Source organism: Carassius gibelio, chromosome A18, assembly GCF_023724105.1.
Source record: "Carassius gibelio isolate Cgi1373 ecotype wild population from Czech Republic chromosome A18, carGib1.2-hapl.c, whole genome shotgun sequence".
Lineage (NCBI taxonomy): Eukaryota > Metazoa > Chordata > Actinopteri > Cypriniformes > Cyprinidae > Carassius > Carassius gibelio.
Genome location: NC_068388.1, coordinates 11,932,051 through 12,004,139, shown reverse-complemented (window position 1 = coordinate 12,004,139; position 72,089 = coordinate 11,932,051). Strand labels below are relative to the sequence as shown.

General features: G+C 38.8%; 2 protein-coding genes across 3 annotated transcripts; both read left to right on the top strand.

Moving 5' to 3' along the window:
• Nucleotides 1-33,784: 33,784 nt before the first annotated feature.
• On the top strand, nt 33,785-37,501 carry LOC127934118 (uncharacterized). The gene has a single exon (XM_052531282.1). The coding sequence runs from the start codon at nt 34,298-34,300 to the stop codon at nt 37,499-37,501; it is 3,204 nt and encodes a 1,067-aa protein (XP_052387242.1). The 5' UTR covers nt 33,785-34,297.
• A 22,919-nt stretch (nt 37,502-60,420) lies between these two features.
• On the top strand, nt 60,421-66,437 carry LOC127933896 (uncharacterized). Of its 2 annotated transcripts, none has more exons than XR_008147596.1 (2): nt 60,421-61,181; nt 66,357-66,437. XR_008147596.1 is itself a non-coding variant. In XM_052531005.1 (2 exons), the coding sequence occupies exon 2, from the start codon at nt 62,091-62,093 to the stop codon at nt 63,489-63,491; it is 1,401 nt and encodes a 466-aa protein (XP_052386965.1). In that variant the 5' UTR covers nt 60,421-61,181; nt 61,916-62,090; the 3' UTR covers nt 63,492-66,299. The 2 variants fall into 2 exon arrangements, 1 of the variants encoding a protein (XP_052386965.1); XM_052531005.1 differs by lacking the exon at nt 66,357-66,437 and adding an exon at nt 61,916-66,299.
• The last annotated feature ends 5,652 nt before the right edge of the window (nt 66,438-72,089 follow it).

The following is a 72,089-nucleotide window of genomic DNA, read 5'->3' as shown; positions in this document are numbered from 1 at the left end:
CACTCAGTGACACTAACACCTACCAGGATGTAACTCAGTGTACAGAAGAGGTGCACATAATTAAACAGGGATGAAAACACCTGCTTAAATTTGAGACTGCAGTACAATGATATCAATAACAATTATAAAAGACAAAAATACTATTTAATCAAATCAAATCGGTTATGTTGTGCTAAAGATATCTATATCTTTGGTGAAATGTAATGGGACCCTGATAATTTATTTCATACCTCCGGGAGTCTCATCCACAAATTAAAATGCAATCATTCACATGAAGAATCCTAATGTAGGATCCCGAGATGAAGGGAATGCATGAACACTCTCAGTTATGTAAATGGTATTTGCATAATTATAGGGCATGGAAATCAAATTATGATACCCAGGCATGAGGATATTAATTATGGACAATTATTTTTATTTTTTATTTTGGGTCAGTAATGAATAAATGGTGATTTATTAACAAAGCAAAAATGTCATATTCTATCTATCTATCTATCTATCTATCTATCTATCTATCTATCTATCTATCTATCTATCTATCTATCTATCTATCTATCTATCTATCTATCTATCTATCTATCTATCGATATAGATCTAGAGTACTGTGGAATGCTATTGAAACATGACCTCTCTCTCTATACATCAAATAAATATATGTAGATAGATAGATAGATAGATAGATAGATAGATAGAATATACAATTTTTGTTTTGTTAATAAATAATTTATTCACTACTGACCGATAATAATAATTGTTTTTTAAACAAAAATTTAATAATATAAAAATACTATTGAAACATAATTATTATTAAAAAAATAATAATAATAACAAATCACCTTATAATCCCTGTGCAGAATAATACATTTCACTCTAGATTTCTGGAATAACTTATTTGGAATCTATGTCTAGGGGTTTTTTTTTTTTTTTTTTTTACCGTTTTTTTTACCGAGATGAAAGACAGAGATAGCACAGTGAATGTGACTGTGGATTACAATATCGATTGGTTCTCGAGGGAGAAAGTTTATCTTTATCATGCACAGAATGTCTCAGACGACTGACGAGATCGAAGCCGGCCGTAGGAGTTCACCACCAGGCTTCCCTTGAAGCATCCCTCTCCTGTAAAAGGTATAAAATAATGAGGGGTAGAGGGGCAATATTAATGATTGAAAGAGTGTCCCTGTCAGAGCCCTCACTGGTTTAATGGAACTTTACTGGAGTTTTTATGAACATGTTGTGTGCTGTCCGTGTCACAGGCTAGTTGTGGGCTACTCATGTGTGCGGCTGATGCATTTCTCACTTTATGACCTCCACACTAGCTGACAATTCACTCTCAGCAATGACAAGAAACTGCCTCGGGCTCTTCCTTGCTGCAGACATAAAAACATACATGAACCAGACTCGTTTCATATTTATTGGATTCTGAGGTGTCTATCCATGCATCCAGAGAGACTTGTATCTCTCCCTCAAACACAAACATAGTGTAACTATACTAGTCTGTTTCTGCCTCAGAGTAAAAAATATAATATAGAGAGATAATATAGAGATATGAGAAAATAAATCATGTTGTCACAATGTGACAGATTTAAAGTCACAATTATGCGAACTTAATAAGTAAGTGAGATTTGAATTCACATTGTGAGATATAAAGTCATAATTGCGAGATATAAAGAAATATAAGTACAAGAATTTCATTTAAGATTGAAAGGTATAAATCAATTTATGACACTATCACTGTGAGATATCAAAAGCTCATAATTGTGGGATATATAACGTCACTTTGTGAGATAAAAAATTGCGATCAATAGAAATAAAGTTTCAACTGCATGATTTGTCATATTGCAGAAATTAAAGTCATATTGAGGGATATCAAGTCATAATGAAAAGATATCCAATAAAGATGAAAAGGTAAGATAAAGTTGATTACACAGTCACATTGTGAGCAATAAAGTCACAATTACAAGATTTAGTTGCATTTATGAGATATAAAGTTGCATTTACAAGAAATTATGCCACATTTGCAAAATATGTAGTCATAGTGCAAGATATAAATTCACATTATGGAGAATGAAGTCATAATTAAAGTCACAAAAGTGAGATATGAAGTCACATTGTATGATATAAAATTTCAATTACAAGAAATAAAGCTGCAATTGCAAGCATCATTTTGCGAAAAATAAAATCACATTGAGAGATATAAGTCATAATTGTGAGGTATATATTTGCAATTGCGAAACATAAAGCGATAAACATTCCCTAAAAGAGACATTTTAAAGGAAGTATAGGTTGAAAATGCACTAACACCTCTATGTATTTGTTTTCTGTTCCTCCCTGCAGTCATTCAAAAACTGATATTCCATATTAATCCCATCTGATGTCCCAAAGCAAGTGCATATACAGTCTTGTTCAAAATAATAGCAGTACAATGTGACTAACCAGAATAATCAAGGTTTTTAGTATATTTTTTATTGCTACGTGGCAAACAAGTTACCAGTAGGTTCAGTAGATTGTCAGAAAACAAACAAGACCCAGCATTCATGATATGCACGCTCTTAAGGATGTGCAATTGGGCAATTAGTTGAAAGGGGTGTGTTCAAAAAAATAGCAGTGTCTACCTTTGACTGTACAAACTCAAAACTATTTTGTACAAACATTTTTTTTTTCTGGGATTTAGCAATCCTGTGAATCACTAAACTAATATTTAGTTGTATGACCACAGTTTTTTAAAACTGCTTGACATCTGTGTGGCATGGAGTCAACCAACTTGTGGCACCTCTCAGCTGTTATTCCACTCCATGATTCTTTAACAACATTCCACAATTCATTCACATTTCTTGGTTTTGCTTCAGAAACAGCATTTTTGATATCACCCCACAAGTTCTCAATTGGATTAAGGTCTGGAGATTGGGCTGGCCACTCCATAACATTAATTTTGTTGGTTTGGAACCAAGACTTTGCCCGTTTACTAGTGTGTTTTGGGTCATTGTCTTGTTGAAACAACCATTTCAAGGGCATGTCCTCTTCAGCATAGGGCAACATGACCTCTTCAAGTATTTTAACATATGCAAACTGATCCATGATCCCTGGTATGCGATAAATAGGCCCAACACCATAGTAGGAGAAACATGCCCATATCATGATGCTTGCACCTCCATGCTTCACTGTCTTCACTGTGTACTGTGGCTTGAATTCAGAGTTTGGGGGTCGTCTCACAAACTGCCTGTGGCCCTTGGACCCAAAAAGAACAATTTTACTCTCATCAGTCCACAAAATGTTCCTCCATTTCTCTTTAGGCCAGTTGATGTGTTCTTTGGCAAATTGTAACCTCTTCTGCACATGCCTTTTTTTTAACAGAGGGACTTTGCGGGGGATTCTTGAAAATAGATTAGCTTCACACAGACGTCTTCTAACTGTCACAGTACTTACAGGTAACTCCAGACTGTCTTTGATCATCCTGGAGGTGATCATTGGCTGAGCCTTTGCCATTCTGGTTATTCTTCTATCCATTTTGATGGTTGTCTTCCGTTTTCTTCCACGTCTCTCTGGTTTTGCTCTCCATTTTAAGGCATTGGAGATCATTTTAGCTGAACAGCCTATCATTTTTTGCACCTCTTTATAGGTTTTCCCCTCTCTAATCAACTTTTTAATCAAAGTACGCTGTTCTTCTGAACAATGTCTTGAACGACCCATTTTCCTCAGCTTTCAAATGCATGTTCAACAAGTGTTGGCTTCATCCTTAAATAGGGGCCACCTGATTCACACCTGTTTCTTCACAAAATTGATGACCTCAGTGATTGAATGCCACACTGCTATTTTTTTGAACACACCCCTTTCAACTAATTCAACTAATTGCCCAATTGCACAGCCTTAAGAGCGTGCATATCATGAATGCTGGGTCTCATTTGTTTTCTGAGAATCTACTGAACCTACTGGTAACTTGTTTGCCACGTAGCAATAAAAAAATATACGAAAAACCTTGATTATTCTGGTTAGTCACATTGTACTGCTATTATTTTGAACAAGACTGTACCTATTCATTTACAGAGGCAAGAGTATTCTTCTTGTGCATGGCAGCTGAAGGCTCCAATATTTCACTCGTGCCAGTGAAACCTGGGAGATAATCAATATGACATGCCAAACAATAGAACACAATGATTGGAGTTTAATACCCTCACTTTGAGAATCGCTAATGTTCCTGTTGTAGAAAATCGATCCTTCTAACACCACAGCAATTTGAACTTAAACGCACACTGCTGGAGGATTACAGCACCATCGATGGGAGTCTCAAAATAAAATAAAAAAGTAATAAGATAAAAAGATATTTTGGGGGTTGGGGTTCACCACAGTAATAAGGCCATTTCACTCCTGTAAAAACATATGCTCAGCTCCTGTTTATTAAGAGACTGTGAAGCATAGAGTAAGGATATTATGATATGTGCCTGAGGGATTCATACAGAGACAGACAGATGAGCTGTCATTTTAAGAGAGGATACTGTAATACAATCTATTTACTTTGTCTATCGTTCTTGATAAAGCTATAGATCTTATTATAAACTCTTACATACAACATTAATTAGACTAAAAATAAGCCTGTCTTTAAAGCTAAAAGATGATGTGTTCAGACATGTCTTTGGGAGTAAGGGAAGCTTTTAAAGAGGGGCTCGATCAGGAGGGCTACAGATAATTAATTAAACACAACCAGGGGGAAGCTGATGACAGCCATATTGCTCTTCTTCTATAATAGGGTGTTGAATTCCCTGCCCCTGAGGCTCGCTGCCGCTCAAGAACCTTTTTCCAATATCAGGGAGGTGATAAATATTCAATGACGCAGAGACTTGTGGGCAACAATTTGATACGTTTCTCTCCGTGTTTGAAGGAGGAGAAGGAGGTTGCTGGCGGAGTGACAAAATGCGTTGATCCTGTGTGAAAGCTGAAGTCAAGACTTTTATTAACGTCCAGTTCCCTGATGTAAGTAAACAAACCCCAGAGCTCACTGTGCCCTATACTCTTCACAAGTAGATACTAAAAACACTTGTATTATTGGTAGACTGAACCGAGGAAAAGATGCACTCGGTTTCTTTCTTCATTTTTATTTTTTCTTCATTCCACTGGTTCTGGATTTATAATAGCACCTATTGGTATTAATGCTTGAAATCTGTTGATTAACTACTGCCACTTTACACTATATTTGTTTTTTGTTTTTTTTGCTTTTGCATTGTTCCTTTTCTTCAATATTTTTCTTTGTACACTACATATCCACAGAATTTGGGGATTTCTTTTTTACTTTAATCCCAAATTATTTTATTTGTGCAGTGTTTGTGGTTAGTGCTACAAATGTAATTAGCTAAACATTTAATATTTGAATATAATGTCCTGTAAATTACTTAATTTTGATGAAATTTCACCATTTTGAATAAGAAAAAAATATATATAATGATTAATGTAATGTAATTTTTCTTCTCTATTACAATTCTATTTACAAAGAGAATTAGAAAAAGTGTGCCAAAAGTCTGAACTGATTACATATGTGACCTTTATCACAGTTATGATTAAATGTCATAAAAGTGTCCATTGACGTCCCTAGCAATCTCAGTTGCTGGACCTCTATTTCTAAAACCCTGCTTGCAGCCATGCTGGTGGGGATTTTTTCTGTTACATCAATACACAAGTCTTTACTAGTGAGTCAACTGAATCATTTACTCAACCGATTCGTTTAGGAAATGTCTTTATGAAAGAGGCAGTCAAGCGTTCACTGATTAATTTAGTAATAAAGCTAGTCAATGTCTTTATGTTTGAATCACTGAATTGCTCACAAAACTGATTTGTTTAAGAAACACTAATTAATTCATAAACAGAACACCACTGCCCAGAAAATGAGTTTTTTCTGCTTTGACTTTGTTTTGAACTAAAATTTATGGAGAAAAAAAAGAGAAGAAAAAAAGAGAAAATCTGACCTGCCAGTAACTAGTAATATTGAGTAGCTTACATTTTAGAGACAGAGAACAACTCCCTGACAACTGTTTATTGAACTGTTGTATCCACCATGTTTTCAATGTAAGAGCATACTCAGCCATTCGTATCTTGAATGGACAAGGCTTCCATATAATCCACTTCCAGTTATTTTAGCTGTACAAAAACTGTCTGTTACGCTGCTTCATATTGCAAACTATAAATCTGAATGGTTCTCAGAACAATGGCAATCTTTAACACTGTTTTTAAATAATAAAACAATACTGAGTGCACCTTTAACATTAGTTTAGGAAATGCAGTTATAGAGGTTACATAAGTGGATAAAAGTAAAGGTTTGCTATGGAAAATTTGCTTTCTGTCAATATAACGGGTTAAATGATGAGTGTCTGGCCTTTCGCTGACATACAGTAAGTCATTGGCTGACAGACTGATCAATAGAACAGATTATTTCCCATTGTCAGCTATCACCTTTCCCTTGGTGTAGCATATTTGAGCTCGGACTTGTGGTTTTGGGAAGCAGTGGTAAGTGAAGGAGAATTTGAAAGAGAGAAAAGAGAAAGAGAGAATGAGAAACACAGTATGTAAATTATAGAGTTACTGTACATTACTGTTGGACTATTTTAAAATGTCTCAAACAGAACTGTAAGAAAATAATAAAGAAGAATGAAATACGTTTATGCATTTAGCAGATGCTTTTATCCAATGCTATCATTTACTTTTTATGCAAACATTTTATTTTATCTAACGTGTGTTCCCCCTGGGAATCGAACCAACAACCTTTTGCACTGCTAACACAATGCTCTACCACTGAGCCACAGGAAATAAAATGAAGCCATTTTAAAAACTCAGAACTATCCTAAACAAAACTGGTACTAGAACCAGGAAGTATGACCATATTAGCCCGGTCCTGTCCACACTGCACTGGCTCCCTATCAAACATCATATAGATTTTAAAATATTGCTTATTACTTATAAAGCCCTGAATGGTTTAGCACCTCAGTATTTGAATGAGCTCCTTTTACATTATAATCCTCTACGTCCGCTACGTTCTCAAAACTCAGGCAATTTGATAATACCTAGAATATCAAAATCAACTGCGTGCGGCAGATCTTTTTCCTATTTGGCGCCTAAACTCTGGAATAAACTAAAAGGCAGACACACTCTTGCAGATTAAATCTAGATTAAAGACCCATCTCTTTAACCTGGCATACACTTAACATACTAATATGCTTTTAATATCCAAATCTGTTAAAGGATTTTTAGGCTGCATTAATTAGGTAAACCGGAACAGGAAACACTTCACATAACACCCTATGTACTTGCTACATCATTAGAAGAATGGCATCTACGCTAATATTTGTCTGTTTCTCTCTTGTTCCGAGGTCACCGTGGCCATCAGATCCAGTCTGTATCCAGATCAGAGGGGATCAGCACCTAGAAAGGACCTCTACATCCCTGAAAGACAGCGGAGACCAGGACAACTAGAGCCCCAGATACAGATCCCCTGTAAAGACCTTGTCTCAGAGGACCACCAGGACAAGACCGCAGGAAACAGATGATTCTTCTGCACAATCTGACTTTGCTGCAGCCTGGAATTGAACTACTGGTTTCGTCTGGTCAGAGGAGAACTGACCCCCCAACTGAGCCTGGTTTCTCCCAAGGTTTTTTTCTCCATTCTGTCACCGTTGGAGTTTCGGTTCCTTGCCGCTGTCGCCTCTGGCTTGCTTAGTTGGGGTCACTCGATCTACAGCGATATCATTGACTTGATTGCAAATAAATGCACAGACACTATTTAAACTGAACAGAGATGACATAACTGAATTCAATGATGAACTGCCTTTAACTATCATTTTGCATCATTGAGACTATTTTCCAAATGAATGTTGTTCAGTGCTTTGACGCAATGTATTTTGTTTAAAGCACTGTATAAATAAAGGTGATTGATTGATTGATTGATTGATTGATTGATTGATTGGTAGAAAACATACATTGGGGGAAAAACATTAATTCTGGTTACTTGACAAAAGCATATCTGGTGTTGTCAAATGAACAAAGATGGAATATGAAACGCTGATAGCGCCCATCACAGACTGCTATTGTTTAACCGCGTCCCTTCAGTCAGCCAGTGTCCCAGACTCTGACCCTAATTAAGTCATCAGACAGAGGCACTTGACCAGGGGTCGCCTTCTCCACTGCAGTCTGGAATCATGAGGCTCAGTCTGAATACTAAAAACAGCTCTGATAACCGGCTCCACTCACCACCATCCCTGTCAGCGGCTCTGGTCGTGCTCGTTTACAATAATTTTTGGGTTCACTGACTGTATTACTTCAGCTTGGAGTTTTAATAAAACATTTCATACATACTGAGAATAAAAAGCAGCTTAATTATGGCTTCAGCTTGACAAGGCTCTGACCCTTTCATTGAGTTCAGGGCCAGAATCAAATGATCAAACATAAAGCTGTTTCTGATGAAAGATGAGCAAATTATTGCTTTTATTAAAAGAGTGCATTGTAATATTAATAGTCAGTCAGTGTGATTTTTAAATGTTTTTATGCTCTTATACTCACCAAGATTGCATTTATTTATTGAAAATACAGTAAAAAGATAAATATTGTGAACAGTTATTGCAATTTAAAATAAAAAAATGTTATTTAAATATTTTTTTAAATGTATTCCTGTGATGGCAAAGCTGAATTTTTAGCAGCCATTACTTGAGTCTTCAGTGTCACATGATCCTTCAGAAATCATTCTAATTTGCTAATGGGTGCTAAAGAAAGATATATATATATATATATATATATATATATATATATATATATATATATATATATATATATATATATATATATATATATATATATATATATCAGAATATTCAGCATTTTGTGTCCCTTATTATGTTTAGGTATGCATAATAGATTTACCTTTAAACAACATCTGCCCTTTGACCTGCATCATATTGATTGCTCTTTTTCCTGTGGCTTCTGTTACCATAGTTACAGTGCTAACCCTTGGGAGTAACCTTTTAACAGACAGGCATTATTGGGACATCTTCAGTTTGTAGGACAAACACTCACACACACTGGCTCAGGTTTCAAAATAGGCAGTGATTTTAATTAAAAGGCTTATTTATCTGCAAACTGTGGATAATGGCACTGGTGACTAAACACCAGCCATCTGGATTTAATATGACAAACAACTTACAGTTTTACCAGGACAGGTCAGCGCTATGACCTCTATTGATTTGAGAGCAAAATAAAATATAAATGCCTTATAACTTTATAATAAAACAATAATATTTTACATAAATGTGTATTAGTTCACCAGTACTTTACAATAAGATTCAGTTTGGCATTTGGTTCAACATGATTTAACAACAAACTGTATATATGTATTATTAAATAATTTTAAAGCATTAATTAATTAAAGTTAATGTAAAATTTATATTACTGTTGAAATGTTGAAAAGGTCAGTATATATATATACACATACATATAGGTGTGTGTGTGTTTATTTATTTATTTTTCATTTTTCAATTGTGGATTAGCAGACATTTAAGCAGGGGATTATTGTGCACTGTACATTATCACAGACTTTCCACCACATCTTTTTTTTTTATTACTTTTTTTTTTATGTTAGATTAGCAAATGGCTTTCCTGGACTCTATAACTGAGAATAGAAGCTTCGAATGACTGTCAGAGCAAAGTCAAGCTCTCGCTGCTTTTATGAAAGAACACCTGTAATGTACGTCAAACCACTTTAACAGTCAAGAAACTAGTATGAGACACAGCCTGCAGCGCTGCCTGTTATATGAGTGAGAGCAGAAAAGAAAAAAGAGAGAACGAGAGTGTCCTATAATTAATCCGTCTGTCTGGCTGTGTTGTTTCAAGTGACAAGAATCTAAATCAAGGGATGATGGGATATTATAAGAACACATGTATCTGTTGATAAAAGCCAAACACATGCGCTGTAGCAGGTGTCCTCGATTATTGTGTGTTTTCTCCCAAAACCAGATTTAAAGCAGTGTGGTCGCTAGACCCTTTTTACTGGGGCACAAGAGCCAATGAAGTACTGCTGTGTCCTACTGATAAACCCTTGTCAGATGGTGGAGATTTTCATATACTGACTTGACAATCATTTTCTGTGAAGATATTTCAGCAATCATATCATGTGTTCACCATCGGCTGTTTATAATCAGAACTATAGATTTGCAAATGAGTCCAAGGGATCAAAAGGTTTTGAAAAAAATATATACCTTGCGACACCATAGCCAGAAAAGGGGAGTGAAATTGTGAATGCTAACGGCTAAGCCATTTCCAGATAATACAGACATTCTTGACTAGCAAGCAACCCACTATGCTAATTTTTGCAAAAAATTGTAAGTGGGATATAAACTGATGGTTCTGCTGTTGAAAGTGTTTGTTCTGGATCCAGTGATCTCAGCTGTGCTGCTCAATGATGCTAATGAGCTAAGGGAGAGTCTCGGATTCATACAGTATTCCCTTGCAAGCTGAGATGTGCCTGAATCTGAATACGTTATTCGGAAAGGTAATGATGTGTACTACGGCACCCCTTAAGTGAATAAATACATGATATACAAAAAAAATATATATATATATTTCAATGCTTTCTGTCAGAATTATGCCATTGGGTAATTATCGCTGGCATCAGGGAGCCGTTATTAATATGCATGGCATTGAAATCACTTATAAATGCCCATTGGCTTTTTACTTTTACTTTCGAGATTTGTGTTCACACATAGCCTACTCTACTACGGAGCGGCACTACACAAGATTTGATGTTTCACCATTGTCCTATCAGTCATCTCTCCTCACCTCTCTCTGTTTATGTGGTAAGTGAAATTTTATGTACTGTCATGTAAAAGGCAACTGCTAGCAAGTGGCTAACCATGTCCCTTTAGTGGCTCCGTACGACACATTCGCTTTCCATGCTTTTCGAATATGGAGTCGCTATTCGGGCACATCCCTACTAGCAAGCACTGAATTTATATCATGCTTTTAAACTGCTAGTGTTGGTTACAATACCTTCCAGCTTGACATGGAAAGTCTGAATGCAGACATTAATTAATTTTGTCTCATGTCTGTGTCTATAGTGTCCATACAGGGGTGTCGTTCTATGCCATGGCTGCAGACTACATGCAGCTCTTTCATTATTGTGTTCAGTGGTGTCTAACCTCACATAATGAACTCCTTGTTGGTGCTTATGGTTACTATTATGAGAAACTGTCAAAAGTTCCACTTACAACAGCCCTCTATGACATTTACATCACAGATGTCTGGGAAATTTGGCCACACTGGAGCAGGCTTTATTTTTAATGGCTTTGTGTCATGAAATTAATCCCTATTCCTATCTGTTGTTTGGATACATTCAATGTAACAGAGTCACAATGTAACAGAAGTAGCATCAGATATTTTCTGCTGTATTGTGACAAACAGTCTGACATTCCACTGAAACATTAAGTTATACTTTAATATAACTTTGGAACATTAAAAAATGAAACTGTTCTTGCAGTAAAATATGCATAGATTGGTTTGCTTGAGTGCCAAATCCTATTTAAATCCACCCATTCAATGGCCTCTTCACATGGCCTGAAATGCAAATGGACTTATATATGGGTGTGTTTTCCATTGTTTGTTTGGGCACTAGAGAAAATTCAAGTGGTTCCACTTACACATGTGAGAGCCCTTCAGAACCCCCGTTTTATACCTTGTGTGTCTCCCTTCATGTGTCCAAACACCATTTGAGGTTTGATGTCAATTTCCAATGCATTGTTCACAATAAGACTGGCACCCAGTCACATCACACAGCAGGGAGGACCGGAGCACAAAAATCGGCATTGTGGTTTTGCTATGCTAGAATAAGAGGATTATTTTACAACCTTTTAATCTCCCACAGACATGAGTAAACATTCATTCTTGCATCGCTTACACATGCAATTAGTTTCCATCCTGCGAGAAGGAGAATCTTAATCGATTACTGTTGAAAGCGGCTCTTTTAGTTTGGCTTATCTGTGTGAGACTATTTTACACGGAGCATTTTAGTATTCAGGGTGGGATGTTGCTCTTGATATCATTACCAAATGATAGTGGAATCCTGTTATGTGGAAGTGATTAAAAGGAATGATTAGGTGGTAAATATTTATGTAAATCATTGTAAATGCTATAAAAGAAAGCCTGAAAGCTAAATAGAAAATGACAAAAGAATATAACAAATTACTAAAACCTAAACAAACATTTAATTATGTAAATATAAACAAAAAATTCGAAATACTACTATAATAAATAATGCTAAAATGACACTGGTTTAAATTTAAAAATGTGTGTGTGTGTGTGTGTGTGTGTGTGTACTATAAAATATTTGGATATCATTATTAATTAAATCATATAATATTGAATAATTAATTAAGTCATGTATAAATAATTATAATTATAATGCAGTTGTGATTTTATTTTTTAACCAGATTTCTAACTGGTTAACACTTAAAGCTGCAGTAGGTAACTTTTGTAAAAATATTTTTTACATATTTGTTAAACCTGTCATTATGTCCTGACAGTAGAATATGAGACAGATAATCTGTGAAAAAATCAAGCTCCCCTGGCTCCTCCCAGTGGTCCTATTGCCATTTGCAGAAATACATCCGCTCCCGGTAAGAAACAACCAATCAGAGCTGCGGTCCGTAACTTTGTTTGTGTTCAAAATGTAGAAAAATTTATATAATAAGCGAGTACACCATGAATCCATTTTCCAAACTGTGTTTTTAGCTTGTCCTGAATCACTAGGGTACACCTATAATAAGTGTTTATATTCAGACTATTTTAGATTGCTTCGGGGGTACCGCGGCGGAGTAACCCAGTACCTTTGTGATTCTTCATAGACATAAACAGAGAGAAGTAGTTCCGGCTACGATGTTCTTCCGCAAGATGCGAGCAGTTCTGTTTATTAACCGCTAGAGCGTCAAAAGTTACCTACCACAGCTTTAAACAAATACATTGGCTCTTTAGTGACCTGGAATGTCATCATCATTCATTTCGAGGTATTAAAGATCAGAATGTGTTAAAATGATTGGCAAAACATTCATTAATAAGAATTATAACAGTGAAAATTCAGAAGTAGCCTTATGTCTTTGGTTTAGCTAAGTACTAACATGTATGAACAAGAACACACACACGCACGCACGCACACACACGCACAAACACACACACGAACACACACACACACACACACACACAAACCCTCATCCGTTCCAAAAAGCTGGTTTGGCAACCCCGTGTCCTCTGAGCACCTGCAGTTTATCCAACAAGGTCATTGGCAGCATAGACGAAGCCTGTCTGAGGTTTGCCAGCAGCAGGACAAATGAGAGGAAAGCATTTCTTGTGCCACTACAGCTCTCCAGCAGAGGTGACAATGGCTAAAGCAGCATGCTAATCCTGTCTTTGCAAAGATATGCAATCACACAAATTTTGGATATCGTTGGCCACCTTCAGAGGCTTCCAACAAGTCGGTTTTAAATGGGATTGACGGAGGATCTGTGGCTTTTGGTCTAGAAGAAGTCAGGTTGATTACAGACCTCAAAATCAATTGTTTGCCAGTAAGTTTTGCCAGTCATTAGCAACTGTAAATAAAAATTTGCATCAGCCATCATATTTGTAAGTGGCAGCTGTTTGATTGCTGAGCACAGTAATTGCAAACAGGTGCACCAGCTAATTATTAATAAAAAACAAAAACTCTTCCTAGGAGCAACTGCTTATACTAGAATCTAGAATCAGTCGTTAGGACACTAACGACTGTAGCCTCTAGTGCCAGTCAGTATTGTGTCTCTTGAGATCAGGGATTGAGTTTTACCTGTGCAGCTCTTACCAGCTGGAATCCATTACAGTGGCTATTACACCTCTTGAGATCAGGGGAGTGAGGTGCAGATCATATCAGCTGGCCTCTGTTGCATGTTGACAGTATGCATGTACTATATTTAGCAAACTGTGTAGTATAGCTTACTCTACATAATTTGTACCTTCTAACAAGAATAAAAATAAAATTGTTATATGAAATTATAATTAAAAAAAGCATACTATAAATGTAGAATAATATATGATGAAATAAGAATTATATCTATTATAAGGTGTATGTATGCTGTGTATGCAGTAGGCTAGTGTTCTATTTTGAACATACTGTATGGCCTCTGTGGTGCAGTCATGTCAGTCACTATCAATGTGTTGTGATTTGAAGGCAGGCTCCTGTTTATTATTCCAGGAGGCTTGTTTGTTAAGAATGATCCTCTTAAGGAATTGCTGATCCTCTTGAACACTCCAGAAAGCACTTGTGCACAAAAACGAAGGAATAGGGCTGGTGACCCAATCAGAGGAGCCCGTTCTGAGAATGAAGGAACTTTGTAGTGTTTCTACATATGAATGCAATCAAGAGTGATCTAAATGCTCTGTGTCTAGCTTATGCTAGTGATTTTGTGTGATTAACATTTAACCACAATGCAATGACAGTAGTAGTTTGTGGTCTGGCCATGATATAAATACCATATTATCATTTTTGACAACTGTCAGTTTTTATTATTTTAAACATGCACATCTCATACCATCATTTTCAGATTTATATTTTATTGCCTAAGAACAGTACTTTATTTACAATGTTAGGGTTATTTTGGCATTATTAGTGTTGTCACTCATACTGAAACTCAATTTTGTAGAAATATAAGTTATGTAATGAGATGTAAAAATTGATTGTCTCCCAAACAAATAAATAAATAAACTTTCACAATCCCAATGACATTGTATTGTCCATTATTTATAAGTAAAATACTATTGATGAGTTACCATAATTTTTTTTTACTACAATCACCAGCCAAAACTCATTTTATGAAACAAGGATAAGTGTTCAGGGCGATTTATCCCAGTAAAATGATTTTTTTTTCCAGATCATGAACAAAGAGCCATTCTAGATAATGTAGTCCATCTCTCAGATGTCCTAGCCACACCCAGCCAATAGTCCTTTCTATTGTGTCCCTGTATGTCCATAACCGCTGATTGATTGATCCCTTCAGGCGGGCTGAGCGAAGCAACTAAAGATCTTCAGCTTCAAGGCTTAGAAAAACTGATGTATAGAGTTCCACAGCTTTGAGCTTTAGGGTGATTGTATATGAAAGAATAGCTAGAGGCGATATCCTGATAAAGCATATATGAAAGTATATTCTCACTAATATATTGACTTATTTAACATGAAATAATAATAAAAACAATAGTAACAACAACATTTAATATTACTTTTATCTTCAGAAGTAATTTGAAAATGCTTTAAGGTTTTTTTGTTCAAACAAATTCTTTGTAGCTTTAAACTTGCTTTTTATTTTTTGATATGTGACTTGGTTTGGTTCCATACTTTCATCTGGTTCCTTTATTTTTTATTTTTATCAAACTAGATTTAACAGGGATAACTATGTATTCAGAGTGGGATCACAGGTATGGCTCTAATGTTTGTTTCTAGTCCTGGCAAAAGTGAATGAATTGCAATGTTTCCATTATGACAGTGTGGATATGTTTACTTATGATGGTATTATGCTCATGAACTGATTTGCTGGGTCATCTGATACAAACGTCTTACCTAATTAATCTACAAGTAGTTGTGCAGCATGAATGGTCTTGCCCCTGCAGGTTTGAAATATTAGAATGGGAAAAAAGGTATTGGGGTTTGGGTGGGTGGAGGGTTAGGAGACTCTATGGGGGATTACTTTTTGTTTCATAGCAGACTCTTTCAACAGCTATCATTCATCAAAGTTCAGTGATTTTAAAGAAGACTTGGAAACGTGCAACAAGATCATTGTACTCTAGTACAGGCCTAAATATTTTAAAAGATCATGTTTTGTGCATTTAATTTAATTAAATACATTACATAAAATGATTAAAATATATATATTAATAAGTTATTTATACTGTATATATCAAACATTACTGCTGCAAACACTGCTTTACGCATTATATTAAAATCGGAAAATAATTAAAACATTTTGAAACTTCAAAATATTATTTTTTTAATTAAGAAATTATTTATTGTTAAAGTATGGGGTTACTTATTTTGTTATTATTAAAAATATACTTTAACTTAAAAAAGACACATTCAATTGATCAAAAGTTACACTAAAGAATTATACATTGTTACAAGTAAATGGAAAGTTGAAGTTTGAAATAAAATATATATATATATATCATCCACAAAACATACTAAGCATCACACCTGTTTTCACCACTGATGATAAATAAGAACTGTTTCTTGAGCATACAGTATTAGCACGATTTCCGAATGTATCATTTGACACTGAAGACTGGAATAATGGCTGCTGAAAATTCAGCTTTGCCATCATAGGAATAAATTACACTTTAATATTTATTAAAAGAGAAAACTATTATTTTAAATGGTTATAATATTCACAATATTACAATTTATACAGTATTTTATTTAAAAAAAAATTACCCCAAACATTTGCATAGTATGTCAAGTCAAGTCACCTTTATTTATATAGCACTTTAAACAAAAAAGGATTGTGTCAAAGCAACTGAACAACATTAATTAGGAAAACAGTGTGTCAATAATGCAAAATGACAGTCAAAGGCAGTTCATCATGGAATTCAGTGATGTCATCATCTCAGTTCATTTTAAATAGTATCTGTGCAATCATTTGCAATCAAGTCAACGATATCGCTGTAAATGAAGTGACCCCAACTAAGCAAGCCAGAGGCGACAGCGGCAAGGAACCAAAACTCCATCGGTGACAGAATGGAGAAAAAACCTTGGGAGAAACCAGGCTCAGTTGGGGGGCCAGTTCTCCTCTGACCAGATGAAACCAGCAGTTCAATTCCAGGTTGCAGCAAAGTCAGATTGTGCAGAAAAATCATCATCTGTTTCCTATGGATTTGGATATTAGAAGCATATCAGTGTGTTATGTGCAAGCCAGTTTAAAGAGATGGGTCTTTAATCTAGATTTAAACTGCAAGAGTGTGTCTGCCTCCCGAACAATGTTAGGTAGTTTATTCCAGAGGTAAGGCGCCAAATAGAAAAAGGACCTGCCGCCTGCAGTTGATTTGATATTCTAGGTATTATCAAATTGCCTGAGTTTTGAACGCAGCGGTCGTGGAGGATTATAATGTAACAAGAGCTCATTCAAATACTGAGGTGCTAAACCATTCAGGGCTTTATAAGTAATAAGCAAGATTTAAAAATCTATATGATGTTTAATAGGTAGCCAGTGCAATGTTGACAGAACCGGGCTAATATGTTTATACTTCCTGGTTCTAGTAAGAAATCTAGCTGCTGCATTTTGGACAACATGGAGTTTGTTTACCAAGTGTGCACTGCAGAACAACCACCCAATAAAGCATTACAATAATCTAACCTTGAGGTCATAAATGCATGGATTAAGATTTCTGCATTTGACATTGAGAGCATAGGCTGTAATTTATATATATTTTTGAGATGGGAAAATGCAGTTTTACAAATGCTAGAAACATGGCTTTCTAAGGAAAGATTGCTATCAAATAGCATACCTAGGTTCCTAACTGATGACGAAGAATTGACAGAGCAACCATCAAGTCCTAGAACAGCGTGGTATGTTTTGCCGGGCCACAAAGAAATATAGAGCTGAGTATCATCAGCATAACAGTGAAAGCTAACACTGGGTTTCCTGATGATATCTCCCAAGGGTAACATGTATAGCCTGAAGAGTAATGGCCCTAGTACTGAGCCTTGAGGTACTCCACACTGCACTTGTGATCTATATGATACCTCTTCATTCACTGCCATGAATTGATGGTGGTCATATAAGTACGATTTAAATCTTGTAATGCACAGTAGTGTTGTGAGGATACTACCTTTTCTACTATCTTGGACAGAAAAGGGAGATTCAAGATCGGTCTATAATTAACTAGTTCTTTGGGGTCAATTTTTGTTTTTATTTGATGAGATGCTTAATAACAGTCAGTTTGAAGGTTTTGGGGACATATCCTAATGACAATGATGAATTAATAATAGTCAGAAGAGGATCTATGACTTCTGGAAGCACCTCTTTTAGGAGCTTAGATGGAATAGGGTCTTGTAGGGTCTGTTGTCATTTTAGATGATTTAACAAGTTTATACAATTCTTCCTCTTCTATAGTAGAGAATGAGTGGAACTGTTCCTCAGGGGATCTATAGTGCACTGTCTGATGCGATACTGTAGCTGACAGCTGAATGGTTACAATTTTATCTCTAATAGTATCGATTTTAGAAGCAAAGTAGTTCATAAAGTCATTACTGCTGTGATGTTGGGAAATGTCCACACTTGTTGATGCTTTATTTTTCATTAATTTAGCCACTTTATTGAAAATATACCTGCAGTTATGTTTGTTTCCTTCTAAAAGAGACGAAAAGTAATCAGATCTAGCAGTTTTTAATGCTTTTCTGTAGGATAGGTTACTTTCCAGCCAAGCAATACAAAATACCTCTAGTTTTGTTTTCCTCCAGCTGCGCTCCATTTTCCAGGCTGCTGTCTTTAGGGTGTGAATGTGCTCATCATACTATGGTGTCAGACTGTTTTCCTTAAACTTCCTTAAACGTAAAGGAGCAAAAGAGAGAGTCCATAGTTTCTGTTACATCATCAAGTTGTTCTGAGGTTTTGGATATGCTAAGGAATTCAGATACATCAGGAAGATTACTTAGAAAGCAATCTTTTGTGGTAGAAGTGATGGTTCTTCCATACTTGTAACAAGAAGTAGAATTTACAGTTTTAGCTATATGAAGTTTACACAAAACAAAATAATGATCTAAGATATCATCACTTGGCTGCACTTGGTCCATCAACATCAATTCCATGTGACAGTATTAAATCTAGAGTATGATTTCGAACAATGAGTAGGTCCTGAGACGTGTTGTCTAACACCAATAGAATTCAGAATGTCTATAAGTGCTGTTCCCAGTGCATAGTTTTCATCATCAACATGGATATTAAAACCACCAGCTATTAAAACTTTATCTGCAGCCAGCACTTACTTGGATGTAAAATCAGCAAACTCTTTAAGTCTGTATGGTGCCCTGGTGGCCTGTATACAGTAGCTAGTACAAACATCACAGAGGATTTATCATTAACATTTGTTTCTCTGGATAATGTTATATGAAGCACCATTACTTCAAACGAGTTATACTTGAAGCCTACCCTCTGAGAAATCCTGAAAACATTGTTATAAATTGAAGCAACACCTCTCCCTTTACCTTTTGTGACATGGGTCATGATTATAACAGTAACAATGGGGGGTAGACTCATTTAAAACAATGTAATCATCAGGTTTTAGCCAGGTTTCTGTCAAACAGAGCACATTTAGATTCTGATCAGTAATCATATTATTTACAAAAAGTGCTTTTGTAGAAAGGGACCTGATATTTAATAAACCAAGCTTTATCATTTGTTTATCCGTATTGCATCTGTATTTTATTTGTTGAACCTCAATTAAATTGTTAACCTTAAATTGGTTACAGACACAGAGACAGACACAGTCTCTAGTGTGATATCAAGGTGAAAGAGTCTCTGTGTTAACTGAATTAACTGAGAATTAACTGACTTCTGTGACGTGAAGTGGCTAGCAGATGGTTGGTTTAGCCAGTCTGTCTGCTTCCTGACCTGGGCCCCAGTTAGTCAAGTACAAACTCTAAGACTATGTGCCATATTTCTAGAGAGAAGAGCGGCACCACCCCAGGAGGGATCTCTTTTCAACAGGTCAGGTCTGCCCCAAAAGCTCATCCAATTGTCTATGAAACTTATGTTATTCTGCGGGCACCACTTAGACATCCAGCCATTGAGATGACAATCTGCTATGGGACCAGAGCATATTACAGTGTCTGACATCATGCTTGCAAGTTCACACACCTCTTTGATGTTATTTTTAGTGATCTCCGGCTGGCGAAGTCGAACATAATTAGCGCTGGCGAAAATAGCAATCTTACTGTATTTACGTTTAGCATTAGCCAGCACTTTTCAATTTGCCAAGATGTCAGGTGCTCTGACTCCTGGTAAACATTTGACTATGGTGTCTGGTGTCTCTATATTCACATTCCGTACAATAGAATTGCCAATAACTAGAGCACTCACATCAGGTTTCTCAGTGGGTGCATCACTGAGTGGGGAAAACCTGTTTAATGTTTTGATCGGAACAGAAGAGCTGTGTTTTGACCCGCTTCTATGCCGCCTCACTGTCACCAAGTTGCCCTGCTGCAGAGGCTCTGTTACCATAACCGGACAATGTACAGGACTCACTAAACTAGAGGCATCCAAAGCCGTATCTAGAGCCCTCAAATTATTACTGTACTCAATTAAAGTTTGGATGAGCGTCTCTAATTCTGAAATCTTCTCTGTCAGCCTAACTATTTCCCTGCATTTATCACATGTGAATCCCTTGTCACCGACAGAGATAGATAAACAAGTCAGTCAGTCTCTGTTAGCTGTAGATATTGGGTTTGCTGATCATTTCTAACCAGCCAAGCAGGACATTTGACATTTCCAGGAATGCAGTTTTGCAGTCTGACCTGAATCTGTTTGGGTTATACACTCCAACGGACACCTCTTTCATAGGGACCCTCTTTCAATAAGAGGGTCTTAGATTAATTTCACATTGGCCCTTATGAATGGCAGATTCTCAGTAGCAGAGTGGTGGTCACCAAAAGAAGATAAATTAAATATATATTTTGAGATTCTTTCTTTCTTTAAGATTTCCGAATTTATTCCATAAGTGAAGACAACATTTTAGGGCAAGGACTTGTACATTTCAGAATTTTTGTACATGACCCCCTCAGCTGCTATAAGCAATCACAAAGCTACACTGAATTTCAGTGACACTGATTTCTTTCTTTATCACTGTGTTCCTGAAAGATCACATGACACTGAAGACTGGATTAATTGCTACTGTCAGCTTTGCTATCACAGAAAGAAATTATAATTTTAAAACATATTAAAATAAATGAAGCATTGATGAACATAAGGGCCTTCTTTTAAATATTACTAACCTCTTATTTCTGAACAGTAATTCAGCAATCAATAAAGTACCTGTCAGACTAGACCCTGGATTTCCTCTCATATAGATCCATCTTTGAAAACGTAAAATTGCAAATGATAGGTTAGTGTACACTACAATATTTTATATCAATAGCCAGTAAGTCTGAAATGTAATGAATCTGGATGTTTATTTGAGGTGGTAAGCTGAGCAGAAAGTGCAATATGTATTGTTTTGGATTTAAGCAACATACAGACAGAATTCCAGGAGGCATTATGATGTGGGTAGTAGTTTATTCACTCACAATAACACAACCCTGCATGTACAGTATTGTTCAAAATAATAGCAGTACAATGTGACTAACCAAAATAATCAAGGTTTTTCGTATATTTTTTTATTGCTACGTGGCAAACAAGTTACCAGTAGGTTCAGTAGATTCTCAGAAAACAAATGAGACCCAGCATTCATGATATGCACGCTCTTAAGGCTGTGCAATTGGGCAATTAGTTGAATTAGTTGAAAGGGATGTGTTAAAAAAAATAGCAGTGTGGCATTCAATCACTGAGGTCATCAATTTTGTGAAGAAACGGGTGTGAATCAGGTGGCCCCTATTTAAGGATGAAGCCAACACTTGTTGAACATGCATTTGAAAGCTGAGGAAAATGGGTCGTTCAAGACATTGTTCAGAAGAACAGCGTACTTTGATTAAAAAGTTGATTAGAGAGGGGAAAACCTATAAAGAGGTGCAAAAAATGATAGGCTGTTCAGCTAAAATGATCTCCAATGCCTTAAAATGGAGAGCAAAACCAGAGAGACGTGGAAGAAAACGGAAGACAACCATCAAAATGGATAGAAGAATAACCAGAATGGCAAAGGCTCAGCCAATGATCACCTCCAGGATGATCAAAGACAGTCTGGAGTTACCTGTAAGTACTGTGACAGTTAGAAGACGTCTGTGTGAAGCTAATCTATTTTCAAGAATCCCCCGCAAAGTCCCTCTGTTAAAAAAAAGGCATGTGCAGAAGAGGTTACAATTTGCCAAAGAACACATCAATTGGCCTAAAGAGAAATGGAGGAACATTTTGTGGACTGATGAGAGTAAAATTGTTCTTTTTGGGTCCAAGGGCCACATGCAGTTTGTGAGACGACCCCCAAACTCTGAATTCAAGCCACAGTACACAGTGAAGACAGTGAAGCATGGAGGTGCAAGCATCATGATATGGGCATGTTTCTCCTACTATGGTGTTGGGCCTATTTATCGCATACCAGGGATCATGGATCAGTTTGCATATGTTAAAATACTTGAAGAGGTCATGTTGCCCTATGCTGAAGAGGACATGCCCTTGAAATGGTTGTTTCAACAAGACAATGACCCAAAACACACTAGTAAACGGGCAAAGTCTTGGTTCCAAACCAACAAAATTAATGTTATGGAGTGGCCAGCCCAATCTCCAGACCTTAATCCAATTGAGAACTTGTGGGGTGATATCAAAAATGCTGTTTCTGAAGCAAAACCAAGAAATGTGAATGAATTGTGGAATGTTGTTAAAGAATCATGGAGTGGAATAACAGCTGAGAGGTGCCACAAGTTGGTTGACTCCATGCCACACAGATGTCAAGCAGTTTTAAAAAACTGTGGTCATACAACTAAATATTAGTTTAGTGATTCACAGGATTGCTAAATCCCAGAAAAAAAAAATGTTTGTACAAAATAGTTTTGAGTTTGTACAGTCAAAGGTAGACACTGCTATTTTTTTGAACACACCCCTTTCAACTAATTGCCCAATTGCACAGCCTTAAGAGCGTGCATATCATGAATGCTAGGTCTTGTTTGTTTTCTGACAATCTACTGAACCTACTGGTAACTTGTTTGCCACGTAGCAATAAAAAATATACTAAAAACCTTGATTATTCTGGTTAGTCACATTGTACTGCTATTATTTTGAACAATACTGTATGTGGAATATTAATTTAGGAGGTGCAATAACTTGCACAATCCCATAGGACTAACAAGGACCAGCACATTTTCCTTCGTGACAGAAACATACAAATAATATTTTGAGCAGAACTGTTTTACTCCAACTACTTATTGTCAGAGTCAGTCCATTTACTAGTCTACTGGCAGAATAATGTCTTAAAAAAGAGCATTGTGTGATCTATAAAATCCAAACCCAAAGATAAAAAACTGACAGGCAGCTTCTCTGTAGTGTATTCTTTAACAGTATAAATAATTAAAACCCAGTCCATCATTTAAGACCCCACCATTGTGGCTGCAAGCAGTTTTGCTAAGCTTTTTGTCAAGCAGTGTAACACTGACAAAGCAGTAAGCACTAAACTGACTAAACACTTCAACCCACTCACAACCCCAGCAAATGAATCAAGTGCACTTTTTTATTGTATTTCATGGATCTGCACTGTTCACTTTGCATAGTCATGCAATTTTCATATTAATAGGCATGGTTACATCTACTACTATATATTTATACTACTGTTTGAAAGTTTCAGATTATATTATTATTATCTTTTAATGTTTATAAAAGAATGTTCTTCTTCAGGAACTCGAGCTGCGTTGAACACTATGAGGATTGCCTTTAGAGTGAGTCACTCTGAATATTGTGTGCAATCTATCCAATGGAAGGGTGTAACATCACATGCAGAGTGACGTAAGCCACCAGGAAGCTATAAAAGCATGTGCCACGCAGCTGGCATCAGCTTTGTAGTCTTTCAGCAGACCCTCTGTGTGTGCATAATCAGTCTGTCTTGTGAGTCTTATTTGGTGTTGTCTGTCCCTATAAGCTATGTTCCCCACGGGTCTGGACCCACTTCTGCCGAGGCAGAATGGCAGCTGCACTCATGGGTTTTGCAGGTGAATCTGACAGAGGGAATGGAGACGGGCGAGTCCATATCTCCTTCCTCATCTGCCAGATCCAGCGCCTAATCCCTGGGATCATAATCCCGTTCTGCGGTTTTTTCCTCCCAGGGAGAGGGATCAACACTTTGCATGAAGAGCCTACCCTTTTTTCCCCGATCTGTATGATGAGATCGCCAGATCCTGGAATCAGGCATTTTCAGCCCACCTCTTCAACCCCGCTTCAGACTGTTATGGCAATGTGGCGGGGCTGGGAGTGCGTGGTCACAGAGCAATGTCATGGGTGGAACAGACACTCGCGCCATCAGGTGGTCAATGGCAGATATGTTGGTGGCGGAGAGGGACTTATGGCTGACTCTGTCCGATATGAAAGAAAAGGACAGGGTCTGCCCCATGGACCCCCCGCAGCAGCCTTCAGACTGACATATGGTGCCAGTCTTGCCTCAGTGCCCTCAGGAAGTGCCCTCGGCTAAGATTCAGTGGGGTTATTCTGATGTTGGTCAGACCCGAGCAGGCTCTGGTTATGGAACAGGAAGTGAACACCCTATTTAGGAAGGAGGGCATCGAGGTGGTCCCTCCTCAAGACAGGAAATCCGGGTTTTACAGCCGGTATTTCATAGTTCCAAAGAGTGATGGGGGTTGCGACCGATAATAGATCTGAGTCATTTAAACAGCTCAGTCATGCAGTTGAAGTACAAGATGCTCACCATCAAGAATGTTGTATCTCAAATCAGGTCTGAGGACTGATTTGTCATGATAGATCTCAAAGACACAGGCTTTTTTTCGGGGTCGAGCATACCAATATAGAGTACTTCCGATCGGCCTTGCACTCTCAACCCGCACGTTTACGATGTATGTGGATGCTGCTCTGGATCCACTGCGACTGCAGGGTATCTGCAAACTAAACTATATCGACGATTGGTTGATTGAGCTCAATCAGAGCAGAAGTCGGTTCGACATAAAGATGATATTCTTGTCCACATCAGGGAGCTATGTTTGAGGCTGAAAGCCAAGAAAAGTGTATTTTCTCCATTACAGAGGACCACTTATCTAGGTGTGGTGTGGGTTTCGACCACAATGCAGGAATGTCTGTCCCCTGCTCATATCGTGTCGATCCTCACATCAATCAAGAGAGTTAGAGAAAGCCAGTCACTCACTGTAAAGCAGTTTTAGAGATAAAATCGAGCGCAGCGTTAGATCAGTCAGGCCACAGAGGCAAGACTGTGAACTGCTGATGCGGTCAGCTGTCAAATCGCTCCAATCACCACCTCTATCCTATTAGACACGGGACATATATACACGTGGCACTACTGCTCGGTAAGTATGCTCAACGGCTCACAAGGCTCAAACTGCTCACGAGAGCCATTGCTCGCTCAGGAACTATCAGACGGTGAATCTATCTCCTGAACAACAGAGGGTGACAAAGACTAACCATCCTCTGAAACCATCGGGAATCACTAGTGAGAAGTACTGGCTACATCCGATCTTAGGCAGCTGACTCGCTCAGCATCAGGTGTGTTCAACTCACCAGCACTGTGCAAAACGATCGCAATCTGACTGAAGCAGTGCATACCTGGTAGAATATTGTCCGACTGAGACTGAGCCGACGCACATGACCGTCACGTTTGGCATCAAGTATCACTAGATTGTTTCGAGAGCAGCCGGCTGATTCAGCCTGCAGTTTCTCCAGAGTGACAGCTGGAGCGCTGATGACGACACAGCTGTTCACGATTGGTCAGATTCACCACATGACTACAATCATGGAAGGAGATGAAAAAAAAATATAAAGGAAGAGGGGCTGCTGAGATCACCCCTTGCCGCGATACCTGAGGGGGCCGCTGTTATCCCTCAATCGAGGGACGGACTCCCCCTCAGAAGAAAGGGACCTGCTGTTCTGTCCAGCTGGAGAGAACACCCTTTGCTGCTGTAGCTGCAGGGGACTGTTGTTCATCCTTCAGCAGAGGATGAACACCCCTGCTACTTAAATGGAGATGGAGAAGTTGAATATGGAGGAGAATGGAGGAAAAAAAATTAAAAAAGGGCAACTGTTTTCTCTCGCTGGGAGATCACCCCTTGCCGCGATACCTGAGGGGGCCGCTGTTATCCCTCAAGCGAGGGACAAACTCCCCCTCAGAGGAAAGGGACCTGCTGTTCTCTCCAGCTGGAGAGAACACCCTTTGCTGCTTTGGCTGCAGGGGACTGCTGTTCATCCTTCAGCAGAGGATGAACACCCCTGATACTTAAAATAAGAGGGGACTTGCTATTCTCTCCCTTGCTATTAGAGGTTAGAACACCCCTCTCCTACCATAGGCTGCATTAAGGACATCTCTATAACATTATCTTTCTCTTTTGCAGGAAGTAAACAAGGAACCGCTACTCTCCTACCACTCATATCAAGCTCAGGGACATGCTGCTCATTTGCGGTTCTCGCGCTGGAGAAAATACCCTTCGCTGCAATTACCAGCTACCTTAATTATAGAGAGGCCCGCTATTCTCTGCCTCATTAGAAGGGAGAATACCCCTCCGCTAGCCAGTAGGCTACATTAAGGATATATCAATAACACTGTATTTTCTCTTTGCAGGATTGGAACAAGGTTGGTTTTGGGGGGTTCTTCTTCAGGCCGTAATACCTCTTATTATGTTTTGGGGGTTAATGTTAAAGCTCTTGTATGTTCAGTTATTCTGGGAGCAAGAACCCCCATAACTATTACACTGGTTACACTGGCTACCAGTAGCTGCTCGCATCAAATTCAAGGTATTGATGCTTGCCTACAAGATCACTCTCACAGACCTTTTCCTGTACTGTGCCCAGCTGGTGGAATGACCTCCCAATCTCAATTCGTACAGAGTCTTTACTCATTTTCAAGAAACATCTAAAGACTCATCTTTTTCGCCTGCACTTAACCAACTAACACTAGCACTTTTCCTTGTCTTTTCATTTATAAAAAAAAAAAAAAACCTGGCTATGTGTTCTATACTAGTTTAACTGAGACTTGTCATGGCACTTGTATACTGTTGTTGTTCTCTTGTTGACGTGACTGCTTCTATTGTTCTCATCTGTAAGTCGCTTTGGATAAAAGTGTCTGCTAAATGATTAAATGTAAATGTAATGTAATGTTAATGTAAATGTTAAAGCTCTGTTCAGTTATTCTGGGAGCGAGAACCCCCATAAGGAACCATACCGCCAAAAATAAATGGTGTTCAATAAACTCAAGTAAACTTTCCAAAGTGGTTCCTGTCTGAACTGGGATTAATGGCAGCAGCATCCAACGTGAAAACTTTTGGCCTGCTGTACATGAGAGCCCTGCAGTGGTGGCTCAAAAATTTTCAAGAGATTTTCCCCGAAGGAGAATTCTCTTCAAACTATCAAGGTCAAGGTCTTGATTCTTGATCCATAGCCGGGTGCTGGGAGAATGGCCTGGGGAATGGATGCTTCACCCCGTGGTGGTGAAGCAGATATGCAGAATGTTTGGCCAGGCTCAGATGGACCGCTTTGCAACTCAAGAGACATCGCAATGTCCCCTTTGGTTCTCTCAACTCCCCTGGGACTGGACGCTATGGTGCAGACCTGGCCGAGGCTTCCTCTGTTCACTTTTCCCTCAATTGCTCTGCTCCTGGGAGTTCTGTTGAGAGTACGCTGGGACAGGGTTCAGCTGTTATTAGTCTCCCCATTCTGATCAGGTCGAGTATGGTTCTCTGATCTGATTTTGCTCCTTGACGGCTCTTCATGGGAGATTCTGTTCAGGAGAGATCTACTCTCACCAGGCGCAGGGAATGATAATTCACCCCCACCTGGAGTTGTGGAAACTGTGGGTGTGGCTCATATCACAGCTCATAGCATCTGGTCTCTCAACCGAGGTTGTTGAGACCATCCTCCAATCCAGAGCTCCCTCAATGGAGAAACTCTATGCTATGAGGTGAAAACTCTTCACCTCCTGGTGCAGAGATCACCAGCTTGACCCAGGTAACTGCCCTGTTGGTACAGTTCTGGATTTTTTACAAGCCAAGTTCTCTGCAGGGTTGAGCCACTCCACCTTAAAAGTTTACGTGGTGGCTATTGTGGCCTACCATGTCCCCCTCAGTGGGCAGACACCCCCAGTAACACGTTTCCTCCATGTATGTTCCCGTGTTCCCCCCTGGGACTTCGTTGTGGTGTTTGAGGCTCTCTGTAAATCTCCATTTGAGCCGATTCAGGAAATTTCAAACCATTATCTGACGAAAAAGACTGCTTTGTTGCTGGACATTACTTCTCTTAAGAGAGTTGGAGATCTTCAGGCCCTCTCAGTGACCCCTACTCATCTTGACTTTGTGCCTGGCATGGTTAAAGCATTTCTATACCCTTGTGCAGGTTATGTTCTGGGTGCCCAACCAGAAGAAGTTTAACTGTATGTGTCCAGTTTGAGCACTGGACACATACATCCACAGAGCTGCCCTGTGGAGAAAGACAGACCAACTGCTTGTGTGCTATGGTCCTCCCAAAAGGGGTCTTTCTGAAACTAAGCAGACTCTTACCTGTTGGAAATTAGCTTGGCCTATGAGTTATTTGATCTCCCCTTGCCAATGGGAGTAAAGGCTCACTCAACACAGGGTATGGCAGCCTCCAAGGCCTTTTTAGTCACATTTAACAAAAACCCACCAATTCACTATCTCAGTAAATTAGAATATGTGACATGTCAATAAAGTAATAAACTCAAAACACCTGTAAAGGTTTCCTGAGCCTTCAAAATGGTCTCTCAGTTTGGTTCACTAGGCTACACAATCATGAGGAAGACTGCTGATCTGACAGTTGTCCAGAAGACAATGACTGAAAACCTTCACAAGGAGGGTGAGCCACAAACATTCATTGCCAAAGAAACTAGCTGTTCACAGAGTGCTGTATCCAAGCATGTTAACAGAAAGTTGTGTGGAAAAAACAGATGCACAAACCAACTGAGAGAACCACAGCTTTATGACAATTGTCATGCAAAATCGATTCAAGAATTTGAGTGAACTTCACTAGGAATGGACTGAGGCTGGGGCTTAAGGCATCAAGTGCCACCACACACAAATGTGTCAAGGAATTTGGCTACAGTTTTCGTATTCCTCTTGTTAAGGCACTCCTGAACCACATACAATGTCAGAGGCGTCTTACCTGAGCCAAGGAGAAGAAGAACTGGACTGTTGCCCAGTGGTCCAAAGTCTACTTTTCAGATGAGAGCAAGTTTTGCATTTCATTTGGAAACCAAGGTCTTGGAGTCTGAAGGAAGGGTGGAGAAGCTCATAGCCCAAGTTGCTTGAAGTCCAGTGTTAAGTTTCCACAGTCTTTGATGATATGGGGTGCAATCTCATCTGCTGGTGTCGGTCCATTGTGATTTAAAAAAAAAAAAAAAAAAAAAAACCTCAGTACTCCCTTTTACCAAGACATTTTGGAGCACTTTATGCTTCCTTCTGCTGACCAGCTTTTTGAGGATGCTGATTTCATTTTTCATCAGGATTTGGCACCTGCCCACACTGCCAATAGCACCAAAAGTTGGTTTAATGACCATGGTGTTGGTGTGCTTGACTGGCCACCAAACTCACCAGACTTGAACCTCACAAAGAATCTATGGGGTGTTGTCAAGAGGAAAATGAGAAACAAGAGACCAAAAAAGATGAGCTGAAGGTCACTATCAAAGAAACCTGGGTTTCCATACCACCTCAGCAGTACCACAAACTGATTACCTCAATGCCACGCCAAATTGAGGCAGTAATTAAAGCAAAAGGACCTTTAATTACTTAATTACTTTAAAGGGGGGGGGGATGCTCGTTTTCCCTCAATATCCTGTTAATCTTGAGTACTTATAGAGTAGTACTGCATCCTTCATAACTCAAAAAAAATATTTAGTTTTATTATATTCATAAGAGAAAGATAGTCTGTACCGATTTTTGACGTGTGGGCGGAGCTAAAGAATCACGAGAGCCAGTAGGCTTTTGCGCTGAAAGCATGTGGAAGCTGTGACATTACCGTGAGGGAAAAACCATCATCCAAAACAAACCATGGCTTACAGTCAGATTCAGCCGTTTATTTATGATCCAGAATCAGATCCCGAGGCTGAAACTGAACGAGAGCAGCAGCAGCAACGACTCGCTCCGAGTGGGGCTCGAACCCGAGTCTCCGGCATGGGTGGCGGACGCACTATCAAGGAGGCAGAAATATTTTAAGCAATTTTACTCACCGCCTGCGGTTCCAACACACGATCGTGACCCTTTTTCGTTGGGATTGCATAATCCTTAAGAAATAAACGATGTGCAAATCCGTCGTCAAACTGAGCCTTGTTTGTAAAACAAGCATCTTCGAAATGCAGGGAACAAACAAAAACACTTGCACAACTCCATTGATGCTCTGTAAAAATAAACTCCATCCACTGGTCCTGTAAATGACCATTAAATCCCCCAAGCATTGAAGTGGGTCGACACCTTTACTTCCAGCCACAGAGGGCGGTGTTGCCATGGAATAGTCAAAAAAGGACTTTATTATTAAATCGAGGCAAATGTCACTCAAGAACTATTTATTTGTTTGTTTTGGTTGTCTGGTGATTTTTGCATAGTGCTTAATGCGGACATTGTGTTCCTGTTTGTTTTTCAAGAGTGTTTGTTTCTTGCCTCACGCTTTTATTTTGAAATTTGAAAAAGGAAGTGAAGTGGTGCTATGTGTGTTCATTGGCGCACTTTTTTGTACGTGAAGCGTCATTCTGACTAACGTTACCAGAGAAGAAGGATTAACTTTTGGGTGCACGCTCTACATATATACGGTTAAAGGTTTCTCCCTATCTCTTAGCTCCTGGCTGATGAAGGGCACAAGGTATCGTTTTAATTTCATGCTGTGTGGTAAACTTTGAAAGACTTTGAAGTGTTTATTTTAGCGATTACCTCTGAAGCTATTATCTAACGTTTAGCTGGTTGTTAGCATATATGCAAGTTTCGAATATCAGTGATGACCATTTCACTTGCTAATGTTGTTATTCAGAGAGAGTGTGATTCATGGTTACTGTATTATTTCCTCGTCAATGTTACAGTTTTTCTTGGTTTGCACACCAGGTGGATTGTTTACAGTAAATCAGGACTTTATTTGGTCATTTTATGTTTTATGTTTTTCGCACTAATTTGATGTCATCAGTTCTACCAAAATTAATTAATTAACATATAGTTCTCATTGAACTTTAAAAGGACATTGATGTGATTTATAAAATCAAATGGGTCATATAAGTAGCACTTTGAAAGAAGTTTGTCAGTTGTTTAAAACTCATTTATTCGTTGGTGCTGTATCTGCATTAAATATGGTTACTGACAGTGTTAAAATAATTCATATTATTCAGGCTTACTACAGTACAGTAAGGCAAGGTTATTACATTAGCCTGTATACTAAAAATGTGATTTATTGTCATACAATTTATGATGTAGGTCAATCAGATTGCAACTGTGTATCTATTAGTTTATAGGTTTGTTTTGGACATTTATTTACAATTTGCAGGAAGATGTCTAATGACACTTTGTTTGTTTGTTTGTTTTAATTCAGCTCTTACGGTGTTTTTGAAGATTAAACCCTTTGTAAACATCAGTTTCTGAGAGTAAAGTGCATCTGTTCAGCTGGGAATGCTACAGTAAGAGCTTGCCCTTACTCTGGAGAGTAAGTGCTTTACCTAAAAAAAAATAATAATAAAATAAATAACAGCTACACCTCATCAGTCCCACCACATATCTGAAAGCTGTTTAATGACAACCAAAGGATTTAGTCTGGAGATCTAAGTCGGTGGCACTTCTTTAAAGAAAATGGATGCTTCTGAAAATAAAGAACCAGACCAGCACGTGGAGGCCCCTTATAATAGAACGGAAGAGGAGGAGCTTCATCGATCTGGTCGACAACGGAAACCCACGGAAAAGATGCGTGTATTTAAAGAAGGTGAGGCCCTGAAAAAGGAGAAAAGATTGATTCAGCTGTACGAACAATGGAAGGTCCTGGCTCGCAACACAAGGGAAGAGCTAAAAACAGACATTAGTGAGAGCCAACTGGTAGCGCTTATTAATACACTTGAGAAGGGAAGGGATGATGTCATGCACGTCTACCTGGAAATTAGAGATCACATCGCTCCATCCAGTGACACTAGACGCAGAATTGATACTTGTGAAGCTGTGACAAAAGATATTTCGAAGATAATTTTTGACAGAATGGCATGCCTTGAGGACTTTGACAGAGAAAATGTAAAACACAGTCTTCGTGAGATACTCCATCACGATTATGCTCGCTCTGTCTACGGATCCACAGTCTCACACCCCACATCATCAAGGTCTACAGTTATGTCCATTGCAGCTAAGCGAGCGGATGCAGCAGCTGAATTAGCAGCCAAAGAAGCAGAATACTCAATGATACAAGAGATCGAAGCTCAGAAGTGTGAACTGGAAAAACTAAAGGTAGAGAAGGATCTAAAAGCAGCTAGAGCCAGACTGCAGGCCTATGATCAAGAAATGGCACAAGAAGACAACATTCATTCTTCAGATTCAAATTTAGGGGAACAGCAGGATGTGAGTGTAACGCCACAACAGCATTTGGTTCCATTTCCTATTCAATGTCCTACCAACATCACAGCAACGCGTCCTACTGACTTCACAGCAAAATCCTCACCTCCAAGATCTGATATATCTTATCTCGCTCAAGCTGTCCAAGATAGCATAGCTCTGAACAGGCTGCCTGCAACAGAACCATCTGTGTTCAACGGTGATCCTATCCAGTTCATTGAGTGGAAGGCTGCATTTGTGTCGCTCATTGATGGAAAGGCCATTTCTTTTGCTGACAAGCTGCACTATTTAAAAAGGTACGTTGGCGGTCCAGCTCGTAAGTCTCTTGATGGTATCTTCTACAGGAATGATAATGAGGCTTATAATGATGCGTGGAACAAGCTGAACCAACGGTATGGACAGCCATTTGCTATACAAAAGGCATTCAGGGAAAAACTAGCCAAATGGCCTAAGATTCATCCTAGGGATGCTGAAGGTTTCAGAGAATTCTCTGACTTCTTGAATGCTTGTCATCATGCTATGCCTCATGTCAAAGGGCTTGAAATATTAAATGATTGTGATGAAAATCAGAAACTTGTACACAAATTACCAGATTGGGCAGCAGCACGTTGGAACCGTCAGGTCACGCAGACACTCATTGAGACTCATGACTTTCCAAAGTTTATAGATTTTGTGACCTTCATGTCGATGGAAGCAGAGATTTCTTGTAATCCTGTAACCTCCTTCAGTGCTCTTCGTGCCTCTGACCCTACTTCAGAAAAACGGAACCTTAAGGACAGTAAAAGGAACAGGGCTAACGTCTTTCACATTCAAACAGCCACAGAAAATAAAGAAAATGACGAAAACGAACAAAAGCCCACTATAGGGAATTTCAAAATGTGTTTCTTCTGCAAGGACGACAAGCATAAGATTCACAACTGTCCTAAATTTGTGGCAAAATCATTAGAAGAGAAACGGAAATATGTGAAGGATAACAAACTCTGCTATGGTTGCATGAAACCAGGCCACAGCGCAAAAGACCGTCTGTCCTGTGACACCTGTAGAGGTAGACATCCAACGTGTCTACATGATGAAAACTATACAAAGAAAGTCAACTCTGCACCAGTTTCAAACCAAGGTGACACAGAGATAACTACTTCTACATCTCACAAAGTAGAGAATAATGAGCCATCCACCAATACTTCAATGATCGTGCCAGTGTGGGTGTCAACCGAGAGGAATCCAGGCTCTGAAAAACTTGTTTATGCTCTGCTTGACACCCAGAGTGATACTGTGTTTGTCGACAGAGAGCTGAGCATTAAGTTACAAGCTGACTCCTGTCCGGTGAGACTGAAGTTGACAACCATGACTGCAAAGGATCTTGTCAGGCCGAGTGAAAGGGTGTCAGGTCTTAAAGTAAGAGGGTACAGCTCCTCCGTTGTCCTCAACCTGCCCCCTGCCTACACTAAGGACTCCATTCCAGTGAACCGTACTCATATCCCTACTTGTGACACAGCACGACATTGGAAGCATCTCTCTACAATAGTGGATAAAATTCCAGCTCTGCAGGATTGTGAGGTTGGTCTCCTGATAGGCTACAACTGTCCAAAGGCTTTGGCACCAAAACAGGTGATTTTAGGAGGAGACGATGAACCTTATGCAGTCCATACAGACCTAGGATGGAGCATTGTTGGTCGCCTGTCTTCACACAATGAATCACAAAGCTTCAACACCATCTGTCATAGAGTCAGCATAAAAGAGCTCCCTCCAGTGACCCCAGCAGATGTTATTAAAGTATTGGAGTCTGACTTCAAAGACGCTGGTGAAGATGATAAAACTGTGTCACAGGATGACATCCTCTTTTTGACCAAACTGCAGCAAGGCATAAGGAAGAATGACCACGGGCATTACGAGATGCCTCTTCCCTTCAAAAGAAGACCTAATTTCCTTAACAATAAGCAGCTGGCCATTGTAAGGCTCAATCATCTTAAAAGGAAATTGCTGAAAGATGAAAAGTACAAGGAACACTATGTGAGGTTTATGGAAGAGGTCATTGAAAGAGGTGATGCAGAAGAAGTGCATGATGAAGGAAAGGATGGAGAGAAGTGGTACATCCCTCATCATGGGGTGTACCACCCTAAGAAGCCAGACAAGCTCCGTGTTGTCTTCGACTGCTCCGCCAAGTACCAGGGAACCAGCCTCAATGACCACTTGCTCCAAGGCCCAGATTTAATGAATAATCTGACTGGTGTTCTTGTAAGATTCAGACAACATCCCATTGCCATTATGTGCGATGTTGAAAAGATGTTTCACCAATTTCACGTGGAAGAAGCAGATCGAAACTACCTCCGTTTTCTCTGGTGGAAAAATGGAGACTTAGCTTTACACCCACATGAATACCGCATGAAGGTCCATCTTTTTGGTGCAACCTCATCACCTGGATGCGCCAACTATGGTCTGAAACATCTTGCTAAGGAGAATGAGGGTATGTATCCTCTTGGCTCAAAATTCATCACAAAAGACTTTTATGTAGATGACGGTGTCACCAGTGTAGTCAGCACAGAAGAAGCTATCCAGGTAGCAAGAGAAGCTCGACAACTGTGTGCCTCAGGTGGTCTTAGACTGCACAAATTTATTTCAAATGACAAAGTTGTCCTGGATAGCATTCCAATTTCTGAACGAGCTGTTGAAGTAAAGGCGCTTGACCTCAGCTTCGATGACACACCTTTAGAGAGAGCTTTAGGGATCCACTGGCACATTGATTCTGACAACTTCAGATTCTCTGTTGACCTCAAAGACCAGCCAGCAACACGCCGTGGCATACTATCCACAGTTGCGTCTCTGTATGATCCACTGGGCTTTATTGCTCCTTTCCTGCTCAGTGGAAAACTAGTGCTTCAGGAAATGTGCAGAAACGGAACAGGCTGGGATGACCCCCTTCCTAAAGAATTGCAGCCTAGCTGGGAGCATTGGAAAGCAGATCTTGTGAACTTGGAAAAGATCAGTATACCCCGCTGCTATGTGCCTGCAAACTTTGGAAAGGTCATCAAAAGGGAACTTCATCACTTCTCTGATGCGAGCAACAGCGGATATGGCCAGTGTACCTATTTGAGACTCACAAGCAAAGAAGGAAATATCCATTGTGCCCTGGTCATCGGTAAATCCAGAGTTGCTCCCATTAAGGTCCAGACCATCCCCAGGCTCGAATTGACAGCTGCTGTCATCTCAGTTGCCATGAGCAATATGCTTAAACGGGAGCTACAATATGCAGACATAGAAGAGCACTTCTGGACCGACTCCCAAGTGGTTTTGGGATACATAAACAACGAAGCACGCCGTTTTCACACATTTGTGGCGAACAGAGTGCAAAAGATACATCTCAGCACTACTCCTCAACAGTGGAGATATGTTCCCACTAATGAAAACCCTGCTGACCATGCGTCGAGAGGTTTAAACGCTGGTGAGATTCTTACATCTAATTGGTTGACAGGGCCAGGATTCTTATGGAAGAAGGATATACCTCCTGTTGCAGATATTGACACAGCACTAACGATTGGAGATCCTGAAGTGAGACAGGCTCAGACACTGAGTGCACAAGCAACAGAAGTCAGCCTCTCAGACCGCTTGTCAAAGCTGTCTTCGTGGTCTGGAGCTGTCCAAGCTGTGGCTCGCCTCATTCGACGAGCCAAAGGGGACAAATCCAGCAGCCACAGTACGGTAGCTGAACGAGAAGATGCTAAACGCATCATCATTAAAGATTTACAAAGAAACACCCATCCAGAGGATATCAAGTTATTGAGCAAGGGGACCCAGCTGTCACCTGGCAGCAAGCTGTATCATCTTGATGCCTTCCTGGATCAAGAAGGAGTACTCAAGGTAGGAGGAAGACTTTGTGATGCATCTTTACCCAACTCAATCAAACACCCAGTGATCATTCCTAAAGATCACCACATAACGAAGATGATCATCTCTCAATGTCATGCGAATGTCAAGCACCAAGGAAAGGGTCTCACAATTAATGAGATCAGATCACAAGGCTACTGGATTCCAGGAATTAGCAGAGCAGTAGCATCCCATGTGCATCACTGTGTGACATGTCGGAAGCTCAGGAGACCCACAGAAGAACAAAGAATGGCCGACCTCCCTTCAGAGCGTACGAATCCATCCCCACCGTTTACGTACTGTGGTATGGACTGCTTTGGTCCCTTTATCACTAAACACGGTCGGAAGGATCATAAAAGGTACGGCCTCCTCTTCACGTGTTTCAGCTCCAGAGCTATTCATATAGAAATGCTAGATGACATGTCTACAGATGCTTTCATCAATGGCTTACGCTGTTTCATTGCATTGCGGGGAGCAGTGCGCCAAATCAAGTGTGACCAAGGCACCAACTTTGTAGGAGCCAAGAATGAGCTGAAAAATGCTCTCAAGGAGATTGATGCTGATCGTCTGACAGTGTTCTTAGCTGAAAAACAGTGCGATTTTGTCCTAAATGCGCCCCATTCAAGTCATGCTGGTGGGGTATGGGAGAGACAAATCAGAACAGTGAGGAATGTTCTTCGCTCAACTCTCTCACTCTATTCTGGCAGACTGGACGATGCATCACTGCGGACATTCTTTTATGAAGCTATGGCGATCGTAAACAGTAGACCACTCTCAGTTGATAACTTAAACGACCCCAACAGTCTTGCACCTCTCACCCCTAATAACCTGCTTACTATGAAGTCTATTCCAGCATTACCACCACCAGGCAGATTCATCAGAGAAGACATCTATGCAAGGAAAAGGTGGCGTCATGTTCAGTACCTTGCAGAGCAGTTTTGGAGTCGTTGGCGTAAGGAGTATCTATCCAACATTGCCATCAGACAGCGCTGGCACACAGTAAAGAGAAACCTGCAAGTAGGAGACATTGTCATGGAAAAGATTGATGATCTGCCCAGAAATGAGTGGCGGTTGGCCAGAGTTACAGAGACTACTACAGATAAAGACGGGCTTGTGAGAAGAGTAAAAGTATGCCTTGGTGACCGAAATCTGGAAACGGATGGTCGTCGCCTCAACAAGCTGTCTGTCATTGAACGCCCAGTCCAGAAGCTGATCCTGTTGCTAGAGACCGTCTAGCTCCTACCAAGAGCAACCAAGTGTATCCTTTTCTTTATATTACTTGAATTCTAGAAATGCCTTAGTATGGACACTTTATGTCCATTTCTTAAAGTAAAAGGTCATTTTCATTTGAAAGACATTTGTAATTTATATTCCTTAATGTCATACAAATCACTCATGTTTTGGTGGGAGTGTAAATGACCATTAAATCCCCCAAGCATTGAAGTGGGTCGACACCTTTACTTCCAGCCACAGAGGGCGGTGTTGCCATGGAATAGTCAAAAAAGGACTTTATTATTAAATCGAGGCAAATGTCACTCAAGAACTATTTATTTGTTTGTTTTGGTTGTCTGGTGATTTTTGCATAGTGCTTAATGCGGACATTGTGTTCCTGTTTGTTTTTCAAGAGTGTTTGTTTCTTGCCTCACGCTTTTATTTTGAAATTTGAAAAAGGAAGTGAAGTGGTGCTATGTGTGTTCATTGGCGCACTTTTTTGTACGTGAAGCGTCATTCTGACTAACGTTACCAGAGAAGAAGGATTAACTTTTGGGTGCACGCTCTACATATATACGGTTAAAGGTTTCTCCCTATCTCTTAGCTCCTGGCTGATGAAGGGCACAAGGTATCGTTTTAATTTCATGCTGTGTGGTAAACTTTGAAAGACTTTGAAGTGTTTATTTTAGCGATTACCTCTGAAGCTATTATCTAACGTTTAGCTGGTTGTTAGCATATATGCAAGTTTCGAATATCAGTGATGACCATTTCACTTGCTAATGTTGTTATTCAGAGAGAGTGTGATTCATGGTTACTGTATTATTTCCTCGTCAATGTTACAGTTTTTCTTGGTTTGCACACCAGGTGGATTGTTTACAGTAAATCAGGACTTTATTTGGTCATTTTATGTTTTATGTTTTTCGCACTAATTTGATGTCATCAGTTCTACCAAAATTAATTAATTAACATATAGTTCTCATTGAACTTTAAAAGGACATTGATGTGATTTATAAAATCAAATGGGTCATATAAGTAGCACTTTGAAAGAAGTTTGTCAGTTGTTTAAAACTCATTTATTCGTTGGTGCTGTATCTGCATTAAATATGGTTACTGACAGTGTTAAAATAATTCATATTATTCAGGCTTACTACAGTACAGTAAGGCAAGGTTATTACATTAGCCTGTATACTAAAAATGTGATTTATTGTCATACAATTTATGATGTAGGTCAATCAGATTGCAACTGTGTATCTATTAGTTTATAGGTTTGTTTTGGACATTTATTTACAATTTGCAGGAAGATGTCTAATGACACTTTGTTTGTTTGTTTGTTTTATTCAGCTCTTACGGTGTTTTTGAAGATTAAACCCTTTGTAAACATCAGTTTCTGAGAGTAAAGTGCATCTGTTCAGCTGGGAATGCTACAGGTCCCTTAATGTTTTTTTTTTTTTTTTTGGTAATCTGTGCAGGGTTGACTTGCCCTGGCAACCAAAAACACACTTCTTTTGTGACATTTCGCAACGCTCTCGCTCTGATCAGTGAATGCCTGTTGTGCTCTCAGTGCTCTGCTATACGGGAGCGTGCACTCTTCAGGTAGACGTGCCCTTAGGACCCAAATAAGGAAATTCAGCTCCATCTAACGTCACACAGACCCATACTCGAAAAAAACTTTCCTAAACTTGTAACAAAACGGAAGGAGTATTTTGGGAACAAAAATACTCCTTCAAATATACAACTTAATTTTTTAAACTTTGTCCATGTTTAGCATGTGAATCCAACTCTTCGTGGCCTAATGGTTAGAGAGTCGGACTCAAAGGTTGTGAGTTCGAGTCCCGGGCCGGCAGGAATTGTGGGTGGGGGAAGTGCATGTACAGTTCTCTCTCCACCTTCAATACCACGACTTAGGTGCCCTTGAGCAAGGCATCGAACCCCCAACTGCTCCCCGGGCACCGCAGCATAAATGGCTGCCCACTGCTCCGGGTGTGTGTTCACAGTGTGTGTGTGTGTTCACTGCTCTGTGTGTGTGCACTTCGGATGGGTTAAATGCAGGGCACAAATTCTGAGTATGGGTCACCATACTTGGCTGAATGTCACTTCACTTCACTACCAAGTATTGAGTACATGTACAGTAAATGAAGATATTTTACAGGCCAACAATTCACTAATTTTTTTATTTTATTATTATTATTTTTTAATTATTATTATTATTGGTCTTATGAAGTATTCTAATTTGATGAGATAGTGAACTGGTGGGTTTTTGTTAAATTTGAGCCAAACTCATCCTTATTAAAAGAACCAAAGACTTAAACTACTTCAGTCTGTGTGCATTGAATTTAATACGAGTTTCACAATTTGAGTTGAATTACTGAAATAAATTAAATTTTCCACTGCATTATAATTTATTGAGATGCATATATATATATATATATATATATATATATATATATGTATATATATATGCCATTGAACGTTCAAAACCAAGCCAAATGATTTTTTTTTTTTTTTTTTTTGTAGTTACATAACGTTTACGTTTATCTGAACAACTGTAATAAATGCATTCCTGCACTGAGGACATTCTAAGTGTTGATATGTTGGTTTGCAATATTTTGTTGAAGCAGCAATAAATGGTTACCTTCAATGAACAAATGCTCTTGATTAGATTTTGACTTATTTTCAGGAAAGAAATAGGCAGTCATGTCTGGAAAAAATGTTGCCATGGTAACAAAAACAAATCTGAACTTTTGATTGGACAAGTCTGTGGTTAGGCCCTGTGTGTGCCTAGCAACTATGAACTTTTGTTTAGTTAGCACAAACAAAAACACAATCGTCACCTGTTGACACAAACACACACACACACACACACAAAAATGCTACACAGAGGTGTGGCCGAAGCTGGGCTGTTATTTGCACTAAAAGTGCAAGTTATGAAGAGAAAGGAACAGGCAAAACATCAAAATAATTAATAGATTTGAATAGCAAACTAAAATATTCCTGAATCTAAATATAGCGAGCTATCGCTATACTTTTACAAAATGCCTAACATTCATGCATGCTTTTACAGCAATTATAAATCTTGTTCATTTCTATGTTTACTGATACATTTCATGACTGAATGATTCATGAATTAATCTTAATCACAGACTATAAAAAGTGATACCTAATGCATTAACTAATCCTTACAAACTGAATGTTACTGTGAAGTGTTAGCAGTATTTTTAGTTAGAATTTAATGGACTAAAGCAGACATATCACTACATCAGATGCTGAAATTAGACCTGTTCTGTGTTTTCCTCAGAAGTGAGTCGCGCACTGGAGTGCAAAACAGTGTAGTGTGTGCAGAGGAGAGGTCCTGAAGTCATCTATTTATTAAGAGGGCTGACTGGAGGAAATCCTCAGGGGCACAAGGCTCACTTTCAGCAGGAGAGGAGAAACACTTAACACTGAAATAGACATCCATGCTCGGCATATATCCTGAAGGGTGTGTGCACCTGGGTGGGTTGGGTAACTGCTGTATGCGTCAATATGGCAGAAAGCAGGAGTTAACAGTAAGAACCTTTCATGTCATGTTTACAAGCTACTTTGCTTAATTAATTATATTGGGTTAAATTTGAGAAGCTTAAATGGAAATTTTCAAAAAGAGGTTCATGATGAATTCTCAGGTCTTCTTTCATTTTAGACGGAAACATTTTCATGAAACAATGTGTCTTTTGTAGCACACACACACACACACTGACATAGACTTTAGAAAAATGACCATCTTGGCAAATGGAAGAGAATGTGAAAAATATATATTTACAAAAAAACAAATCAAATTATTGGGGGGAGAATCTACAAATTGGCCGCAATTTATATATATATATATATATATATATATATATATATATATATATATATATATATATATATATATATATATATATATATACACACGTTTAAACCAAAATTTGTTCATACACCTTTAACATTTTACACATCATCAGAGTTTATAGTTCAGAAAATGGTAATTAAAAATTACGTTAAACTATATCAAGATTTTTTTTTTCTGACAATGTCAGATAATACTTAAGCAAAACATGGTCAGGTCAATATGTCTGAATAATTTTTGGTCCCAATTTTATTTTTATATATTTTTTCATAAATTGTATTGGTAGTCCACTATATGAAGAATTTTTTAGTATAATATGTCACAGTTTATTTTATTTTGCTATTCTCACTTACACAAATTAACTATAGTGTTCTCCACCTACTATTAAAATATATATATATATCTATATATAATATATATTTTAAAAGTGATAAGTTATGTCTGAAAACACCTTTACAGTCAACTAGGGAATGCACAACACCCTCTATATATGTATACAGAATATAGATACTTAGTGGTTAAACCATGGTATTACATATGATTTTTTTTCTCCCACCATATTGCACAAATCTTCCTTACATGCATTGGATTTTATATACATTTGCTGCGTTTAAAACTGTATTTATTGAAAATAATAATGTAAAAAAATATTTTTCCTAAAATGTATATAGAATTTAATATAGAATTACATTTTGCAGACTTTTTTTTCAGACAGTGGAGAATACCATGAACCCCTCTCAAATCACAAAACATTAAAGAATAAATATTACGAAATATGTAACGCAATTTAGTACATTACTTTCATAAAAAAATAATAAAAAAATAAAAAAGATATATATATATATATATATATATATATATATATATATATATATATATATAGCTCAGAGACCTATAAGAGCTAAAACAGAGTATGGTTTCCTTTCTCTTATTACCTTTACTAAACTAAACTGGTTTTCCGAATGCATCAATTATGGTCTAAAATATTCTTCTGTTTATTTAAGCTATAGAACAACAGCTTATCATAAAGAGCTTACAGAGCGAACAGCTAATGCAGAGCTTACAAAAATGATAGCTGAGGAGGTTTATTTTCACACATTGACACTAAACTGGTTTGTGTGTGAGTCAACACTCCACATTTTTTCTCAACTCACATTAATGCTTACTCTGAATTACATTGTAATTGGATCTTAATTGGATATTGATTTCAGCATGCAAACAACTACGCTTAACTTGTTACTGGAAAAATCAAGTCTAACAGATTCACACATTTTTCCATATTTTGCATTACACACAAATTCCACAATTCCATGAAACAAAAAGTATTCTTTAAGTACAACACATCAACAGCACATAAGAAGTAAATCAGATTAACTCACCAACAAAGTGCCCTTGAAAGTGAAGCAACAACCTGACTTTTCTTTTCCTTTCTTTTTTCATGGACTTTGTTTTGTCCATGAATTAATTCACTGATATTTGAAAACATACAGCAACCTCTGGTTTACTAAGTGTAGGAAATTAAAAGAAAAGCCTGTAATTTAATTTAATGATTCAATTATATTACTAAAATACAGTATAAGGTTACAAAAGCTGGCTGAAGTGAACAGAGGGGACAAATGTAAAAGCCTACTTTATTTAAATGTTTACTCACAATATGTTAATTACTGTGATATACAAACAATACACACTACTAATAATATAATTTAGCAAAAAAAAAGCAAATCTGTAGTCTTGTATATGGAACATCAAACAGGTTTAGGACAGAAAAAAATATAATTCTCTAAAAATAATTTATCATGCAATGGATTTTGCACCACAGTGCCTCATCCGGAGAAACTTCATCTCACCGGCCCCAATGGCAGAGACTCCAATGACCACATACTAAATTCCATGTGTCTAGCAAGAGCAAAATGGTGCAGCTAATAAGAAAGAGCAAACTGTCATGCAGTGAGTCATTGGAATGGATGAAGTTCCTTAGGAAGTGACCTATTTTCTTGGATCTATATTGATGGAAGCTGTTTCACATGGCTTGAAGAAGGTACGCTGAGTAAGATCTCCAATCTGATTTCCCAAATGCAATGATTTCCCAATCTGATTTCCTCACAATTACCGTGGTGGGACTGGGCAGCTTAGAGACTGACAATCCTAATATGTTACAGACACATTGCACATGTCTCAGCAGCCATCGTCAATGTGTAGTCAGAACAGCATATCCAGATATGGCTCAAAATTTATTTGGGTAGGCCCACATTTATTATTACACTCTTTCGGATCCTATTACAGTTTCTGCTCCAGAGTAACCAAATAAATTGTGTGTACAAGAGAAGTGGAGAGTGTCACACTTTCATTTAAGACCTTCCGCTGGTCTGACAAGACAAGGCCCATTGGTTTTAAGACCTATCTACTGTCCAGCTCAGGCCCAGCAGCCTCAGTGAAAAGTATTCAGGGTAGCACAGTGACAAATTACATTTCATAAAGCTAGCCTGCTGTCTGGGGAAACTCTTTGTGTCCCTGGAGAGAAATCCATCATTTATCCTTCCTCTACAACACAATCTAACCTCAGTTAATGCAACTATGTCTCAAAGGGGTGTTTGTGAATCTCCCTCATTCATATAATCCAGTGGTCACCAACCTATTCGAGCCAAAGATCACATCCAAAGTCCAAATGTAAACCAAGATCTACCACTTGCAAAAAAATTATTAAAAAAGGCCATAATGTAAGTTCTACTCTGACATTTTTGTTGTCCGTTAGTCACTAGCAAATTATTTAACTATACAAATAGTATATAACTATACATTATGGCAACTATAATTCAACATTTTCCACAGTAATATAACATTAAGTATTTCCACAGGCTTATTACTTGTATATAAACATGACAATCAGTCAATTACAGGCCAAAGCCAATAATGTACTGTTTCACTTTCCCTTTTAAAACATATTTCAAACACTTCAAAATGGAAATACTCAGGTTATTGCAACTAGCATACAAAATATTATTACAACAGTCATCCTTCAATTCTTCACAAATATTTTAACACAAATTACAGACCTACATTCATTTTTAGCTACAGAAATTGAAGAATTTAATTTAATGTAAAACAGCATCGCATATTTGACTGTATAAATTAAAGATTGTTCTTTATTAAAGTTACAAAAGCTTTTTAATCAGAAGCAGTGAGTGATTTCTTTGTTATTGCTGTTCAATTAATATAAAGACTGTCTCTTTAAGAGAATGCACTGATCCTGTGGCCTAAATTGAGTTGGCTATGATTGTTGTAGGATACTTACAAAAATTTTGTCATTTTGACATGATTTTTGTGTGAATTTATCCATTTAAACACAATATTTCAGAGAGAGCTTATATTTGCGTGCGTGCCGAGGCGCGGGTTTGCACGCTTCGGATGAGCGCACGCACACATCTTCAACACTGCACGCGCGAGCTCATTTCCTCTGGCTCTTAAATGTCTAAACTGACAAAGCTTAAATGAGTTTAGTTTAAACACAGATATCAGCACTCAGGTGATGACGGAATAAATTACTGCTCATATACAGCATTCGCGTTGAACAAGAGTGAATGATTTGTCCAGGTTTTTTTTTCCTCTCATGTTTTTGTAATGTCTGGGAAGCCAGAATGCGCATGTATCAACAGAAACATTTATTAGCTGAACCCTGTTTATGTGCCATTTATAGCAAGCCATATTACAGATTTAAGTTGAAGCGCATGCTGAACCGTGTGTGGTGAACTGAATGGTTCGGGGTTTTTTTTCCAGCAAACCGTGCCACCCCTATTACCTCATCAATCATACCTAATCAATCAATTAGAGGCCTAAAACAATCATGCCCGAGCAGACAGATATTAGTAAATCTCATCACACCGGCACCCACGTCTAAATCAGTTGTATGGTCTGGTTTTCAGTCTAAAACAGTTGCGTCAAGTATAAATGTCTCGTCTGTATTGGGAGGTGCACGAGCAGTCAGCGGAGGCTCGCGCTGCGGTGCCAGGCGAAAGTATAAAGAAAGCGGTTGTCAGATATTATATGTAAACTATAGCTACTTGATTGGACAGATATACCCCTCTCCCTCCCAAACACACAATTCGTGGCCTAATGGCCTTCCACAATTCGTTGGACTCAATTCGGACTCGCAATCGAAAGGTTGAAGTACACTAAGTGATGATGATAAAAAGTGCATAGTTTATTGAATAATTTTAGTTGCAAATGTTTCAATGCTCAGACTTTCCAATGCTCAAACTAGTGTTATACTGCTTCACAACAACATCCCATAAACCTTGAATTTCCATAAACATTCCCTTTTATCTCTTATTCATTCAGAAAACACGGTCCATGAACCCCACAAATTCGTAAGATTAAACAACAATGAAAATGCATAAGCAAGGAAATATAAAAACATAATCAAATAATAAAAATCATTCAATCATAAAAATGATCAAATTATAAATTACATAAATGGCTAAGGATTATAAATTAGATGAATAAATGATTATAAATGAATGAAAACAAGGGAATAAAAAAAAATAACACAAATAATATAATTGTGCTCTTGATGCAACACACACAATTTGCATATGAGGATCCTAAAATCTTTTAAAGATAGAAATGAAGAAGAAATATTAGATTATCTGGAGATCTATCAATTAATTTCTCCATAATTCATAAAACAGAACATAATATTTTGTTTAAAAGTGAAAGAGTGTCTATGGCATTTAATTTCAACTCAATGCGCAATTGTTTTTAATGGTTTTTATTTTCTTTTTTGTTTTTGTTTTTTCAAAAGGTTTTATGACTTTATTCCATGTTTGCCATCTTTGAATTTCTGTGGATAGTTACATCTGAATTTATCCCTAATTAAAGCTACTTTTAAGTCGATTTTCATGTGCGGTTTGGACATTTGTCCACCTAAAGTTCAGTAACAGCCCCAAAAAAAGTCTTCAAAAAGTCACTTCAAGTAAAAGATTGATGTTTATGCACATTACCTTTTAGTAATTATGTTTTAGTATGAGATTATTCTACTTTTCCTTGTCGCATAACACAATGGTTACAACAGATTACATCCTCAGTGTATTGTGAAATCGGTCAGGTATTAAAAAAATGACGCATTTATCAAATGGCCTGATCTGAGCTCAATGTAATTCAGCTGTTCTCACAGAATGATGGCGAAGGCGCCTATGGAGATGTGCAGCTTTCCTGTGTTGACTGTATTACCAGCACATTACTGCAGCCTCCCTCTGGCTAGATCAGGTGTCTGCTGCTCAGGATGTGGTGAGACAATTCATCCTCAGATTTATTCACTTCCTATTGAATTGCTCTCCAAACCTGAGGTGTAATTTAAACTGTCCTTGTGAGTCATACTGCTTTGCTTTAGTTGAAAAGATGAGGTTATGTTTTCATGTTGTCTTTATACTCGCCGTGCCTAACATAAGCTGAAAGCAGATATTATTTGACTGCGGTGACAAAATTTTCCTAAGAAAGCTCACATCAATAACAAATAGTGAGGCTCTCTATGTAGCTACTAGATGAAACACACCACCGCAATATCATGCAGAATAAATTTGCCACTATCTAATTATTTTCAAGGATATGCATGTTGACTTTTGTTCAAATCAGTATCAGTTTCAGTGAATGAGAAAGCTAAGCTAATAAACATGCCTCCTTAAGGCCATAATTGTCAGGCAGTGTGTGTGGCGTTAATTTGAGTTTAAGGCATTTAAACTTGAGGAAAGTCAAATGATGGATCCTGTGAACTGCCCTCGGTCAATGAACATCGCCCTGGGCTGCTGTTTTAACTCATGGCGATTTTAGATTTCCACTGGGAGATATCTGCTTAAGCGCCTTAAAAATTAGCAAAGCTAAACAACAAAATCAATGCAGCATTGTGCAAAATAAAGCAACATTAATGTTAAAGACCATCCGGGATGGGATCTCTGCCATTGACGAATAATTATTTTTCAGTGGAAAACTGCTGCCTAAAACAAACAAACAAACAAAACAAAACCACAACAACAACAAAATGTCTCTGCTTGATTGCAAATAAATTCATGTATTAATCATTTCATTTTTTCTTTCAATATATAGTCATACAGTCGAAAATACATTTTTAAGATTCATTATATTCAAGAATCATACTCCTTTGATTAAGCTTTGCACATGCAATTTTCATTAAGTCATGTAATTACACTTGAATTAAAACCTTTTTGCTTTAGCTTAGTTTATTTTATACAATAGTTTCTATGTTAGATTTTGTGTTTGTTTGGTTAAAGAAATAGATCACCCAAAAATGAACAGTTGCTGAAAATATCCTCACCTTCAGGCCATCTAAGATGTAGATGAGTTTGTTTCTCCATTAGAACATATTTTGAGAAATTGAGCGTTACATTACTTGTTCACCGATGGATCACCTGAAATGAATTGGTGCTGTCAGACGAGAATCCAAACAGTTGATAATAATAATAATAATAATAATAATAATAATAATAATAATGATAATAATATCACATTTATCCACATGTAACCCTGCAAACAGCTGGCTCTTTGCTGGCACAGCAGGCTAGGGCTAGCCCACATCAAACCTAAACAGCCTACATTATGGGACTGCCCACATTAATCCCATGATTGCCCATTGTGGGCCCAACATGAGCCTGTTAAATTATGTTTTATTAACAAGGTTTGGGAGGAGCATGATCAGATAATCAACCAATTTGGCACAGGCGCATCTCGTTTAGCTAACCATCTTAACTAGCACAACATGTGTATATATATGCAGCCTTCCTACCTCTGTCCTACGACAGTTTTTTGGCATCCCTCCTCCACCCCAACTCCTCATTTCTAATCTGTTTTTATCCCACATTAGGGACAGGGGGAGTTCTTTGGGTTCGGGCTATATTTCAGGATTGGTGCCCTCCCCCGGGACAGCGCGCCAAAATATGCTTACTATTTGCTATCAGATTAGATGTAAGGGTGAACTCGTGAATAAGAATTTTGTGGTCAGTTTCCTTCCTTACCATTAGGGATGCTAGGGTGTTTAGGTTTCCTTAAGTAAAGACATGTGGTAGATAGAGTTAGCAATAGCAAGCAGCAGTAGCCAGCATGGCTCACCTGCTGAACACATTGTGCTTTGTCCTGGTAGGGAAATGTGTCATTTCAAGCCCAGTCTAAAGGAGTTTTTTTTTTCTATTTAAAAGTTTACATTGCTAATGTTTTTGATGAGATGGAAAATGTATGTATGACCTGTGATTGGATTGATGCTAAGAGTTTAAGACAGTGTATTTGTATGCATTTTAGAAACACTCCTTAATGTCATACTAATAATGTTCATTACAAGAGGTTGGGTTATTTATTTGCTATCAGCAAATTTCAGCTACGTACAGTGTTTGGAAATGTACAGTATGCACTACAGATAAGACTTTCACACACACAACAACTTTCACATGACGTTATCCTACAATGCTTTGTTTGTTTGTTTTTTTTAACTTTTGAGTATTTATAATTTTGGCTATATGTACCGTATTTTTCGGACTATAAGTCGCACCTGAGTATAAGTCGCATCAGTCCAAAAATACGTGATGACGAGGAAAAAAAACATATATAAGTCGCACTGGACTATAAGTCACATTCATTTAGAACCAAGAACCAAGAGAAAACATTACCGTTTACAGCCATGAGAAGGCGCTCTATGCTGCTCAGTGTAGACTACAGGAGCAATGAGCAGCATAGAGCGCCCTCTCGCGGCTGGAGACGGGAATGTTTTCTCTTGGTTCATTTCTCTCGGTTCATGTCAAATTAATTTTGATAAATAAGTCGCACCTGACTATAAGTCGCAGGGCCAACCAAACTATGAAGTGCGACTTAGTAACTGTATTAACCTGATTTGAAAGTTTTGTACTTATTAGATCCATTGATTTGAAATGTGTCACACTGTCTAGTCTCTGTTTCCCTGGGTGTCCACTAGTGAGCTCTTTTCACCTTAGGCACTTCACCGTAGGCACTAGAATTCCTCTAGTCTGGTCCTGTCTTCACAGTAATTTCACTCCTGTTAATTGCACCAGGTGCAGGCAATCTATTGTCATTAGCCTCCCTATATATTCCAGTCTTTTCCTGTTGTTTGTATGGAGTCCTTACCCTTCGTGTTGCCAGCTTCTCGTCTTCCGAGATTCCCCTTCATCTTCTCGTCTCTCAAGATTGACCCTAACCTCTCGTCTTCCGAGTTCCCTTCACTGTTCCCTACTTGTTTATTTGTTTGTTTATTTTTGGACTGTCTGTTTTGGCTTTGACCTCTGCTTGTATTCGACAACGATTTGGATAACCCCTTGAATAAATACCAGCAATTGGATCTCTTACTCTATCCTGTGTCTCTCAAATATGGCCCCCTGTCAACCCTGAGTTTGGAGGGGAGCCACCTTCTCGCAAATCAGCCGAGCCAGCGCCGCTGCACAAGATGGCTACCAGTCCAGTGCCGCTGCACAAGATGGCCGCCAGCCCAGCGCCACTGCGCAGAATGACCGCTGACCTAGCACCATTACGCAGGATGGCCACCAACCCAGCACCACGAGGCAAGATGGAGGCCAGCCCAACACCACAGCAAAAGATGGCCACCAGATCAGCGCTAACGCCCAAGATGGCCGTTGAGACATTTTTGGATTATTTCTCCATGCTGTCAAAAATCCTAGAGATTCCCAGGAGTGTTCATGTCACGTCTGCTGATCCAGAGTCTGTTCACGTCATGTCTGCTGAGCCAGCACCACAGTACAAGATGGCCACCAACCCAGCGCCACTGCACAAGGGGGCCACCAGCCCGGAGCCACTGCAGAGGATGGCAGCTACAGTGGGCTTACCTGAGTTGAGTCACATTCCTGTTGACTCTCCAGAGTTGAGTCAGGTTCCAGTTGACCCTCCAGAGTCGAGTCAGGTTCCCGTTGACCCTCCAGAGTCGAGTCAGGTTCCCGTTGACCCTCCAGAGTTGAGTCAGGTTCCCGTTGACCCTCCAGAGTTGAGTCAGGTTCCCGTTGACCCTCCAGAGTTGAGTCAGGTTCCAGTTGACCCTCCAGAGTTGAATCAGGTTCCAGTTGACCCTCCAGAGTTGAGTCAGGTTCCAGTTGACTATCCAGGGTCGAGTCAGGTTCCTGTTAACCCTCCAGAGTTGAGTCACGTTCCAGTTTATTCTCCAGAATCAAGTCAGATTCCTGTTGACCTTCCAGAGTCGAGTCAGGTGCTTGTGGACCCTCCAGAGTCAGGGTTAGTCACCGTTGACCTTCCAGAGTCAGGGTTAGTCACCGTTGACCTTCCAGAGTCAGGGCTAGTTCCTGTTGACCTTCCAGAGTCGAGTCAGGCTCCTGTTGACCATCTAGAATCGAGTCATGTTCCAGTTGATCCTCCAGAATCAAGTCAGGTTCCGGTTGACCCTTCACAGTCGAGTCAGGTGCGCGTGGACCCTCCAGAGTCGAGTCAGGTTCTCGTGGACCCTCCAGAGTCGAGTCAGGTTCTCATGGACCCACCAGAGTCAGGGTTAATCACCATTGACCTTCCAGAGTCAGTGTTAGTCACCGTTGACCTTCCAGAGTCAGGGCTAGTTCCTGTTGACCTTCCAGAATCTAGTCAGGTGTCTGTTGATTTTCCAAAGTCGAGTCAGGTGATCGTGGACCATCCAGAGTCAGGGTTAGTCACCGTTGACCTTCCAGAGTCAGGGCTAGTCACTTTTGACCTTCCAGAGTCAGGGCTAGTCACCGTTGACCAGAGGTGTAGTGGTAAAATAAAAGAGGTGGGTAAACTATAAATTCTGGGTGACCACATCGTGGTCACGGTAAGGTGGGCCACTGCCTACCGGTGTATGTGTATCCTGATGACATTGCTATGGGCTATCATTTGATATTACTACCAAGGGTATCACTGGTTGTTCCCTCATATAGGTCACACAATCACAATTCAATTCATACATTAATCTAAGTTCTTGTTAAAGAGACTCAAGAAGGAATAATAAGGTTTAAATCTATAAAGTTTACTTAATGATAAAACAGAGATAACATTTTTTTAAAAAAAGAGGAATAGAGAGGGAGGCTTTTATCCAGGGGTTCCAATGCAATGCACTTGTACGTAATGATTAGGGATTTGGGATTATTTTCATAGTCGATTAATCTGTTGAATATTTTCTCAATTAATCGGTTAGTTGTTTGGTCTATAATATGTCAGAAAAATGTGGATCAGTGTTTCCCCAAAAGCCCAGGAATGATCCTTTAATGTCTCGTTTTGTCCACAACTCAAAGATATTCAGTTGACTGTCACAGAGGAGAGAAGACACTAGAACATATTCACATTTAACAAGCTGGAATCAAATATTTTTTTTACTTTTGTCTTTCATATATTTTATCAATGACACAGACTGCAATGACACAGACAGCTTCATTGCAGAAGGACATCCTTTTGGTCACGTGGTTCACGTGAGATGATCTCGACCACACGAATGTGGTGGTCTTCTGCTACGCCCTGGTGGCTGTCACGTGATGTCCTTCGTGGACTTGTGTTTTTGTGTTCGTTTTTGGTTATTCTTCAGTCTGTGTCTTTCTTTCTGTTTCCTCCTATGGACCTGGCCCTCCGTCCCTCCCCCTGATCCTCCGCCAGTCCACCTCCCTCCTGGGTTTCTTGTCTGTGTCTTTCGTTCGGTCTCTATCTAAGGACCTGGCCCTCCGTCCCTCCCCCTGATCCTCCACCGGTCCACCACCCTCCAGGATTCCTTGTTTTGTGTTGCACTTCTTTTGTTTCTGTTTCCCCATTTTACATGGTCATCTTGTCTCTGTTTCCCCATTTTACCTGGTCCTCTTGTCTCTGTTTTACCATTTTATCTGGCCCTCCATCCCTCCCCCTGATCCCCCGCCGCTCCACTTCCCTCCTAGTCTCTTTGTGTTTTTGGTTTTCCCTTGGGTTCGGGTGGAGCATCTGGCAGCTGCTCCGTGGAGGAGGGGGTACTGTCACACTGTCTAATCTCTGTTTCCCTGGGTGTCCATTAGTGAGTTCACTTCCCTTTAGGCACTTCACCGTAGGCACTAGAATTCCTCTAGTCTGGTCCTGTCTTCACAGTAATTGCACTCCTGTTAATTGCACCAGGTGCAGGGAATCTATTGTCATTAGCCTCCCTATATATTCCAGTCTTTTCCTGTTGTTTGTATGGAGTCCTTACCCTTCGTGTTGCCAGCTTCTCGTCTTCCGAGATTCCCCTTCATCTTCTCGTCTCTCAAGATTTACCCTAACCTCTCGTCTTCCGAGTTCCCTTCACTGTTCCCTACTTGTTTATTTGTTTGTTTATTTTTGGACTGTCTGTTTTGGCTTTGACCTCTGCTTGTATTCGACAACGATTTGGATAACCCCTTGAATAAATACCAGCAATTGGATCTCTTACTCTATCCTGTGTCTCTCAAATATGGCCCCCTGTCAACCCTGAGTTTGGAGGGGAGCCACCTTCTCGCAAATCAGCCGAGCCAGCGCCGCTGCACAAGATGGCCACCAGTCCAGTGCCTTTGCACAAGATGGCCGCCAGCCCAGCGCCACTGCGCAGAATGACCGCTGACCTAGCACCATTACGCAGGATGGCCACCAACCCAGCACCACGAGGCAAGATGGAGGCCAGCCCAACACCACAGCAAAAGATGGCCACCAGATCAGCGCCATGAGGCAAGATGGACGCCAGCCCAGTGCCACAGCACAAGATGGCTGCCGGCCCAGCGCCACTGCCCAGGATGGCCGCAGGTCCAGCGACACTGCACAAGATGGCCATCAACCCAGCGCCACGAGGCAAGGTGGACACCAGCACAGTCCCACAGCACAAAGAGGTCACCAGCCCAGCGCCATGGTGCAAGATGGCCGCCAGCTCAGCGCTAATGCCCAAGATGGCCGTTGAGACATTTTTGGATTATTTCTCCATGCTGTCAAAAATCCTAGAGATTCCCAGGAGTGTTCATGTCACGTCTGCTGATCCAGAGTCTGTTCACGTCATGTCTGCTGAGCCAGCACCACAGTACAAGATGGCCACCAACCCAGCGACACTGCACAAGGGGGCCACCAGCCCGGAGCCACTGCAGAGGATGGCAGCTACAGTGGGCTTACCTGAGTTGAGTAACATTCCTGTTGACTCTCCAGAGTTGAGTCAGGTTCCCGTTGACCCTCCAGAGTCGAGTCAGGTTCCCGTTGACCCTCCAGAGTCGAGTCAGGTTCCCGTTGACCCTCCAGAGTCGAGTCAGGTTCCCGTTGACCCTCCAGAGTTGAGTCAGGTTCCCGTTGACCCTCCAGAGTTGAGTCAGGTTCCAGTTGACCCTCCAGAGTTGAGTCAGGTTCCAGTTGACCCTCCAGAGTTGAGTCAGGTTCCAGTTGACTATCCAGGGTCGAGTCAGGTTCCTGTTAACCCTCCAGAGTTGAGTCACGTTCCAGTTTATTCTCCAGAATCAAGTCAGATTCCTGTTGACCTTCCAGAGTCGAGTCAGGTGCTTGTGGACCTTCCAGAGTCAGGGTTAGTCACCGTTGACCTTCCAGAGTCAGGGTTAGTCACCGTTGACCTTCCAGAGTCAGGGCTAGTTCCTGTTGACCTTCCAGAGTCGAGTCAGGCTCCTGTTGACCATCTAGAATCGAGTCATGTTCCAGTTGATCCTCCAAAATCAAGTCAGGTTCCGGTTGACCCTTCACAGTCGAGTCAGGTGCGCATGGACCCTCCAGAGTCGAGTCAGGTTCTCATGGACCCTCCAGAGTCAGGGTTAATCACCATTGACCTTCCAGAGTCAGTGTTAGTCACCGTTGACCTTCCAGAGTCAGGGCTAGTTCCTGTTGACCTTCCAGAATCTAGTCAGGTGTCTGTTGATTTTCCAAAGTCGAGTCAGGTGATCGTGGACCATCCAGAGTCAGGGTTAGTCACCGTTGACCTTCCAGAGTCAGGGCTAGTCACTTTTGACCTTCCAGAGTCAGGGCTAGTCACCGTTGACCAGAGGTGTATTGGTAAAATAAAAGAGGTGGGTAAACTATAAATTCTGGGTGACCACATCGTGGTCACGGTAAGGTGGGCCACTGCCTACCGGTGTATGTGTATCCTGATGACATTGCTATGGGCTATCATTTGATATTACTACCAAGGGTATCACTGGTTGTTCCCTCATATAGGTCACACAATCACAATTCAATTCATACATTAATCTAAGTTCTTGTTAAAGAGACTCAAGAAGGAATAATAAGGTTTAAATCTATAAAGTTTACTTAATGATAAAACCGAGATAACAATTTTTTTTAAAAAGAGGAATAGAGAGGGAGGCTTTTATCCAGGGGTTCCAATGCAATGCACTTGTACGTAATGATTAGGGATTTGGGATTATTTTCATAGTCGATTAATCTGTTGAATATTTTCTCAATTAATCGGTTAGTTGTTTGGTCTATAATATGTCAGAAAAATGTGGATCAGTGTTTCCCCAAAAGCCCAGGAATGATCCTTTAATGTCTCGTTTTGTCCACAACTCAAAGATATTCAGTTGACTGTCACAGAGGAGAGAAGACACTAGAACATATTCACATTTAACAAGCTGGAATCAAATATTTTTTTTACTTTTGTCTTTCATATATTTTATCAATGACACAGACTGCAATGACACAGACAGCTTCATTGCAGAAGGACATCCTTTTGGTCACGTGGTTCACGTGAGATGATCTCGAACACACGAATGTGGTGGTCTTCTGCTACACCCTGGTGGCTGTCATGTGATGTCCTTCGTGGACTTGTGTTTTTGTGTTCATTTTTGGTTATTCTTCAGTCTGTGTCTTTCTTTCTGTTTCCTCCTATGGACCTGGCCCTCCGTCCCTCCCCCTGATCCTCCGCCAGTCCACCTCCCTCCTGGGTTTCTTGTCTGTGTCTTTCGTTCGGTCTCTATCTAAGGACCTGGCCCTCCGTCCCTCCCCCTGATCCTCCACCGGTCCACCACCCTCCAGGATTCCTTGTTTTGTGTTGCACTTCTTTTGTTTCTGTTTCCCCATTTTACATGGTCATCTTGTCTCTGTTTCCCCATTTTACCTGGTCCTCTTGTCTCTGTTTTACCATTTTATCTGGCCCTCCATCCCTCCCCCTGATCCCCCGCCGCTCCACTTCCCTCCTGGTCTCTTTGTGTTTTTGGTTTTCCCTTGGGTTCGGGTGGAGCATCTGGCAGCTGCTCCGTGGAGGAGGGGGTACTGTCACACTGTCTAATCTCTGTTTCCCTGGGTGTCCATTAGTGAGTTCACTTCCCTTTAGGCACTTCACCGTAGGCACTAGAATTCCTCTAGTCTGGTCCTGTCTTCACAGTAATTGCACTCCTGTTAATTGCACCAGGTGCAGGGAATCTATTGTCATTAGCCTCCCTATATATTCCAGTCTTTTCCTGTTGTTTGTATGGAGTCCTTACCCTTCGTGTTGCCAGCTTCTCGTCTTCCGAGATTCCCCTTCATCTTCTCGTCTCCCGAGATTGACCCTAACCTCTCGTCTTCCGAGTTCCCTTTCCTGTTCCTTGTTTATTTGTTTGTTTATTTTTGGACTGTCTGTTTTTGGCTTTGACCTCTGCTTGTATTCGACAACGATTTGGATTACCCCTTGAATAAACACCAGCAATTGGATCTCTTACTCTCTCCTGTGTCTCTCTGGTGTGCGAATCGTCACAAAATGCCTTTGACTGTTGTACATTTCTGACAATACAGACATTAGTTATGTGGTGACTGCATCACCGTTTGTGTGTGTGTGTGTTTTATATCTTTAAACAACAAACAAGAAAGAAGGAAGGTGTGCATTAACAAGATGTTTATTTGGTATTTAAAAGGCCAAACTGGCTTTTGGCTATTCAAAACAATAACCGCAACCATCTGAAATTAACGGCAGTATCTGCACAGTAAATAGCCTACATTCAATACATAGATGGTACAGACATCAGCATTTAGCTTTTGTATTTTATTTGGGTTGAAACTACATAGAAATTGCCTTAAATTAAAAGATCAACTGTAACCATGTGAAATTAAAGGCAATAACTGCATAGTTCTACAATCCAAACACAATCAACACACATTCAAGAAGATGATTCTTAATCTGCATTCAGTATTTTAGTTTTAAAATTAGTTTTTAAATTTAAAAAAGGTCTTTACCAGTGAGACTAAAAGTATGCTATACAAATGCATTATTCCAAAATGTTAAAATCAAAAATTGTTGGTGCAAATAAAATAAAAATGCAAAGTGTTTCATTCATCCATTCATCTGGGGCGGCCTTGGATTCTGGGGAAGCTGTGGGCCAAATGGCTAGCCGGACTAGTTATCTGAAGGTTGCCGGTTTGAGTCTCGGTGCTGACAGGAGTTGTAGGTGGGAGGGAGTGAATGAACAGTGCTCTCTTCCACCCTCAATACCCATGGCTGAAGTGCCCTTGAGCAAAGCACTGAACCCCCAGTTGCTCCCCGGGTGCTGGATCTGTAGCTGCCCACTGCTCCAGAACAACGTGTGATCACTTCTCACTGCTGTGTGTGTGCACTTGGATGGGTTAAAAGCAGAGCAACAATTCCGAGTACGGGTTACTATACTTGGCAAAATGTCATGAGTTTCGTTTTCAATTAAAAAATAAAATAAATAAAATTAGGGTAATGATTCACACACACACACACACACACACACACACACACACACACACACACACACACATATATATATATATATATATATATATATATATATATATTTTTTTTTTTTTTTTTTTACTTGAGCCAATGAAAAATAAATAACTATTGTCTCAAGTTAAAAAATATAGATGTCCATCATTACCCTAAAAATGTTTAATTGGATGAATTAAACACTTTTTTTCAGTGTGCTAAAGCAGGTGATTTTTAAATAATATTAAGTCGATGTAATTTTAAGGTAAAATAAAAATAATCATCCTATACAGAACTAACGTTTACTTCTGGCTTTTCAAACGTGTATGCAAGTTCTACTTTACAACAACAACTACAACAACAAAACATTTCAGTTTTGTCACAGTTTAGTCCGTTTCGTTTTTCATCCAACATGCTACAAATTGAGCTGAACATCCCTTCACTGCTGCTTGTGATTTGTTTGGACAGAGACAGATACACTTGCGCAGCTTCAGTGAGCACAGGAAAGGGGCTCTTATTTTGTGCATTCAGCTGTTTGCTTCTTGCTGTCTATGCCTCAGGCTCTGCACTTCCATTGCTGACCGGCTGCCCATGACCTCCTGCGCACAGATTTAAAAAAAGACCAAAAACCGTATAAATCGCGTATATTAAGCAAAAACCGGCCAGTCGAGACATATAATTCAATATTCCCAATTGTATTTTTTATTTTTTATTTTTTATTATTGTCAAATGTTAAAAAGTAATTTTCTCACAACTATCATTTTTACCTCTCCTTGCAAAAGAAACCAAAGGTCCTCATTCATAAAACAAGAATGAATTTTTGTGTTACTGTAAACTACTCATATGTTTATTCTTAAAGGGGGGGTGAAATGCTCGTTTTCACTCAATATCCTGTTAATCTTGAGTACCTATAGAGTAGTACTGCATCCTTCATAACTCCAAAAAGTCTTTAGTTTTATTATATTCATAAGAGAAAGATAGTCTGTACCGATTTTTCCCGGAAAAACACGAGTGCCTAGAGGCGTGACGTGTGGGCGGAGCTAAAGAATCACGAGCGCCAGTAGGATTTTGTGTTGAGCGAGTCTGGAAGCTGTGACACAGATCCAGAGGCTGAAATTTAACAAGAGCAGCATCAGCAAAGGCTTCTCTATGTGGTATGTACTGAAACTGTATATATTTGCTTAGCGGTTTTGGAAAATGACTAAGTTCCACTTTGTCGTCTTTTTTTTGTTGTTTTTAAGCTGTACATGTGGAAAGTGCAGTTTGATAACAACATCGCATGTTGTTTACTTGATGTGCTTACGAGCTGAGCGCTAAGTAAACAACACAGAGATATTTGAAGCAGTTTTACTCGTGCAGTTTGATGACAACATCGCATGTTGTTTACTTGATGTGCTTACGCGCCGATAGCGAAGTTAACAACACAGAGATATTTGAAGCAGTTTTACTCACCGCCTGCGGTTCCAACACACGATCGTGACCCTTTTTCGTTGGGATTGCATTATCCTTAAGAAATAAACGATGTGCAAATCCAGCGTCAACCTGGGCCTTCTTTGTAAAACAAGCATCTTCGAAATGCAGGGGAACAAACACAAACACTTGCACAACTCCGTTGATGCTCTGTAAAAATAAACTCCATCCACTGGTCCCTTAATGCTGTTTCTCTTTTGGTAATCTGTGCAGGGTTGTCTTGCCCTGGCAACCAAAAAACAAACCGACAAGGAGTATTTTTGGAACAGAAATACTCTTTCAAACGTACAACTTAATTTTTGAAACTTTGTCCATGTTTAGCATTGGAATCCAACTCTTTAACAGTGTAAAAAACTCAGTATGCATGAAATAGCAATTCACCCCCCCTTTAAGTAAACAGTTGCATTGAATGTGACAATTTTACGTAGGAATAAACTTAAGATTTAAGTACATGAATGAGTCCCATCCATCAGTTTGATGTGTTTTCTGACTGTCCAGAACTGACACACTTACAGAAACAGTACAGCTTATGTAATTTTTTGTGATTAACCAATAGCAGTTTTTCATACTGAGTATTTGAAGGCTGTCCTCACAGCTCTAGCTAGGCCACAGTACATCTTCATGCTTTTCATTTCATTTCATTGCCAAATCCTCTCACTTCCATGACAAACTTAATTCCAAAATGCTACACAAAGAAAGAAAATGGTAACCCAGGTAACAACACCCTTCAAAGGCAATGCATTTTTCAGAAACATCTCATCTCTATTCAGAGAGGATCTGGGGGGCGTGAGCATTCGTTGCTCTTTGATCTCTCTGTGTTTTTTGCCTTTCATAACTGCCTTACATTGAGGAGCTCAACATTTCTGTTCCCTGATATGGTTTATTTGTGCCAGATGTTTCCAATGTTCATTTTGTCATTGATTTTTAGGTTGTTCCTCTTTGTGTCCCTCCTCTAGTCCTGTATTTAATGGTTTCCTGTTTTGAGTTTGCTGTCCGGTATTGTACTTCGATCCCCCGTATATATGTGAGAAATAAAGTCTGTTTTTATTCTGGATTCTCCTTCGCTTTCTCTCCCCTTCTCAGTTGGCACACCATGACAGAAAACCGAACCTAAAACAAAAAGAAAGCAGTGCCGTTCTCTCATTTTTTTTTCAATTTTTTTTTGTAAATCTTTTGTTTTATTGCCTTTTCCCCTACGCAATCATGGAAATCGCCACTTGCTTCACCGCCTAAACCTACCATCTACCATGTTCTGGAAGTTCTGCGGGCTCGTCGCGGCAATGGCATTGGTCAGTGCTACTCTTAACTTGCTGTCTTAGCTCAGGGCTACCATTTCTCCATGGACCTCCCAGACTGGTGAGTATCTGACCCCGATCCAGAACCAGCCCACCTTCAAGCTCAGCGGCCGCCGCTCATTCAATTCAATTCAATTCAATTCAAGTTTATTTGTATAGCGCTTTTTACAATATAAATCGTTACAAAGCAACTTTACAGAAAATTATGTTTCTACAATATTTAGTAATAGCTTATAAGTGGTGACTGTCAGTTTGTGCACGTATGACAGGATTTGTAGAAAAATGTATACAAGACGGAGTCAGCCAGATGATGAACATTATTAATATTATTAATAATTAATAATTATTATATGATGCAGTCACACTTGTAGCAATATTAGTTGGTTCTGTTGTTGATTCAGAGTTAGCATCATCTAGGGTCCTCTGATGGTCAGCATCATCTCTTCTCAGGTGTTCTGGATACAGACTGGAGCTTGTGTAAATCCTAGTTACATCCCGTGGCAAAACATAGAAACAAAATAGAGACATCATTAGCATAGCTGCTGTTCCATCAAAGTAAAATTTAAGCTAAGCTAAAGAATAACAATGCACATTTGATCAGATACAACTACACTCACAATTTAAAATAGGAACTACCAAAAGTCAAGTGTTTTGTGACCTTAGGGAGCGTGTGTAACCCAGAGTGATTACAAATAGACAAAAGAGTAAGAATAAATAAACCAGAAAAATAAAAGAAAAAGTGAATTAACTTAATTCATAAATGCAAAGTTGGAACTTTTCATAAATGATTAAAAAGTGTTTTTTTTTTCTCTTGTGGTTTTTTTATGTTGAGAATGTAAGAATTGTACATCGTTGAATGTTATGTTGCCTTTAAGAGAATGTGAGGTAGAGTTCACTTGTCGACCTATCAGGAGAGACGCAGCGTGAAGCAAGCGGATGATGTCACCAGCGCGCGAAAGAGACTGAGAGAGAGGAGACTCAGCAGAAAGATCGGCAGAGATCGTTCTGAGTGAAACTGTTAGTAGTTGAAACCTGAAACCAGATAAAGCGTCTAGAAAGACATTGATTTTCCTTTGAACTGAACTTTATTTTGTTTCTTGAGTGATTTTGAGTTATTTTTGAGTGTTTTTCAACATGAACACGGCGATGACGCAGACTGAATTCATCACCGCATGGAAGATGGCGAGCCTCCCAGCGAATCTCAATTTCAAATGAAACCATCGAACGATTTCAGCGGATTCACTGCTAGTTTTCCCCGGACGGAGGAAAAATAATCTGTGAGTGAACAAACATCAAACTCTTCTTTTCTCCTCCTTTGTGCTATTCTGTTCAATACGATGGAAGGAGGCCTGGATTGATGCATCTAACGTCTCATTTAGTTTTGGTCGATTGTTCAACACAACAGTAGGCCTGGATTGTTGCATACTACTCATTCGGGTATGGACGATTGTTTTTTTTTTATTCAGAGACTGGTAACATTATTTGAAAATCCATTACTGAATTTATTGATGTTTTGAACTGTATACACACTAACAGTTGAATTGTATTTTTTTTTTTTCTTTTCAATACCTGTATTGTTTTAATTTGAAGATAAGGTTTATTGGGTGAAATATTTGAAATGTAAGATTTTTTTTTTTTGCTGAATAGTCTTTGAATATCACATTCAAATTTAAATCTAAAGAGTACTCAAACAATTGAAATAGACTAGCATAGCTCCAGTTAAATAATCTAAAATCTATAAAGATTTAAATAAATGATCAAAAACATCTAAAAGATAATTAGGTAAAAATTAAATTAAACTAGTAAAGTTGTATACACTAAACTAGAAATAATATACTACAAGTCTTAATTTCAAAAAGATTTAAAAGGAATAAGTCCTAAAAGAAAAAAAATAAAGAAAGATAAATAACAGATCATTCTAATAAGAAAACAAACCCAGAGCTCAGTTTATTTATTTTCCTTGCATTTATTATCAATCAGTAATTTCATTGTTATTTTGTTGATCATCAGTATCTTCCATTTTTGCTGCCTTTACCTGAAAGAGAAATCATTTGTTAATTATTTTCATTTATCATTTGCCTTGATATAAATCTTTCAATATAATTTTAACTTACCTTTGTTGGTTGTCTGTTTTTTTTTCAATCTCTCACTACTGCTCCTTATGAACCTAGAGGTACTGGTCCACGTTTCCTCTTGTTTACCTCACCTGGGTGTCCATTCAGCCGTGGTGCCCTGGTGACCTGTAGGAGGCGCTACAGTTTTGGCGAGCCAGCCAGGAGCAGTAAGTAGAGAGATATCTTAATAACAGAGAACAGACAAATTTAAAGAGACATTGCTCTGTAAAGAATGGAAGTCATTGAGCGAGAGAATGTTAAGGTTCCGAACTCACTTATTGTGAGTGGTATTACAAATACCGAGAGGGACAATGATTTGACTGAGCATCTTAGCAGATATGGGTGCATTGGCAGGATTGTTGCCATTGACAACCCTGAGTCCCCATATCACAAAAATGTGATAATTGAGTATGAGAGTGGAAGTGCACTGAAGAGCTTAGAGCCTCAGCTGCCATTCATTTTTGAAAGCCCACATCAGCCCAATCTCAGGTATGAGATTAAAGCTTTGTCCAGTATTTATGTTCAAACAGTCGCTAGTAGCGTCACCAAGGGCTTTATGGAGGAATTGAAGCGCATTGCAATGCTGAGTGGTAAATCTTTTGAAGACATCTTAAATGAGGAGCTTTCAAAATGCACAGAACCTGTATCTCGAAATGAAGATGAATCTAGGAGAACTGTTCAACCACCTACTATGGTGAATGCCATGCCTGAGATCCAAACGGATTTACCTCGGGTCAGTCAAGTTCAGGGGAACCGTGAAACACTCACTAATGCTGCATTTGTTCCATTAACCAGAATGTCTATCCCTAATGTGAATCCCCCAGAAGTACAGCGTGTTGTAGTTGAGCATATTGTGAAGAGTGAAGATGCTGCTTCTCACATGCATGCTCCTCTCAAGCTAAAGTTCTTTTCTGGAAGATCCCCTCGTCCAGGGAATGAGGTGGATTATGATACATGGCACAACAGCGTTGAACTTATGCTACAAGATCCTGCTTTTTCTGATCTAGTCAGATCTCGAAAAATTATTGACAGTCTTTTGCCTCCAGCGGCAGACATTGTGCGAACACTGGGTTCTCATGCTACACCCAGAGCATATATTGATTTATTAGATTCAGCTTTTGGAGCTGTGGAAGATGGCGATGATTTGTTTGCTAAATTCTTGAACACACTGCAAGATGCTGGAGAGAGACCATCCCAGTTTTTGCAACGTTTGCAAGTAGCTTTGACGCTGGCCATAAAAAGAGGTGGTGTGTCCTCTGATGGGGCTGATCGACACTTGCTTAGACAGTTCTGTAGGGGTTGTTGGGACAATGCCCTCATTTCAGAGTTTCAGCTTGAACAAAAGAAAACTGATCCCCCTTCTTTTTCAGAACTTTTGCTGCTGTTGCGTACAGCTGAAGACAAACAAAGCACAAAAGAGTCCCGTATGAAAAAGCATCTTGGTACATCTAAGCAGCGCACCTCATCTTACTCCTTGTATGCTTCTTCGGATGAGGTGGAGTCACCTCAAACTTCGGTTTCTGACTTGAAGAAGCAAATTTCATTGCTTCAGGGACATGTCGAGAGCTTAAGGAAGGCCAAACCCGTCAGAAGTCGCGTACTGTTGCTAAAGCTCTTTGGGAGAATTTCATAGTCCCTTATGGAATCCCAGAGAAGTTACATAGTGACCAGGGAGCTGACTTTGAGTCAAAGACTATTAAAGAGCTTTGTCAACTGATGGGAATCCATAAGATCAGAACAACCCCTTACCATCCCAGGGGGAATCCAGTTGAACGATTCAATCGTACTCTCCTAAGTATGCTTGGTACGCTTAAAGAGTGTGATAAGTTGCATTGGAGTACTTTTGTGAAACCCCTCGTACACGCGTACAACTGCACCAAACATGATTCTACTGGGTTTACCCCATATGAATTGATGTTTGGGAGGCAGCCGCGCTTGCCTATAGACTTGGCTTTTGATGTACCTCAGAACCGAGAGCAGTTTAAGACGCATTCACAGTATGTGCGTGATTTGAAGACTAGGTTGCAAGGAACTTATGACTTAGCAATGAGAAATGCTGCTAAAGTTGGAGAGAGGAACAAAGCTCGTTTTGACAAGCATGTTCTTGAAACTACACTGGACACTGGAGATAGGGTTCTAGTTAGGAATGTACGCCTAAGGGGTAAACATAAACTGGCTGACAAGTGGGAATCACTTGTATATGTTGTTGTGAACAAGGCTGGTGAACTTCCTGTGTACACTGTTAAGCCAGAAGGCAAAGATGGTCCTTTAAGAACTCTTCATAGGGATCTTTTACTCCCGTGTGAATTGTTGCAGTTACCTGAAGAGGTAGTTGATTTGTCCAGGTCTCGGAAACGTCCGCCAACTCGTAGAAATCCGAGTAATGAGGTACAAGAGCAGCCAAAATCTGACTCTGATGATGATAGCTGTTTAGAACTGCTGTACCGAGATCCTCTTAACTGCACAAATACCAGATTCATTGAGGTTTATGAAACAGAAAAAGTGTCACAGAATGATGTTTCCTCAAACACTGTAGTTCAGGACTCTGTTGATAACATTCCAACTGAGGACTTGCTTGTCCAGTCACCTGGGCCAGAGCATTCTACAATTGAAAGTGTACCTATCTTGAATTACTTTCCTGCTGATAATCCTGAGGTAAATGAAAATTTACCTGCAGTTACTTCTAACACGCCCACTGATCAGAGCATACCTGTAAAAGAAACGGAAAAGGTCTGTGAACATGAATCTGTACAAGAGCAAAATGAAAATGATGGCAATTTCATCAGAAAGTCTAATAGAGTTAGACAGAAACCAAGAGTGTTCACTTACCCCGAATTGGGTAATCCTTTGGTTTCAATAGTACAGTCTCTATTCCAGAGTCTTAGTACAGCCGTGACTGACTCTATTATGGAAAGCAGTTTTTCTAATTCATCTGAACCCGTGGTAACACAGCCTATTAGTTGCATGCACAGGGACGTGCATAGAGTTAGTGGGGGAGGGTGTAACCCAGAGTGATTACAAATAGACAAAAGAGTAAGAATAAATAAACCAGAAAAATAAAAGAAAAAGTGAATTAACTTAATTCATAAATGCAAAGTTGGAACTTTTCATAAATGATTAAAAAGTGTTTTTTTTTTCTCTTGTGGTTTTTTTATGTTGAGAATGTAAGAATTGTACATCGTTGAATGTTATGTTGCCTTTAAGAGAATGTGAGGTAGAGTTCACTTGTCGACCTATCAGGAGAGACGCAGCGTGAAGCAAGCGGATGATGTCACCAGCGCGCGAAAGAGACTGAGAGAGAGGAGACTCAGCAGAAAGATCGGCAGAGATCGTTCTGAGTGAAACTGTTAGTAGTTGAAACCTGAAACCAGATAAAGCGTCTAGAAAGACATTGATTTTCCTTTGAACTGAACTTTATTTTGTTTCTTGAGTGATTTTGAGTTATTTTTGAGTGTTTTTCAACATGAACACGGCGATGACGCAGACTGAATTCATCACCGCATGGAAGATGGCGAGCCTCCCAGCGAATCTCAATTGCAAATGAAACCATCGAACGATTTCAGCGGATTCACTGCTAGTTTTCCCCGGACGGAGGAAAAATAATCTGTGAGTGAACAAACATCAAACTCTTCTTTTCTCCTCCTTTGTGCTATTCTGTTCAATACGATGGAAGGAGGCCTGGATTGATGCATCTAACGTCTCATTTAGTTTTGGTCGATTGTTCAACACAACAGTAGGCCTGGATTGTTGCATACTACTCATTCGGGTATGGACGATTGTTTTTTTTTTATTCAGAGACTGGTAACATTATTTGAAAATCCATTACTGAATTTATTGATGTTTTGAACTGTATACACACTAACAGTTGAATTGTATTTTTTTTTTTCTTTTCAATACCTGTATTGTTTTAATTTGAAGATAAGGTTTATTGGGTGAAATATTTGAAATGTAAGATTTTTTTTTTTGCTGAATAGTCTTTGAATATCACATTCAAATTTAAATCTAAAGAGTACTCAAACAATTGAAATAGACTAGCATAGCTCCAGTTAAATAATCTAAAATCTATAAAGATTTAAATAAATGATCAAAAACATCTAAAAGATAATTAGGTAAAAATTAAATTAAACTAGTAAAGTTGTATACACTAAACTAGAAATAATATACTACAAGTCTTAATTTCAAAAAGATTTAAAAGGAATAAGTCCTAAAAGAAAAAAAATAAAGAAAGATAAATAACAGATCATTCTAATAAGAAAACAAACCCAGAGCTCAGTTTATTTATTTTCCTTGCATTTATTATCAATCAGTAATTTCATTGTTATTTTGTTGATCATCAGTATCTTCCATTTTTGCTGCCTTTACCTGAAAGAGAAATCATTTGTTAATTATTTTCATTTATCATTTGCCTTGATATAAATCTTTCAATATAATTTTAACTTACCTTTGTTGGTTGTCTGTTTTTTTTTCAATCTCTCACTACTGCTCCTTATGAACCTAGAGGTACTGGTCCACGTTTCCTCTTGTTTACCTCACCTGGGTGTCCATTCAGCCGTGGTGCCCTGGTGACCTGTAGGAGGCGCTACACGTGATGGATTGTAGTGTGGTATAAGGCTAGTTAGGTATGCAGGAGCTAAACCATTTTGGGCCTTATAGGTAAGTAATGATAATTTGTAACTGATACGGAACTTAATAGGTAGCCAGTGCAGAGACTGTAAAATTGGGGTAATATGATCATATTTTCTTGACCTGGTAAGGACTCTAGCTGCTGCATTTTGGACTACCTGTAGCTTGTTTATTGAAGAAGCAGGACAACCACCTAGAAGTGCATTACAATAGTCCACTCTAGAGGTCATGAATGCATGAACTAGCTTTTCTGCATCAGAAACAGATAACATGTTTCGTAGCTTGGCAATGTTTCTAAAATGGAAGAATGCAGTTTTTGTAACATTGGAAATATAATTTTTAAAAGACAAGTTGCTGTCTAATATAACACCCAGATTTTTGACTGTAGAAGAAGTAACAGAACATCCATCTAGTTGCAGATTGTAATCTACAAGATTCTGTGTAGTGTTTTTGGTCCAATAATTAATATCTCTGTCTTATACGAATTTAATTGGAGAAAATGATTGGTCATCCAATCTTTACATTTTTAACACACTCTGTTAGCTCAGATAATTTAGAGGTTTCATCTGGTCTCGTTGAGATATATAGCTGAGTATCATCAGCATAACAGTGGAAGCTAATTCCGTATTTTCTAATAATATTACCAAGGGGCAACATGTATATTAAAAATAGAAGGGGACCTAGGATGGATCCTTGTGGCACTCCATATTTTACTGATGATAAATGAGATGACTCCCCTTTTAAGTAAACAAAATGGTAGCGATCGGAGAGGTAGGATCTAAACCATTTTAGAGCCTGCCCTTGAATACCAGTATAGTTTTGTAAACGATCTATGAGTATGTCATGATCTATGGTGTCGAACGCAGCACTAAGATCAAGTAAAACTAGAAATGAGATGCAGCCTTGATCTGACGCAAGAAGCAGGTCATTTGTAATTTCAACAAGTGCAGTTTCTGTGCTATGGTGGGGCCTGAAACCTGACTGAAATTCCGTAACAAGCTTAGGTCCATTAAATAATATGAAGAGAAACAACATTTGATTTTAGAAATATATAAGTAGATGTTGAAAGAAACATTAATTTTCATTGTTAATTAATATAGTAAAGTAATGCTAACACATTTAATCTCAAGGTAAAATGTATACAGTATGCAGTATAAGACTAAATTGTGTTTGTATATTGTAAAACATTCTGTAAAGTGTCCAAGTAAAATGGTAAAACTTTTAAACATTCGATGTGATTCACAAATTCCCCACTGTAAATTGAATTTCTTTATGTTTCTTCTCTGCGGCACTAAATGTTCTGCTAAAATGAGAAAACAAATGAGAAAACTGGTACAGTGGGTTTTAATTGCAGCTAAAGCACTTAGTGATAATTATGGCACAACAAGTCTATCAGAGAAAAACAAACATGCCTCAAGGTTTGTTCAGAGAAGGAACAGCAGGGCTTTCTGGGGTTGCAGGGGGCTATATGCCTCTAGAGATGTAGACCAAATAAACAGACTTTTGTTGTGATGTTTGGGAGGGAATGCTAAAAGTTGGAGGATAGCAGGGGGAGTTCCCAGCAAACACGAGCAGATTTTACAGGGGATGGAAGGAGGAGAAAGTTGCCTTCTGTGGCAGTGGGAAACGGTGGATAATGCCCACACTGGTGTGCACAATTTGCAGCAATTTCCTGCTGCTGTTTGTACAAAGCTTGAGGTTGTTTTTAAAGTGTTAGGATGAAAAAGCAATCCTGACTCCTGTCCGTGCACTTACTGTTTGCCGACACCAACACATCCTACAACTACAACTATGTAGATGTCAGTTACTTCATAAAATAACTTTTTTTTGTAATGAGAAAACAAACATTAAGAAAAATCAGGGGAAAGGGGCGGCACATACTGTATATAGGACATAAACTAACATAATAAACAAAGGAAAAACAATAACAAAATAAGAAATATAATAACACTTTACAAAAAGTTTGCATTTGTTGACTACATATAGTTAAAATGAACAGTTAACTAAAATATAAAATTGCATATTGTAATAATGTATAGTTTATTTTATTTTTTGTAAGCAATTTGCAAGTGTAAAGTAAAAAAAAAAAATTTTTTGATAATCGTGAGCACTGATATGGTTCATGAATTTCCCACTGTAAACTAAATTTCTTTGTTATTTTAACTGTGCATGTTCTCTAAAAATTGGCAAACATTTTCCTCTAGACCAAAATAAGGAAAATGATGGTAACACTGTCCAAAAGGTTTAATTTATTAACTACATTAGCTAACATTAACCAAGGAATTTTTTTTTTTATCTTTATAATATTTGTTACTGTTAATTTAAACATAATATATTCTTATCTATTAATATTACCTATTGCAATGTGAACTATCATGAACATATAGTGAACAATGGTATACACATATGCTTTAAACAAAAAATTTTCATTGTTAGTTCATGTAAACTAATGCATTAGCAAGGCAAAGCCATTGATGCAGCTAAAGGGTAAAATACTGTGCCTTTTTAATTACATTCCAAGGATTACATTTATCAGTGACCTGCTTGATAAACTACCGCTACTTGATAAAGACAGTGTAGCACTGTAACAATGAGGGGAGAGCACATCACACAGAAGCCTCTCTGATCAATAATGAGCTTATGGAAGTGATGGACTGCCTGAATCTCCAGAGAAACAGGAGACAAAAGTGTTCACTTTTCACAGTGCTGTGCCTGCCCTTGTGCCAAGGTTGTCTACTTTTTCACAATGACTGGAAACAAATGTCTGGATAAGGCTTTTTTTTATTATTATTATTACAGTACCTTCTAAATAACCTTGGCCTGAAAATGATAGCATTGTATATTTTGAACATGTGTGACTATATGCATTATATGGAAGAAGTTTGGTAACCTAGTGTAGTTTATTAAATAAATTGTTATCAATGAATCCCTTTTACAAAATTTGCTGCAGATTTGAACTGTTATTTATTAGCCAGGTGGTTTAGCTAGTGCAAAGGCAATCATGTTAAATTGTCAGTATTTATAGTAGACTGAGTTTTTGTCCATTGTCCATGTTTTTGTGTATCTCCAGGCCTAAATTAAAGCTTTTGAATGGGAACCACATTATAGGATAAATATATTGCATAGATTTGACACTTGACCCTTAATGAAAACAAAACAAGCAAAAAGGGAAGTTTAACTCACTATGGGGCTGTAGCACTGAAATGTATTTCCTATTATTAGCCATAAAAATAAATTGGCTCCCTATCTATTATTTTAGCAAATAGAGACTTTTCTTCCCTGCTTCACTGGAGCTACACATTTAAAAACACTTGCAGCTTTCACAGTGTCACATCTTTAAATCCATCGAATCTTTGATATTCTGTTGTGTACATCAGAGAAGACAATGTCTTATTAAAATGTCATCTTAAAACGAGTTGCAAAGAACTGAGAGAATGTTCCTAGGATAAATGTTTTTAACCTTTAACCGTAAGAAATTCGAATTCTGCACACATTGGTTGAGTTCATTTTTGAGGTCCCAAAGAAACCATGACATTGGACTACTAATATTGGCAGTATCCCAGCTGCATAATAATGAGTGACTGAGTAACAAGATATTACACATTACAAACAGTTATCAACAAATTCCCCAAACAACGTTCCTATAAAATCAATAACTTGTTTTATGCACCTTTCTCACAATAACGAGGATCTACTACTGCAAGTGTAGCATATCAATTGCCACCACATTCACATTAACACACATAATTCACCAAGCAACGTATTTTGTGCAAGAGAAACATTTTGTATTTAAGGCCATGGATGATTTTAGAATGTTTCCTTTAAATTGGTAACATATGCTTCAAATGATTTGACTCTAGACATGACACATTATTCTGCCAGAGCGCTTAGCATACTTTTCATTACATGAGGAAGGGCACAGGCTAATATAAGCCAAATTGGTTTTTAACAAGCCCTCTATTTCCAGCTGTGTTTCCTCATGAATCCCTTAGAAAATGCTTCAAGAAATTTACATTTTCACTATATAACTAAAACATTTAGAAAACAAAGTCTCGGTGAATATGAAATATAATATAATATATATATATATATATATATATATATATATATATATATATATATATATATATATACTTAAGATTAAATTCCACAGTGTTTTAAGATAATTAATATAGATTAAAATAAATGTTAAATTACTCCAAGGGAAGCTAAATGTATAAGTAGAAAAATTATGCATGCACAATTATATAAACTGGTGTAGAAAAAAGTAAATTTCACAAATAATTACAAAGTATTAGAAAGTAACAATTATTATTATCATTATTGCACGTTGTTGTAAATGTAAAAATAAATGTATCTTATAGCTGTAACTCTAATATATTAAGATGTGGTACCAATATATTGTGCATCCCTAATAATTAACATTGTTTAAGCATTATATTGTGTATTGAGAGCAGCAAGAATGTATAAACCAATCAATTCCAAGAATCACATCTGTTTTATAATCTGCAATATAAAATGTACAACACCAATCAAGTGTCTCTATAGTGCCTGTGGCATTTATAGACTGGAAAAACATTGTAAAATTATGTGAAAAAGGTTGCAAAATCATTTTAAATACAGTGCTTGCCTCGCAAACAAGTCATACACGCACATTGACACCATTAATACCAAGATCTGAAGCTCAATACTTCCATTTTATGGCCTACATTATTGAGTTCACATGCATGCACAGGCCAAGAAAGCAGTAGTTGAGTCTGGTATGCGCTTGCTCCAAACCCATCACCCACAACTCAGAAGATTATGAATCCCAGCCCAATGAGTCTCAGCAGAGATCAGAGGTGGCCACACACAGAGGTCGACCTCAGAATCCTCCCATCACACAGTGTTTTATTAAAGCTATATTTCAAAAAGCAGAACGTGGTGAACGCACGCACAGCTCCAGCAAGCCACACTCTGGCAAGCAGCTCCACATTAACAGAGACACCATGCGGGAATAGAGAGCCATCCTTGGACAAACTTGAAAACAAACTTTGTCAGAGTTCTAAATAATGCACAAAAGCGCTGAGGACTGTCTAGCCTGCAAGGAGTCGTAAATACAACACACATGGTGTGAAGCCTTGATAAAATATGCATTCGCTCCAAGTTGCAGACAGCAGGAATTTTCAACCAAAGCTCAAAGCTGGAACATGGGTGACAAAGAACATTATGTTCAAAAATGGCTTTTCCCTTGATGTGTGTTCAGCCTAGCAAGTATACACTCTCATGTTCTTCGAGATTCTGGCAGAGGTGGGTCTAAAGACCATAATGTATTGCTTTTCCATAGGCTTCACTTTACTTCAAATTGCTGCTGTACTGTACAAGTAAAAATGATCTGAAAGAGAGACGGTAGATAGTTAGATTGAGGTTTATTTGCTATAAGTCTGTGCTTTATCTTTACCTCTACCTTCATATACTGTATTGATCCCATTCTGATCTTATGCAGCCATAGCCATGATAATTATTCTGAGGCTCAAAATATGGCTGTTTTTCTCTGTTCTTGTCTAGTTAGTAAGGAAATATTTCACCCAGGCTATCAGCGATTAACTTACAAACAGTCATCATCTCC

Coding starts and splice junctions, on each gene's coding strand:
- LOC127933896 (XM_052531005.1), top strand. CDS start 62,091: ATGGAAGTCATTGAGCGAGAGAATGTTAAGGTTCCGAACTCACTTATT.
- LOC127934118 (XM_052531282.1), top strand. CDS start 34,298: ATGCCTCTTCCCTTCAAAAGAAGACCTAATTTCCTTAACAATAAGCAG.